Source organism: Gracilinanus agilis, chromosome 1, assembly GCF_016433145.1.
Source record: "Gracilinanus agilis isolate LMUSP501 chromosome 1, AgileGrace, whole genome shotgun sequence".
Taxonomy (NCBI): Eukaryota; Metazoa; Chordata; class Mammalia; order Didelphimorphia; family Didelphidae; genus Gracilinanus; species Gracilinanus agilis.
This window is the reverse complement of record NC_058130.1, coordinates 790403834-790475922: the sequence shown is the minus strand read 5'-3', so window position 1 is coordinate 790475922 and position 72089 is coordinate 790403834. Positions and strand designations below refer to the sequence as shown.

The window sequence follows — 72089 nt, the reverse complement described above, 5'->3', positions numbered from 1 at the left end:
GCAGAGAAGAGATTTGAAACAGAAGATCAGCCAGTGCCAAGATCAACAGGAGAAAGAAGAACTTAGAACACAGTACTGGGAAATTAACCATCAAGTCAAGAAGAGCACAAGATATGACAAGAGACGGTTCATTCACGATATGACCGAAGAAGCAGAAACCTAGAAGAATAAGAGGCCATATTTAAACTTAGGGAGATGGGTCTTCCTGACTCCAGAACAGACATTGTATCCATTATGGACCATTTAAGGCAATATAAAATTCTCAAACCAAACATTTATTAAGAACCTTTTATCATATAGAAGAGATGAATTCTGGGAAGATGATGACTTAGATGGAGCAAATCTTAAAACCTCCATGCCCTTACACACAGAAATAGAAAACAAAGCACTTTGAGAAGAAAGAAGAACAAATCTAAATGGGACAGAGCAGGGGAAACCCTACTGCTGCACAACTAAAGAGGTATGGCAAGAAAAAGGCTTCAATTATTGAACTGTCTAGTCTGAGAGTATAGAAGGGGAATCCCACGTGCTGTGCATAGTCTCCAGAGGCCCCCTGAAATATCAGGGTGAGGCAGTACACTGGCCTGTAGAGAGAGGGCCTTGCTGGTGCTGGACTCAGGGAGTTGAACACAGGCAATGGAGAGGTGACTGGAGGAGAAAACCAGAGAAACACGGCAAAAATGCCCAGAAGAAGGAGGCTGAGAAAGAGCCAAACCTCGGACTACTTGGCTTCCTCACAATGAGATAGATAACAAAGGCCTTCAAGAGGAAAGAAAACCAGATTAAACACAAGGACAGCAGAAAAATAAAGCTTCATTTCCTGGCAAAGTTGACTCACTAAGTTGAATAGGAAACAGAGATATTTTAAAATATCCACACAATGAATCTTCAACATCTTGAGCCATTTCATCAATTCTCCTTTGTACTGTATTATTGCTGAATGAAATTTTTCTTGATAATATCAAATGCTGGGTTGTGTAACACAGTATGTATTACTTCACATATAGCCAGTATAATTAGTTCTTCACCAACAGTATGAGGTTTTCCCAGTTTGGCAATCATTAACGAAATATTGTAAGAAGCAAGCAAGCCATTGCCATCTTATGTTGTTGCACTTGAAAAGAATTTTGCCAATGTTGGTTGTTTGATAATTTTTTTTTTAGTGTTCGAAAATAAGATAAATCCTTATCTTTTTATCACCATGAATTTTAGTCAAATGTTCTTGTAGTATGGAAAGCTTCATAGCTTCGTTTGCTAAAACTTTCTGGCAAATCAGGCACATTGTTAATGTATTGTTTATAGGCAATTCAATAAAGTCATATTTCAAACATTCAATATTATATTGTCTACATTTTATCTTTGGTTGAGCCATTATTATCTGTAGAAAGAAAAAATAAAATTTTTATGGAGATATTTTTAATAATATTTTTAGTAATTTTTGAAATATTTTTGTAAAAAACAAACTAAAATAAATACCAATGAAATAAACATGATATTATTAATTGTAAACCACATTTCTTACAAAATAAATAAATAATACTCACCAAATATAGTCACACTATTTGTTAGTTAATTTTAACTTGTCACAATATCACAGCAATCTAAGCTTTGTTTGAGTTATATTATGCATAATAATTACAGGAAATCTCCTGATTCATTGTGTCCTCCAAAATCTGCTGGTAGTACTGTCAGTAGCCAGTACTACAACCTCCATTCCAGGCTTTGGCCTTGTGATCAACCAGTCTCACCAGTGGCAGTCACCTGCAGCAAAGCTCATAATGCTCACATGTTTTGGAATGGCAATTCAGTGGCACTACATGAAGAGTAGCAGTGTGTGATTGCACATACCTCAATGCAAGTGAGGGAGTATGCGGAACCAAGCCAACGTCCAGTATGTTGTTCAAAGAAAAATTAAGTGTTATGAGCAGAATACATAAATCAATTTTTCTAAGTCTTCTCTTCTTTCTTTTATACTATCACTGCCCCCTTATAGTTATTCACTGCACCCAAATGCACCTGTGGCTATCACCACCCCCCCTGGATCACTGCAGCACCTACCAGGGGGCAGTGGTGCTCACTTTGAGAATCACTGGTTTAGATCAATATCTCACACCCTACACCAAGATAAATTCAGAATGGGTGAATGACTTGAATATAAAGAAGCAAACTAGAAGTAAATTAGGCAAACACAGAATAGTATACTTGTCAGATCTCTGGGAAAGGAAAGATTTTAAAACTAAGCAAGAATTAGAAAAAAAGTTACAAAATGTAAAATAAATAATTTCAATTACATTTAATTAAAAAGTTTTGTACAAACAAAAACAATGCAACTAAAATCAGAAGGGGAACAACAAAATGGGAAAATATGTTTATAATAAAAACTCTGACCAAGGTCTAATTACTCAAATATACAAGGAGCTAAACCAATTGTACAAAAAAAATCAAGCCATTCTCCAATGTATAAATGGGCAAGGGACTTCAATTGGCAATTTTCAGATAAAGAAATCAAAACTATCAATAAGCACATGAGAAAATGTTCTAAATCTCTAATAATTAGAGAAATGCAAATCAAAACAACTCTGAGGTATCACCTCACAACCAGCAGCCTGGCTAAAATGACAGCAGGGGAGAGTAATGAATGTTGGAGGGGATGTGACAAAATTGTGATATTAATGCACTGCTGGTGGAGTTGTGAATTTATTCAACCATTCTGGAAGGCGATTTGGAATTATGCCCAAAGAGCTCTAAATGACTGCCTGCCCTTTGATCCAGCCATACCATTGCTGGGTTTGCACCACAAAGAGAGCATAAGGAAAAAGCCATGTACAAAAATATTTATAGCTTTTCTTTATGTGGTAGCAAAAAACTGGAAAATGAGGGTATGCTCTTCAATTGGGAAATGGCTGAAAAACTTATGGTATCTGTTGGTGATGGAATGCTATTGTGCTTAAAGGAATAATAAATTGGAGGAATTTAATGTGAACTGGAATGACCTCCAGGAATTGATGCAGAGTGAAAGGAGAAGAACCAGGAGAACCTCATACACAGTGGTAAAATCAAATGTAATGGACTTCTGTACTAGCAGTAATGCAATGACCCAGGACATTTCTGAGAGATTTATGGAAAAGAACACTACCTACATTCAGAGGAAGAACTGAAGGAGTGGAAACACAGAAAAAAAACAACTGCTTGAACACATTGGTTGTTGTGGACATGATTTAGGATTAAGACCCTTTTTTTAAACCCTTAACTTCTGTGTATTGGCTCATAGGTGGAAGAGTGGTAAGGGCGGGCAATGGAAGTCAAGTGACTTTCCCAGGGTCACACAGCTGGGAAGTGTCTAAGGCTGGATTTGAACCTAGGACCTCCTGTCTCTAGGCCTGACTCTCAATCCACTGAGCTATCTAGCTGTCTCAGGGATTTAGACTCTTAATGACCACCCTAGAGTAATTATCAATAATATGGAAAAAGGACTTGATCAGTAACAAATGAAGAAACCAGTGGAAATGTGCATCGACTACAGTGGTGGGGATGGGGGGAGAGAGAGCAAGAACATGAATTGAATGAACCATGGAAAAATTAAAAAAAATAAATAAGAAAGAAACCAAATTCCTCATCTTATACCCAGCTTATCCTATTCTTACTGCATTCCTATCTAAGCTGTGCTACTTTAGGGATGTTAGTAAGAGAAAAGAATACAATAAACAGAACAAAGGAAACATAACATAATTAAAATCTCTTGCAATCATGCAAAATAAAAAATTACAAATATAGAAATGCAAAATGCAATCTTTTGCAAAAATAAAGCAATAACAAAATCCAAAATGCAAACTGCAAACTGCAAACTTTTCCAAACACAGTTACAAAGAACAAACTTGCCTTCTAATGCTAAACCATAAAATAGCCCTATCTAAAAGCAGTAACCTTATAACAATCTTGCAAACTTCAAAAAAAAATACGTTTAAAGAAAACCAATGTAGGTCATGCTTTTACTAAATGCGGAGTGTTTCTAACTATGCAAAAACTTCTGATGCAAACTGCATCTTAAAAATTTCTATTTGAACAATTCAAAACAAAACTTTTTTTTTTTACCTATTCTAAGCTTTACCCCATTCTCTAATAAGGAAACCAAAAAACTGTCTACATAAAACTGAAAATTGAATATACTATTCTAAAAAAATTAACTCTTGCAACATTCTAACTATTGACAAATATATACAGAACTATATAGATATTCACTTTGTGTACATTAATTTTGTACATATTCACAATCTGTTTCTGTATAAAATTTATACTTTTTACACACTTTTATACATATGTACAAACCTGTATAAAATTTTACACTATGTACAGATTTTTACACACTATTTATATGATGTATATGTATTGTATACAAATTCTATACAGCTATGCACATTATGCATTTAGCAGGAAGATAAACTTCCCCTCCTTTGGGGCTATATCAAAATCATGAAGATTTTGTTTTTAAAATGTACTCATACTACCTTAGTGGAATACACCAGGATTCCAACTCAGGTAAGGCCTCATTGAACTATTGTGCATATTTATGATATTTCCCTCCCAAGGTGATTCATATGTATCTATTTATTGCTATGGACACCATCGCCTGGTTAATATCTTGCAACAGTTTGTGATCAATGTGTCCTATATATGCATGTTGCATGTAAACACTTACCAGATCCTCAGAATTACCTCTTCTGCCTCTGTCTTCTGTCTTCGTGCTCCCACATAATGTCATATATAACTAAAGTGCTGTTTGTAGAAAAGTTGTTTGTAAATAAAGTGAAAGCATGCAGTGTTAGAATGACACAAATTTCCTACAGTTCATGTCCATTTTTGGTCTACCTTCCTCTTCTGAGCTGGAAACTTGTGCAAATGTCTCTGCTATGATATCAGCGTCTGGTCTGCTGTTTTCCTTTCCAATTCTGCTATGCTGTCTGCTTCTTTTTTTATCTATCTTTCCTCAGTCCTCTTCCTCTGGAATGTCTTCTTTCCTAGTCTTTTTGACTGCAGATTTCTTGTCTGATGAAAATTTCTCACTATCTGTTGAAAATCTCTCAGCTATCTCTTCTTCTTCAGGAACTTTTTACAAGTGCGAGCAATGGAACCATGATTCTTTCTCTAATACTTTAATGACTAAAGGTGTAACTAGGATGACTTTTAAAGGACCAACCAATTTCTGCTGTGTTGCAGAGATTTTACTAAAGTTTTTATGTAAACTGAGTCACCTGGCTGTATCTTATGGAGTGTATAATCTAATATGGACCATGGAATTTCTAATTCATTTACTACCACAGCCCCTATGAATCTTATACCATTGTGCATGTATTATGAACCGTCAGTGAACAGAAACATATCAGGGTTATTGGGGGGTTTGTCTGACAGATTTTGTCCAGGTCTCTCTGCTAACTGCAGTACAGTTGCACAGTCATGCAGTGGCTGACTATTCATTGGCAAGTCAGGCAATAAAGAAGGTGGATTTAAAACACTGTATCTTTTGAGTATTATATTCTCATTCCCCAAAAGCACTATTTCATGCTTAGATATACATTGGAATGAAAATGCCTCTGTTTTGTATTTAAGCAAAAGAGATTCTACTTCATGTGTAGAGTAAACAGTAAGCGGACATCCTAAGACCAAATCTGCATATTTTGAAACCAGTAGTGCAGTTGCTGCTACCTCCCGTAAGATGGAGCTATCCCTGTGGTGATGGGATCAAGTTGGGAATGGTAATAAGCTATTGAATGATAATTTGGTACTAAGGTTTGTGCCAGCACACCTGGAGCTACTCCCATCCTCTCATGTAAAAATAGTGTAAAAGGTTTAGAGTAGTTTGGAATACCAAGTGCTGGAGCCGATAATATGGCCTCCTTCAGTTTTGCAATGCCTTGGAGATGTTCTGGTCTTAATTTTAAAGGCTCAGATTCTACATTCCTGTTTAAAACTGTAAGAGATTTAGTGAGCTCTCAGTAATTCAGAATTCATTGCCTGCAAAACCCCATGGTTCCTAAAATAGCTCTACATTGCCTCTTGGTTTTTGGGGCACTGTGTTTCTGCATATCTGCTGCCCACATCCCAAGCACTCAACTCTTGGGAGACACTACTGAAGTTTTGCTTTTGATATTTTGTGTCCTCTCATATAATTCACACAAAAGATATTTACTGTCCCTGAAACACACTTTTGCCTTGTGATGATGAGATTAAATCTACCTTTACCATTCTCAAATCTAATCACAAAAAGTGTAAACAACTCCACTTCACTCACAAATTGGGAAGTCTGTGACCCAAGTGTGCTAGAGGAGGTGATGAATAAAAATTTACTGACTGCCTCCTGGGCAGTTCTAAGAAAAGTGTCTGTTGTGATTGGACATGTAAACTAAAAGGAAGGCAGAGGAAGTGATGCAAAAGAAGCCCTTTAGAAGAGACTTCAGGGGGTTCAGCTGTCTTCTGGTTCGTGTCTTGGATATGAAGGAGCTCTGCTTTTTCATGACTTGGACTTCAAGGATCTATGACTGGGGCCCTGAGACCTTGGTGAGTGAAAAAGGCTGACTGACTACCATAACTTCCCTGGAGGTACTAGCCTCTGGGAGGCTCCCTTGATTGGGAGAAGCCCTGGTGGCTAAACCCCTTGCTAACTAACTTTTAGGCTCTCTGGCTGGGCCTCTGGAGCTCTGCTGGAGTAAAGCCAAGACTTGAATACAAATCTAGTTATTAAATCTCTTACTCTACCTACCTTCTTCTCATCTATCTACTTCCACTCTTTCCTATATTTTATAAATACATTACTAAAATCATCTTAGGAATTGGTATTTATTCAGTTCCTTGGTGACCTCACCTTTTAATATTAATATATCCAATCAAAAATCCCCTTTTCCTGTTACAGCCAGTGGAGAAGCTAGCAAATGGTCACCCACAAAGTGTATCATTTTACTTTGCTTAAACTGGATACTTTCTTTTGTGAGTTCTTGTGTATGGGTATAAAGGAAAAAGCAGAACACAAATCAACCATGGTGAAATGTTTTGCACTATTTGGTATGGGGCAAATAATTGTTGCAGGACCTGGCACTACTGGGTGGGATTTTACTACATGGTCATTTATTACTCTTAGTCTTGCTCAAATCTGTAGCATACACACCCATTTTCATCTAACGGGCTTTTTATTGGCAAAATGGGAATGTTATATTCTGAGATGCATGGGACCAAAGTTACTTCTTGTAATAAGAATTTGATAAGAGGTGTTATCCCAGCCACAGCCTCTTTCTTTAGTGGATATTGAGCCTTTTTAATTTATTTAAAAATTTATTAATATATATTTTTTAGAAAAGTTAACATGGTTACATGATTCATGCTCTTTCTTTCCCCTTCACCCCCCGAGATCCCTCCATGGCTGATGCATATTTCCACTGTTTTTAACATGTGACCTTGATCAAAATCTATTTCCAAATTGTTGATAGTTGCATTGGTGTGGTAGTTTCGAGTCTACATCCCCAATCATGTCCACCTCAACCCATGTGTTCAAGCAGTTGCTTTTCTTCTGTTTCCATTCCTGTAGTTCTTCCTCTGCATGTGGGTAGTGTTCTTTTCCATAAATTCCTCAGAATTGTCCTGGGTCATTGCATTGCTGCTAGTACAGAAGTCCATTACATTTTATTTAGCACAGTGTATTTGTCTCTGTGTACAATGTTCTTCTGGTTCTGCTCCTTTCACTCTGCATCAACTCCTGGAGGTCTTTCCAGTTCACATGGAATTCCTCTAATTTATTATTCCTTTGAGCACAATAGTATTCCATCACCAGCAAATACCACAATTTGTTCAGTGATTCCCCAATTGAAGGACATATCCTCCTTTTCTAGTTTTTTTTTTGCCACCGCAAAAAGCAAGGCTATAAATTTTTCATACAAGTATGTTTATCTACGATCTCTTTGGGGTACAAAACCAACAGTGGTATGGCTGGATCAAAGGGCAGGCATTCTTTTATAGCCCTTTGAGCATATTTCCAAATTGCCAGCCAGAATAGTTGGATCAGTTCAAAAGTCCACCAGCAATGCATTCATGTCCCATTTTTGCCACATCCCCTCCAGCATTCATTACTCTCCCTTTCTTTCATTTTAGCAAATTTGCTAAGTGTGAGGTGATACATCAGAGTTGTTTTAATTTGCATTTCTCTAATTATTAGAGATTTAGAACACTTTCTCATGTGCTTATTGATACTTTTGATTTCTTTATCTGAAAATTACCTATTCATGTCTCTTGCCCATTTATCAATTGGGGAATGGCTTGATTTTTTTATATAATTGGTTTAACTCCTTGTATATTTGAGTAATTAGACCACTGTCAGAGTTTTTTGTTATAAAGATTTTTTCCCAATTTGTGGTTGTTTCCCTTATGATTTTGGCTACATTGTTTTGGTTTGTACAAAAGCTTTTTAGTTTGATATAATCAAAATCATTTATTTTACATTTTGTAATTTTCTCTAACTCTTGCTTGGTTTTAAAATCTTTCCTTTCCCAGAGATCTGACAAGTAAACTATTCTATGTTCACTTAACTTATTTATAGTTTCCCTTTTTATATTCAAGTCATTCACCCATTCTGAATTTATCTTGGTGTAGGGTGTGAGATGTTGATCTAGACCTAATCTCTCCCATATTGTTTTCCAAATTTCCCAACAGTTTCTGTCAAACAGTGGATTTTTGTCCCAAAAGTTGGGCTCTTTGGGTTTATCATACACTGTCTTGCTGATTTCACTTACCCCAAGTCTATTCCACTGATCCTCCCTTCTGTCTCTTAGCCAGTACCATACCATTTTGATGACTGCTGCTTTATAGTTCAGTTCAATATCTGGTACTGATAGGCCCCCTTCCTTCACAGTTTTTTCATTATTTCCCTTGTTATTCTTGATCCTTTGTTCTTTCAAATGACCCTCATTATATTTTTTCCCAATTTAGTAAAAAAAGTTTTTTGGTAGTTTGATAGGTATGGTGCTAAATAGGTAAATTAATTTGGGTAGAATGGTCATTTTTATTATGTTAGCTTGTCCTACACATGAGCAATCTATGTTTTTCCAATTGTTTAGATCTAGTTTTAATTGTTTGAAAAGTGTTTTGTAGTTGTTTTTGTATAATTCCTGTGTTTGTTTGGTAGATAGATTCCTAAGTATTTTATATTGTCTAGGGTGATTTTAAATGGTGTTTCTCTTTCTACCTCTTGCTGCTGTGATGTGTTGGAAATATTTAGGAATGCTGATGATTTATGTGCATTTATTTTGTATCCTGCCACTTTGCTAAAGTTGTTGATTATTTCTACAAGTGTCTTAGTTGATTCTCTAGGATTTTTTAAGTATACCATCCTATCATCTGCAAAGAGTGATAGCTTAGTCTCCTCATTGCCTATTTTGATACTTACAATTTCTTTTCCTTCTCTAATTGCTACTGCTAGTGTTTCTAGTACAACGTTAAATGACAGAGGTGATAATGGGTATCCTTGTTTCACTCCTGATCTTATCGGGAAGGCTTCTAATTTATCCCCATTTCATATGATGCTTGTTGATGGTTTTAGGTATATACTGTTTATATTTTTAGGAAAGGTCCTTCTATTCCTATACCTTCCAGGGTTTTCAATAGGAATAGGTGCTGTATTTTGTCAAAGTCTTTTTCAGCATCTATTGAAATAATCATGTTATTTTTGTTTGTTAGCTTGTTGATGTGGTCAATTGTGTAGATGGTTTTCCTAATGTTGAACCATCCTTGCATTCCTGGTATAAATCCCTTATAACGATTAAAATGATAAAGGCTGATATTATAAGAGAAATTAATATTTCAATTGCCATGGCCATGTTGTTAAAATATATATGACTATGCCTGACTCTCCTTAAAAATACTGCCTGTCTTTATCTCCACCCATCTTCCTCCTCTCACATGCCAGAGAGCCCGCTCTGGTAGCAATGAGAGCGTCTCAAGGCCGCCCTCCAAATTTAAGTCAAGCTCAACATTGGTTCCCCTTCTCTGTCCTAATCACGTCAGGAACTGGAAACCCATTGGATCACGGGAAATGTAGTCTCAAAGTTCTCCACATGTGCACAGGAAGTTTGTAAGATACTTTTAAATAGCACCTCCCTGAATTCCAAACACCCACCCACCTGATCATAATGGATGATCCTCTTGATCACTTGCTGGAGTCTCTTTGCAAGTATTCTATTTAAGATTTTTGCATTTATGTTTATTAGGAGATTGGTCTGTAGTTTTCTTTCTCTGTTTTTGATCTACCTGGCTTTGGAATCAGTACCATATTGGTGTCATAAAAGGAATTTGGTAGGACTCCTTCTTTGCTTATTATATCAAATAATTTGTATAGTATTGGAATTAGTTGCTCTTTGATTGTCTGATAGAATTCACTTGTGAATCCATCAGGCCCTGGCGATGTATTTTTTAGGGAGTTCTTTGATGGCTTGTTCAATTTCTTTTTCTGATATGGGATTATTTAGGTATTCTATTTCTTCTGCTGTTAATCTAGGCAATTTGTACTTTTGTAAATATTCATCCATATCTCCTAGATTGCTATATTTATTGCTATATAATTAGGCAAAATAGTTTTTAATGATTGCCTTAATTTCCCCTTCATTAGAGGTGAGGTCTCCCTTTTCATCTTTGATACAGTCAATTTGGTTTTTGTCTTTCCTTTTTTTATTAGATTGACCAGTACTTTGTCTATTTTATCTGTTTTTTTCAAAATACAAGCTTCTAGTCTTATATATTAATTCAATAGTTCTTTTACTTTTGATTTTACTAATTTCTCCCTTGATTTTTAGTATTTCTAATTTTGTTTTCATCTGGGGATTTTAAATCCGCTTGCTTTCTAGTTTTTCAAGTTTCATACCCAATTCATTCATCTCTGCTCTCCCCAATTTGTTAATATGTGCACTCAAGGATATAAATTTCCCCCTGAGTACTACCTTGGCTGGATTCCACAGAATTTGGTAGGATCTCTCTTCATTGTCATTCTCTTCAATGAAATTGTTGATTGTTTCTATGATTTCTTCTTTGACTAGCTGGTTTTGGAGAATCATATTATTGAATTTCCAATTAGTTTTTGATTTGCCTGTACAGGTATCCTTACTAATTACTATTTTTATTGCATTATGATCTGAGAAGGTTACATTTATTATTTCTGCTCTTTTGCATTTGTTTGTAATGTTTCTATGTCCTATTACATGGTCAATATTTGTGAATGTACCATGTGCAGCTGAAAAGAAGGTGTATTCCTTTTTGTCCCTATTTATTTTTCTCCACATATCAAATAAATCTAATTTTTCTAGGACTTCATTCATCGCCCTACCTCTTTCTTATTTAATTTTTGGTTTGATTTATCTACATCTGAAAGAAGAATATTTAGATCTCCCACTAGTATGGTTTTACTATCTATTTCCTTCTTGAGCTCTGCCAGTTTCTCCTTTATGAATTTGGATGCTATGCTATTTGGTGTATACATATTGAGCAATGTTATTTCCTCATTGTCTATACTGCCTTTAATTAGGATGTAATGAAATTCCCTGTCTTTTTTAATCATATCTATTTTTACTTTGACTTTGTCAGAAATCATAATTGCCACTCCCGCCTTCTTTTTCTCATTTGAGGCCCAAAGCGTTTTGCTCAAGCCCTTTACCTTAAACATATGTATGTCCACCCACCTCATATGTGTTTCTTATAGACAACATATGGTAGGATTTTGGTTTCTAATCCACTCTGCTATTTGCTTCCTTTTTACGTTCAAGTTCATCCCATTCACATTCAGAGTTATAATTATCAGTTGTGTATTCCCCAACATTTTGGTATCTTCTCCTAGTTCTACCCCTTTTTCTTACACTATTTCCTTTTAAACCAGTGGTTTGATTTATGCCAGTAACCCTTGTCCCCTCTCTCGATTTACTTCCATTTCTACCCCCTCCCTTATTATTCTTCTCTTTTTATTTTTAAGGCCTAATGAATTCCCTCCCCCTTCTTTGCCCCTCCCTTTTTTGATCTCCCTACTTCCCTTCTCCCCTTGGTTTATACCTTCTGACTTTCTCAGTAGGGTTAGATAGAATTTTATATCCCAATGGATAGTATAGCTACTCTTCCATCTCAGGGTTGATTACACTGAGAGTAAGGATTAACTATTATCTCTTAATGCTCTCTTCCTCTTCTTCTTATAATAGTATTTGTCCCTTCCCCTTCCCATGCCCTCTTTCTGTGTAATAGAATATCCTATTTTTCTTATTCCTTCAAGTTTCTCTTGGTGTCCTCTACTATTCACCCCCCTCTTTCCCATCCTCCATATCATCTTAGACCATTTAGTACTATAACCTCTCCCTATGAATAATTCTTCTAATTACTATATTAGTGAATACAATAATAGTGAATAGAGTTCCTTACAGAGAATTATACATAACATTTCTCCACATAGGAATACAAATAATTAGATAATATTGAAGCCCTTAAGGAGACAAATTAAAAAAAAATATGAGTTTTCTTTCTTTCCCCTCTGTTTCTTATTTACCTTTTCATGTTTCTCTTGATTTTTGTGATTGGAAATCAAACTTTCCATTTAGTCCTGGTCTTTTATGTGCAAATACTTGGAAATCTTCTATCTTTTTGAATGCCCAAACCTTCCACTGGAAGTATATAGTGAGTTTTGATGGGTAGGTGATCCTTGATTGTAGACTCGGTTCTCTTGCCTTTCTGAATATCATATTCTAAGCCTTGCAGTCTTTTAGTGTGGAGGCTGCCAGATACTGTGTGATCCTGATTGGTGCTCCTTTATATCTGAATTTTCTATTTCTGGCTTCTTGTAAAATTTTTTTCTTTTATTTTGAAGCTCTTGAATTTGGCTATTATATTCCTGGGGGTTGTCTTTTAAGGGTTTAGTGTAGAGGGTGATCTATGGATTCTTTCAATGGCTATATTGCCCTCTTGTTGTAGAACTTCAGGGCAATTTTGCTGAATAATTTCTTTTAGTATGGAGTCCAGATTTCTATTAATTTCTTCTTTTTCAGGAAGACCAATGATTCTCAGATTGTCTCTTGTAGACCTGTTTTCTTGGTCTGTCACTTTCTCATTGAGATATTTCATGTTTCCTTCTGTTTCATCAATATTTTGACTTTGTTTTATTTGTTCTTGCTGTGTTGTGAGATCATTACCTTCTAATTGCTCAATTCTTGCCCTTAGGGACTGGTTTTTGGCTATAATCTTTTGGTTTTCCTTTTCAATCTGGTCATTTCTGGTCTTCAATTTACTTGCCTCACTTTCCAAATGTCAAATTCTGTCTTTTAAACTGTTATTTTCATGCCAGATTTTGGTTTCTGATTTGCTTACCATTTTGTTTGATTTTGGGGCATCTTTCTCCAATTGGGAGTTTCTGTCTTCTGACCTGTTAGTTTCCTTTTGAGCTATTTCCCACTTCTCTTGCCAAATCTCTTCCATCTTTCTCATCATCTCACATTTGAACTCTTCAATAGCTTGTGGCCAGTTTTCATTATTTTGGGAAGGTTTGGCTATGATTACTTATTTGTTCTCCTCTGCTGTTTGCTCTGTTGTCTGGATTTTATCTGTTTAAAAGCTGTTGAGTATTACAGATTTCTTCTTCATGATCTTTTTCTTTTGGGGTTCTTGTCTCTGGCTTGCCATTGTTAGCCCTGTGCCCTCTCAGGTTTATCCTCACACTCAGTGTCTGTCTGTGCTCTTTAGGCTCCTGAGGTCTCAGGTCTAGTTGTTCTCAGGGTCAAGCCTCCTGGTGGTCCCCTTGCTTGTTCCTCTGCTTGAGGATCCTTTAAAAGTCTCAGGGTGCTGCTTCTACAGTTGTGCACCCCTCTGCACTGGGTCCCCACTCAAGGTCCGTGCCTACACTCAGGATCCCAGTCCTCGCCTGCACTCCGGATCCATGTCTGAGCTTACATCCACACCTGCACTCATGCCTGTGCTCAGGGTCTGTGTTGAAAGTCCGCATATTCTTTAGCCTCTTGAAGTCTTAAGTCTTACTGCTCTTAAGGGCAGGCCTTGGTGACCCCAGGTAGCTGCCAAGGACTTAATGCGTGTCCCAAATTTGCTCTAAATCTTGTGCACTGGCTTTGGCACTGTAGGTGGTGTGGGGTGGGGGAAGGGGTTGCTCAGCTTACGTTTTAGTGAGAGCTATTTCACCCCTTTATAGCATGGAAATGCCCCAATTCGATGTACCTCCAACCCTGAGACCTGTTGTGTGGTCCCTTTGTTCCTCTGGATTTGTTTTTATGTCTTCTTGAGGAGTCCTATATGTTTTGGTTAGGAGAGGTTAAGCAGGTGCTTTTCACTCTGCTGCCATCTTAACCAGGAAGTTGTGATATTGAACTTTGCTAGGTGGACGACCTTCTTTAATAATCACTATACCAGGGATTGTAGATTTTAATAACACAACAACTATAGAACTGCTAGCCCATAGATCTTTTGGAATATCATCTGGAATAGGATATATATTATTTCCTTCTGCCTTTGCCTCAACTGTGTCTAAAAATAAAACTGGAAACAAACTAAAGGATCTTCTGGAATCGGCAGAGCTATGTCTCTAGATGGTGTACACTGGATAGTAGCTCTCATTTTGCATAGCAGATTCCTCCCAAGTAAATTCATTGGTGAATTATGCATCAGGAGAAAGAAAAATTCTACATTAAGAGGTCCTAATGAAACCTAGTCGTTTGACTAAATGACAACAGGGGAGAGTAATGAATGTTGGAGGGGATGTTGCAAAATTGGGATATTAATGCATTGCTGGTGGAGTTGTGAACTGATCCAACCATTCTGGATGACAATTTGAAATTATGCCCAATGCGAGCTGAAAGACTGCCTGCCCTTTGATCCAGCTACACCATTGCTGGATTTGTACCTTAAAGAGATCATAGATAAAAAGACTTGTACAAAAATATTTATAGCCGTGCTGTTTGTGGTAGCAAACTGGAAAATGAGGGTATGTCCTTCATTTGGGGAATGGTCGAACAAATTGTGGTATATGCTGGTGATGGAATACTATTGTGCTCAAAGGGATAATAAACTGGAGGAATTCCATGTGAACTGGAAAGACCTCCAGGAATTAATGCAGAGTGAAAGGAGCAGAGCCAGAAGAACATTGTACACAGAGTTAGATATATTATTGTAAAATCGAATGTAATGCACTTCTGTACTAGCAGTAATTTAATGACCCAGGACAATTCTGAGGGACTTATGGAAAAGAACAGTACCCACATTCAGAGGAAGAACTACAGGAGAGGAAACACAGAAGAAAAACAATTGCTTGAATACATGGGTTGATGCAGACATGACTGGGTATGTAGACTGGAAACAACCACACCAATGCTACTATCAATAATATGGAAATAGGTCTTGATAGATGACACATGTTAAAACCAGTGGAAATGTGAAGTGGCTATGGGGAATGGGGGGTGAAGGGGAAAGTAATAACATATATTGTAGGAGGCCAATAAGAGAAACAGTCTCAAATAGATAAAAATCTGAGACTCCTCTTTTGATTTCTTTTCTGATCCAGACCTTTACTTAATGAAAAGCTTTAAGCTCCTAACATTACAGCTGTTAAGAGGTTAAAATTATCTCCTTTTGGCAGAAATACAACTGTTTTTGTTTCAAAAGTAGTTCAGACACTCAAGGTCATAAATTCCTCCAGGAGGGGCATTTCACCCTGGAGAAAATATTTCCTGTTACAGCCTTCTGATAAGGACCCAGCTGAAGTTCGACCTTAGCCTTGTTCTATTTGGAAGTTAATGAGAATCTTTGTGTTTCGATATGACATAATTTGTGTTTCTGCACAAATACAAAGTTTTTTGGGGGGGTTTCTTTTGTGTGAAGTGAGACAGTGACAGCAGCATCAGCATCATGAGCTGACAGAAAGATGTGTTCATGCCCACTTATTTCTTATCAACTAAACCATCATTATCATCATTATCAAATTATCTGGAGGTGATAAAAAGATCTCAAGAATATATCATGTAACCATGGAAAATTTTTCTAAAAAATAAAAAAATAAAAATAATAAAAAAGAACTGACTCACGGGAAGTTGTAACTCCCTTTTAAATGCACTTCTTTTGCTTCCCTTCCTGTTCCTTCCTCTAGTTCAAGTAACCAATCACAACAAATGCTTTGCTTAGGACTGCCCAGAGGGCCATCATTCAATTCTGATTCGTCACTCAGTTTCATTCATGTGGCTTACAGACTTCCCCCAGTCAAGTATAAATGTGGTGTTTACATTTTTGGTGATTATATCTAAAAATAGGTAAGGTAGATTTAATTTCACTATCACAATTTCCACTGTGATCATTTGGGAGACCTGTCTCCCCAATTGATCATTTGATGTAGTCATCTTGTACTCCTAAAAAAACCTTCTAACTACAACTGTTAGAGATAAGAGGGAAGGAGAAGAGATCTAAAGAAAAAAAATCAATGTTTTGCTAGGCCCATTGAAAAAAAGCCAATTAGGCAGGAGTCCCCTTTGGCATAAAAGTTTACATTCAAAATAATTGTTTTCAATCCCCTTAAGTTCAATCATTTGCACCCCAAAGTTCATTCTGTATCATCTTGATTCAGTATAGGTTTCTGCAGGCACCTTTCTCCAAATAGTTCATTTTTTGCATTCAAGGAGTTAGCAGGCTTCTTTTTCTGAATTTTTTCTCAAACAAAATTTTAAATCTTGGATTTTTATGAAAATCCAATCCCCCCTAAAGATGATATTGACCAACATCCAGATCAGCTCAGAATACATCATTCAGTTATGGGGTGAATGAGTCAATTAGCAAAAACATAAAAAGAAAAAGAGATAGAAGAAAAATTAAATTTTGGGAGAAACAAAACATTCAAAATCAGAATCATAATTTCAAAAATCTATGTATATAAAAATTTCTAAGTAAATAAGAATACATTCATAACAGACCCTTGTATTAGGGTCCAATTTAATAAATTTATAACAGGCCTTTGTATTAGGGTCCAATTAATTTCTGTCCCATAAAGCAATAGGACAAATTTCAGTAATATTGCAGTAACCCATTGGCAGCCAAGACTCCAGGAAGTTGCCATACCATAAGAGAGAAAAAAGGACTAGATTTTCGTGTAAAAGGAAAGTGTCAGTCCCTGGTGTGATTTACCTTCATTCTCAGGGATAGGGGAGCCAGAACAGCCAATTATCAGGTTCTTGATAGAAAGTATTTCACAAGAAGTATAGTACAAGGAGTCCTGCATCTTAACATTATTCAATCACCGCAACCTCCAGTTTCACACTAGGTTCAAGTCCTTTCATATTGGTGTAGAAGTTCAACAATCCTACCTGGATTGGTTTGGTCCTTTTCTGACCTTGTGTTTCTAGGCACTGTGCAGATTCTCATCAATCCCATTGGATTGGTTGGTCTCCTTGACCTTGTGCTTCTTTGAACTTTATATTGATTTTTTGTTCCCTTCTCCTGGAATCAGTCACAAATATTAATCACAGTCCCATAGCATTTGTCAATAAATGGCAGGTTTCCATAGTCTAAAGCAGTAATGGGCAAATTATGGCCCACAGGCCAAATGCAGTCCCCTGAAACATTCTATCTAGCTGAGCAACATTATTCCTAATCTGAGGAATACAATGAGTAGGATACAATACAATGAAACTTCTCAAGAGTTGCCTTAGAAACAGACTGACAGATAAACATTTTCTTGCCTTTGGCCCCCTCTTTAAAAAGTTTGCCCATCACTGGTCTAAAACTTTTGGGTATGCATTAATATTAGAACAAATATATTTGTATTTTTAACATACTACTGCAAAATAAAAAAAAAGATTAATATTGATTGTATGTACTTTAAGTTCAAGAAATAAGACAAATGAGAAAATCAAATATTCTATTAGAAAAATAAAAGGAAAAGCAATAATAAAAGTTCAGGAAAAAATACAATGTTTTTTCCAAAAACAGTGTCCACTAGTCTGTGGACTATTATCTCCAATTCATGTGACAGGATACAGTCAGTCAGTTTCAATAGAAGATAATTCCTTTTACATGTGGCTGACTCAATGTTTTTGACTAGTAGCCTCAATCTTCCTAAAATTTTCTTGACACTTCTTTCACTCTGTAAACCTCAAGTCAGTCCCTTCTACATTTCACAGCTGTGAAAAGGTAAGTTCAAATTTATATTTCCTTTTCCTTAAAATTAATAGCAGACAGCTGTTTTTAATTTTAGTGGCAGGGACCTAAGGCCTCATCTGGGGAGTTGTTTCCAATTGTCTTAGGTTAAAAAAAAATCCCAATTTTCCAGACATCAGGTTTTTCACCTAGGCAGGGATTTACTGGTTTGCCTTACTGGCAATAAACAGGCTGTTTTGTTTCTTAACTAGCTGAGAGGGCCAAACCTGTGGGAAATTTTTCAATCCCTCTCAGAAGGGAAGTAGCCCTGCTCTGTGCAAAAACAGAATTCCATCTCGCAGCCAAATAAAATCTCTGGCTCAGGTACCTTACCACCTGATTTGGTTTGTCCTCAAATTTAGGTGTTCTTTTCTTCTTTATTGCCTCTAAATCAGCCTAAGTAAACCTCTTCCAAATCATGTGATACCATAGTAATTTCCTTTAGAGGAAACATGGTTGCTGGGTGTGACTCTAGGGCCTCAGTTTCTAGTTCTAGTTTAGTAGGTACGTTAGGCTTTTCTGCACCCTGCACTGTTGTTCTTATATTTGCTAATTCTTTGTATTGTGTTTCCATGTTATCTAAGTTCTAGGTCAGGTATTTTAGTTGTTCCCTAATATCATTACCAATGGACTTATTCCATCATCTTGCAATGGCCACTAATGCTCTAATCATTCTCCACAAACATGCAAGGATCAATACCAGGATAGGAAAATATGATATTGCTTGGTATATTTTCAGGGACAAAATAGTGCAAAGCATTCAAAGTCAATACATGATTGGATTATTTGAGGGAAGATTATGAATAAGAATGTTGGGAAATAGATGATTTGTAAAATGTAGTTCCACCTCTTTTAATAAAGTAGTACAGCAAGTTTTAAAAAGCTGACTTGCTCACTGAATTGCTGTTGACTGGGAGAAGAGTTATGGAGCCCCCCCTGAAGTTTCTCACACAGGTACTAGAACCTGTCAGCTTCTGGATTTCTATGACTGTCTGTACCCACTGCTGTGAACAAGAATTCCAAACTCACATTTGGAGACCAAAAATGGAGTTATGTAGGCTCAAAATTCCTGTTTAACTCACCAAACTGAACTATTGAGATTACCTGTGCTGATGTGAAGGGGAGGCTGTGGTTAGATAATTTGTTGCTGTTCACAAACATATCTTTCAGAACTCCTTTCAGAAGGGAAGCCAAGATTGATTTTCCTTCACCAAGCCAATATGTACTTTACTTGGAGACTATAAATTCACAAAAACTTATTTATTTAAAATTAAAAAATATAAGTATGAGGATTAATAACAAGGAATGCCTCAACACTAACCTGGAATGTATCCAACCCACCTTTTACTTTGTAAGAGGGAAATTAGGGTATTTTATATATATATATTTAAAAACGTGGCCACCAGGAATCAACAGTTCAGATTGATTCCGTAATTAAATCAGACCCAAGTCAGCATCGGTTTGAGGCAAATTTATTTACAACTAGGAAGGTAAAAGTATTGGAATAAAGAGAAAGGGAGAGGCTAGACCAGGCCTGGTTAGGCCTGGACGAGAGAGAAGGTTAAAAGGCTAAATGAACCAGGCTACAAGCCACAAGGCCTAACAACCAGATAGGCTAATGCCTACTTAAAGCAGAGTTTAGAAGCGGCCTAGGTAGCCAAGGAAGTCAGCCTAACTTACCCACGTGACAATACAGAGTGCAAGTGTTCTGTGGTCTCAGGAGAGGTCCTTCAGCACCAAGTTCAGAGCGGGAACTGCCTCCACAGGAAGTAACTAACTTACTTAAAGAGATAGTGTCTTTTGTCACTTCCCGTGGGTCCACCTCTAATTCAAGTGGACAATGGCAGTCTCTACATTGATTTGGACTGCCCAAAGGGCAGTCCCTTGTTCTTGATTTGTTACTTATTGTCACGTGTGGGTAACTCGTCTCCCCTCCCCACTAAGGAAGGTGAGGGTAACATCATTTCTATGGCTAGGATGAGTAGATTTTTGACTATGAATGGCTAGAGTTAATTCCATTTACACAACTTTCACCTCACAGCAAATCCTTTGGTTCTTCCAGCTACACTAAAACTGCCTAGCATTTACTAAAAAAGAACCCCCAAATGCTATCTGATGATAATCTAAGTAAAATCCTTATTCAATTAACTTAATTTGATAAAGATATCTCCAATTACATATAGATTCATTCAGTCAAGATGGAAGCTGCTAACTGATAATAAGGTAACCCTGGTATGGCCCAGAGTCCATGAACACAGCCTTCAGTCTTTCTTCAAACTGTTCTCCAGCAAATCAGATTTACCAACTTCTTAGAGATGACTTCTCTTAGGCATAAAGGTAGAAAACCTCTTTAGATGATTTTTAAAGTTTTCTCTTCCCTCTCACCAGCACAGAGCAAAGTCTCAGATGTCTGCCTCCACAAGTAGCCAGAGAGAAAGTGCCTTAGTCAGTGAGTAGACCTCCCCAACTGTCACAACCTTTTCCTTTGTTCCTCCTTCCAAGTTCTGGTCTCACGCCCAACACTTTGCTTTGCCTGTACCCTCAGAGATCTCTTTATCAAATTTCTTATTTTAAACAATATCTTAATCAATATCCTAAATTCTTTACTACAACAGTAGGTGTTTAATAAATTTTGTTTGACTGATGCACTGGAGAAATCTTAGACTTAACATTTCCTAAATAGATTTAATTATTTATCCTCCCCTCCCCCAAATGCTTTCTATCTTCCTAACTTTCCTTATACTGCTGAGGGTACTACCGTACTTTCCAGGCACACCTACTTGGGTGTTATCTTCATCTCCTATAATCTATCACCCCGCCACCCCCATAAGCAGTCAGTTCCTTCTATCTTGCTTATTTTCTTGATAATTCTATCTTGTTAAGTCTAGCTTCATGAAATCACACAAATTCACCCCCTTTACTCTTCTGATACTTGAACTACTATGGAGAATACCCTCATCACCTTGCAACAAGACTATGGTGACCATTTCTTGAATTCTGCCTGCCTCAAGTTCCTCCCTATTTGAGCCCATCCTCCCCTCAGCTGACAAAGGGATTTTCTTCTATACAAGTCTCATCATATCAGTCCGCTACTCAATAAACTCCAGGGCTTCCCTGTTTCCTTTAGGTAAATGCAAAATCCTCAGTTTGGTATTTAATGTCTTTTATAGCCGGACTCTCTCCTACCTGTGCCATTTTCTTATACTTTATTGCCCTCTGTGGATTCCTTAATTCAGTAACAATGATTTTCTGGCTCTTCCTTACACTCAATACTGCATTTCCTGACTCAAGTTATTTTCTGTGGGACTGATTGTCCCCCATACCTGGAATCTCCTACATTGGTTTTTATGTCTTCACTGCTGCAGCATTCTTTTTGTCCCAGGTAAAACCCCACCTCCTGCAAAAAGTATTTCCCTTAGCCTATAATCACTAAACCTACTATTTAGTATTCCTTGATAAGATCAAATTTATCAGGTTATTCTTGCATTTATCTGGTTTGCATATATTTGTTCACATGTTATCTCCCCCATTAGACTGTGAGTTCCTTTTGAGCAATGCCTACCTTTAATCTTTGTATTCCCCTTACAAACAAAGTGGTTGTAACTAGTTGGTCTTTAATACACAGCCTAACTTACTTCCTCACTTAGTTGGTAGATGGGGTGAGTTAATGGAAAGATGCTGCTTTTGGAATCAAAGAGACAAAACTATAGCAAACGTATGATGACCAAGTCACTTATCTGCTCTGATCCTCATAGTAGTAACTGCCTCAAGGGCTAGTTGGGGCTCATATGAGGCCAAGTAAAAGTGTTATTGGTACCATATACAAATCAGACACAAGCTGATTCCAAAGCAATCTTCAGTGGTCTTCCTACTGTTGTGTCCCTTCCTTTGAAGAAGTTTGAAAAGGTGTAAAAATGTTGAGGAGTTGTGAATTATACATACACTAATTGAAAGAAATGAAAATGGTAACCCTGGAAAATAAAATATTGAAGTAAAAATTAAAGATATCTCCAAGTGTTTGAAGACTGGATATGGAAAGGTTGAAGAAGAAAAATGGAATAAGTTGGTAGAGATGTAGATTCAAGAGCTGATTCAAAATGCAATAAATTATCCCAGGACGTGGTGTCATGTCCACCAATGAGTTGTTATTTGGAGACAGAGAATATATAGGAGGCTGGGAAACTCGAATTCTCTTTGAAATATGCATTAGACTAAATACCTTCTAAAGTCCCTCATAATTCTCAAATTCTCATGGATTTATCACTTCTCTAGGACAGTTACTCGTGTCATGGTGAGGTGATTGAGTCCGTGAAATTTCATGGTTTTTAGAGGAACCATTGTGAAGGGAGATTTCTGCTCCTGACTATGGGCTGGATTTGATGACCTTGGAGGGACTTTTCACTTCTGGTATTCTGTTATAAGTCTCTTCTACTCAATTACCATGATGAGGAGCTTGGGAAAAGAAAGGAAGAAAACTTGTATATAGTTCATTGTCAAAGACAAGACCCAGAAGAGACTACTCTGCAACTGAAATTATGTCATGACTGTACTACATTGCCCAAGATTAGCATAAGAAGCTTACAGAGAGAATCATGGTTAATAGCATTAGACTTCAAATTGGGAAAACTTCAGTTCAAATATTACTCAGAAACTTATTGATTGTGCTACTACTTCCTCATCAATGAAATGGGGACAATAATGTCACTTCTTTCACAGGGTTGTTTTGAGAATCAAATAAGATAATATATACAGTCTTTTGCAAGCATAAATGATGATGATGATGGTGATGATGATGATTACACATGTGTATCCATTAAGACTATGGGTCTTGCAGACTTTAGGCTTGTTATGGCTGAGAGTTTCTGATCTTACCACTTCACAGTGACTTCTGCCTGAAGCCCAGAATCACTTCAGAAAAATTAAAACTGATGTAACAGCATGTGTTGGCCTCAGAGTCCATAGTGAGTCCCCTTGCTAATGCAGGGACACCCATATGTCACCAGATGAGGAGGAAGAAACTTTACAAACAGAAAAAGTAAGCTTCTTAATTAACTCATAGTTTCTCAGGTCCCATGAGTTTTACCAGGAACAGAGAGTGAGATTAAAAACATATTTTTCCATTTCTATTTTGGTTCTCCTGTTGGACTCAATGACAGAGCTGGAGATGACTCAGGTAGGGATAATCCCAAGAGCTTCTCTGTGGCTGAGGTTGAAGACTGATGTCAGAGAAAAGGCAGGCATCTGTCTATTCTTAAAAACAAGAGCATTAAGAAAGTTCCTAATCTAAGAAACAGTGATGCTTAAATATGCCTCTCCTTCCATCTTTCCCTCAAACAAATTTTCTTGGCTATTCATTTCTACTTTTTCAGATTTTAGCAATAACAGGTAATTTTTCAGGTGCTGGACACTTCTCCATCAGGACAAGCCCCAAGGAAATGACCAAGTGTGAGGCTAACCACTAATTGGTTATATTCCTCTATGCTTGGGACTTTAACTGATGTTCATAATGATGCCACTCAAAATTCAGAGAAAAATTTTCCATATGACTCCTGTCCTCCTGGTAATACTCCTACAGCTCTCACCTTCGGTGCATAAGACAGAGAAGCCCTTTTGTTTCCTGAAAACCAGTCCCAGCCTCTCCATGGATGGAGACCTCATTATTGGGAGCTTCTTCCCCATACATTCTGTAGAAGTGAGTAATGTCAGAGGAGCAGGTCTGTTTCGAAGTCATCCTGACAAGAGTTGTGGAGATTATAAGTAAGTGACTGTTTGAGTCTCTTGAAGTTCTCTTTTCCATTGTGAAGTTTACATAAAGTGCTGAGAGAACGGGCTTCATCCTGTTTTCTCTCACATCTCTCTGGGATCTCTGCCAGATCTAAGTATATTATTCAACCAGCTGCCAGTGCCTTTTGCTTGATTTAATGGGATTTTTGTATCAAAAGCATCTTGTAAACCTTGAAGAACCATATTAACTGCAGTGAGCCTCAGTTTCCTCCCTTATAAAGTGGAGATAATAAGAGTATCAACATATCAGGGCTTTTGCGAAGCTCAAATGAGATCATATATACATATACATGTATATATATAAGGTACTTTACTAATTATATAACTGTTATTATTATTATTATTATTATTATTAATATTGGCCTCAATTTCTTCCCCTGTAAAATAGCACCTACCTCTGGATATTTTGGAGAGGTACCTTATTAGTGTCTGCAGTCATGTTCAGGACACATGTAGTACTGGCAACTTTCTACATAATCAATTTTAAATTTTTCTTCTTCACTTACTGCCTCTGAGAAACTATGGAAAAATAACAATATTTCAAAGAGTTGAAATTAAAAATCAAAAGTGAAATGGACAAAAGCATTGACTCAGGAACCAGTGTTTTGGTGTTTGAAACCCAGATCCTTTTCCAGGGATGTTTGTATTCTAGAAGAGTCATGGTGAAATAGCTTGGGAATCCTAGAATGAATATATGCACATGGTTAAGAGAGGGGAGCTGAGTAAGAATGGGAAACATTGTAAAAAAATAGCCAATGGATGACTGGATATTCCCTTATGAGTTTGTTTCTGCATATTGTTTCTACTGTCCTGTCACTTTATCTGTTATCACTCTCTATTTCTTGTTTTCCCCAGTCATCTGCCTTCCTGTCTTCATTGTGTTGACCTTCATTCAGCAATCAAAATGTGGAAACAAAATCTCTATTACATTGCATTATACTGCTTAAATCCTTTTTTATGTTGTCCTTCCTTTTTTACCTCCTGCTCAGAGTTGGTCCTTGCTGATTGCTGTGAGTGGTGGGTTCTCCTGCTCCCTCCACACCTAATGATGTTTTAAAAAATTCCTGAAACACATCCATTTTGACTGAGTTGTAGATAAGGGCAAGAGAGAGGGTTCTGATGGGGCAAAACTGCCTTCCAATCCAAATTCTAATGGAAAGGAACAAGAATATGGGAATGGTTTCCATTGAAAATCAATTATTCAAGTATTTATTAAGCACTATTGTTTACCAGGCACTATTCTAGAAATAGCTGAGAAGAAATAAGCCCAAAGAAATAACCCATCCCAACTAACCAGGAATTTACATTTTAATGAAAAAGAGTATTTTATACTTTCATATAAAATATAACCTTGCTTTCATTGATTTTAATTGTATTACTGTCTTTGTGAACCCATTTCAGGTTTATCTGGCAAAGATAATGGAGTGGCCAGTTTGCCATTTCCTTCTACATCTCATTTTACATATGAAGAAACTGAGACAAACTGGGTTAATTTGATTGCCAAGCATCACAAAACAAACTACTAAATGTCTGAAGTTGGATTTGAACTCAGATCTTATTGACTGTAAGCCTGGCACTCTTTACACTGAAATCATTTGGAATGGAAGCAAGAAAAGTTGGGAAGATTGAGGTTCATTAAAAAAGATCTGCAAGTTTGTTCTTGAGCTATATCTTAAAGAAAGAGAGTGTCATTAGAAATTAAAGGGAGATATTTACACATAAGTTGTTTTTCCAATTATAAGATCCTTGATGGAGGGAATGTTCATTTTCTTTTTATCTCCAATATCCTGCACAGTGCCTAATATATATTAAGTGCTAAAAATTGCTTTTTTACTGAGTCTAATGAACTGTATTTGAATATTTTGTTCTTGATTTCCTACTTTCTGTTCCTCAGGTGGCTGCACAAAAATTACCAGCAAGTCCTAGCCTTGGTGTTTGCTGTGCAGGAAATCAACATGGACCCCAGTCTGTTACCCAATATTTCTTCCCTGGGATTCCATGTTTACAATGCCTACCACAGTGATGAGAGAACCCTGGAGAGCTCCCTGAGATGGCTGTCTGGGCAGGGCCAGATCATCCCTAACTACAGCTGCTGGGAACAGGACCAGCCTGTGGCTATCATTGGAGGAGCCACATCAGCTCTGTCTATCCAGATGGGGACCCTGCTTGAGCTCTACAAGTTTCCACAGGTCTGGGATACTGAGAGAGCTACCTTTTGTATTTTTCTCCAAGTATTCAGTCTTGGGAGTAGTAGAGTGTCCTTCAGTAATGGTCACACTATGGGCTGAAAATAGAATTTATTTTTTTTTTAATATTTGGTGTGCTTAAGTATCCTGGAGATAAGCTAAAGCAAACTTCCTATCTTTCTCCAGAAAACACTGAAGATTACCCTGGCCAACAGCACTCTCTAAGTCATGTAGCATCTTGGAAGCAGAAGTAAGATGAGCGCCCGAATGCCCTGCCTTGTAGTTCAGCAGGGTTTGTGGTATGAACATAGATGTATGTATGTAATATGCAATTACATATTACAATATGTAAAACAATATGTAAAACATAGATGACTAGGAAGATGTTAGTATCCTCAACAAAAATAGGGAAATGAGGAAAAGGGGAAGGTTTGGAGAGGGTTAGTTTGAGGACGGGGAATGAGTTAACTTGGGACCTATGGAGTTTATGATGTATGTAAGGTATTCAGTGTGCAATGTCTGACAGTCAACTGCTGATACAAGACCTGAGGCTTGGAGAGAGGTTGCTGATGGATGAATAAATATGAAATGTTATGAATGTAGAAGTGATGGCTCCAAATTGTATCTTAGAGAGATTAAAGGAGAAGAAGCAGTCAAAGATGACTTTTATGATACAAATGTGTCACATGTAGGAATAAATGACTTTTTTGAAGAGAAAAGGGGAGTGTTATAAGAAATAAAATGGATATAAAAGAATAGATTTAAAAATATTATGGTATTAAAAGATTTATTGGTAGCCATTAGAAAAATGAAGCCATGTGCCATGTTAAGAGTCAGTTTAAAAGACCTGAATCCTGTTACTTCCCTTCCCAATCCTGGCTCCACTCTCAGTCACCAAAGAGGAAGTGCCAATCCAGCCACTCAGTATTTATCCTTCTGTTTATGTTATTACACAATACAGGAAGCCCATAACCTCATGGGAAATGTAGTTTGAAAGAGCCCTAAATGTCCACAGGAAGTTTTGATCAGGGACCTAAAAATTAGTTCAAGGACTCCCTAATTTCTAATACCACAGTGTGAAAAAGGAGTTTGGAGTGAGACTCTTTTTTTTTTGTAAAAAAAATATATTTTTAAAATTTTCCAATTATATGTGAAAAAGTTAAACTTTACTTTTTAAAAATTTTGAGTTCCAAATTATTTTCTTCATACCCTTCCTTACCTCTATCTTTACAAAGTAAACAATTTGATATAAATTTTACATTAGCAATCATTATCAATATATTCAATAGTAATTTTATTACAAAAGAGAACATAAACCAAATGGGTAGCAAGAAAAATTAAGAAATTATTTTAAAAGTCTACTTTGGTATCCATTCCTATTTTATTTCCTCTTTATCTGAAGCTAGACAGAATTTTTTCCTCATGTGATCTTCTGAATTATCTTGGACTTGGTATTTCTATGAATAACTGACATTAATAATTGATTATTTTACAATATTGATATTACTTTATACAATGTTTTACAAATGGTTTTTCTCACTTCACTTTGAACCAATTCATGTCATTCCAAATTTGTTCTGAAAGCACCCTGTAAAGTGTGTAGCTGTGCTGAGAATAGAAGAAATTATTGTGTTTGGATATGAAACCAAAGGATGTCTTTTTATAACATGATTATTTACAGCTCTTAGGTCTTGGACAAATAGATATTGGGATTTTCCATATGGGCCTATTTTTGGCTTTTTGACAGGTAAAATAGGTGCATTATATGCTGATTCATATGGAATTATTATCCCTTATTCAATTAGTGAATTTATCACTGGAGTAATTCCCTCAAGTGCTTCCTTTGATAGAGGGTATTGAGGAATGGAGGGAGCTGGACCTTCTTTTGTCATAATTTGAAAGGGAACTGCTGATTTAAGTAGGCCTACATTGGAAGAAGATGTGGCCCAAAGAGACTCAGATATGTCAGTAGGTATTCCCAAGGTGGGATGCTTGTTCACGTCCTAGCTCTTTGAGAGAAGTACAGGGAGCAAATTTAAAGATTCCTCTGGTATTTCCAATGACATAGAGCCATCTGGAGACAGGTTATTGTGGCTCTAAGTTTACACAAAGGGTCTCTTCCCAGCAAATTTTATAGGGGATGCAGGCATTAAAAGAAATGAATGCTCTATAGTTAGGGGTCCCATGCTCACCATGGGAGGTGACAGCTATGGGACCTGTTAAGGTTTTCCAGATAAACCTACTACTTTTAGGGAGCCAATAGAGTCAGAATATGATTCAGGTGTACTCCTCAATACAGACCAAGAAGCTCCAGTGTCCAGGAGACAATCATAATAAGTGTCTTGAACTCTCAATATCACATGAGGCTCAATAGTATGGGGGGCAGTGGATAGGGACAAAAGGCATCAGGATATCAGGGTCTGGAAAATCAAAGGTTTACCAAAGGCTGCATCCTCTGATTCCCGTACCCCAAACCCCCCCAACCCGCACACCTTCATAATGTTTTTGTAGTTTTTAGGGCTCCCCTTTGGGGGGCATTAGTAATCTGAGTAGTGCGTAGATAAGCTCTAATTTGGAAATATTTTTGTGTGGTCATTTGTTATGGATTATCTGCTTGATTATCAGTCCTGAAATTTTGATTCCTATAGTTATTAGTTAGGAAATTGTTATTTCTATAGTTATTGTTTCTGAAATTAGTGTTGTTTCTGTAGTCATTATTATCATTCCTAATTATCCATAACAAATTCCTGCAATTCATCATTAAGTGGCCCTTCTTGTTACAGAAGTGGCAGGTCAGAGACTATTAATTGGACTCTCAGAGGGGGGCAAGTGGTGTTGGTGTATTATCATGTCCTCTTTTCTACTTTTCTATTTTATTTTGTAATGATTTCAGTTCTTTTTGTATGGTATCTAATAGTTCATTAGTTTGTACCATTTGTCCATTACCAGAGGGAAATTGACCAGAGCCTTCAAATGAATGATCAGAGAGCAACTTTAGGCATTTAATATTTGGTTTTTTTAGATTAGGAATGGGAAGGTCTAGGGAAAACTAGGAGGTAGGAAGAAAGGGGAAAAGGCCCCAAGAGAGTGATCAGGGTCTCAGTGTAGAGAGCACTTCTTCCAGGGTCAAGAGCAGACCCTTTTGGGTAGAGAGAGAGCAGAGCTCAGGGTCGAGAACAAGAAAAGGCGCAAAACTTTCCCTTTTATACTTTCCCTGACACCTCCCTCAAAGGAAGTGGGAGGTGTCAGGGGAAGTTGTAGCAGAGAGAATCCCGGGAGATGTGGTCTTCCAGGGTTTACAATAATTTCAAATGACACACAGGGGACTATGTTATTTTTGTGAACTTTGATTTGAGTTTGAGCAATTTTAGGATAAGAATCTTACTACATCCCTAAATCCAGAAGGTTCCATGAATAAACCTTTAGAGTCCACATGCTGCACCAGAAGACTCAGAGTGAACTTTGGGATGGTGAATTTGAATTATCAGGAGTTGAAAGCATTTGTTTGGAATTTATACTTTTATGTCAAAGGGGACTGCCCCTAAATTGGCTTTTTCTCCATGTAGCAATCATTGGGTTTATTCTTTATCACTTTATTTATTGTAATTTATTGAAATTTCCCTTTAGAACCTGCAATATTGTATATACCTTTAGTAAAAAATCTTTAAAGTTTTAAGTTGATTATATTTAAAATATCCCTTTGGGGAAACTGGTCTCCCAAAGGATCACAGGTGGGAATGTATAGTTAGAAATATTTTGAACTGCTAAAACTACATTACCTAAAATCCCTTTCTCTATTATTCAGAATGCTTTCCCCTTTGTCCAGATTTGCGTCTTCATATTTTGGTTATAAGTTCTGAGGCTCCACCTAACTCTTCTTCTTTTTCTCCACGTGTGGGCTGAGAAAGGTGGCTTTGTACTCTAGCTTGTATTCAGCTCACTATAAATAAATCTCATTAAATATAATATTTAGAAAATTGGGCATTAATTTTAAAATCCATATACCTCAAAGGTGTTTTAATCAATTGTAATTTAGAGAATTTTTATATGACTATAAATAGCTTTGATTTATTTGTCTGAAAACTACTTATTCATATCTTTTGACTTATTCATATCTTTTCAGCTATATCAATTATAGCTGAATTGGTCATTGCAAAACTACCTTCTCTCTTCTTACGCTTTCTTTTGTCACAAATATATATATCTACCCTTTAATGCAACAATACCACCCTTAGGCCAGTATGCCACAGAGATCAAAGATAAGGGAAAAGAACCTATGTGCACAAAAATGTTTATGCTATGTGGGTTTTATATGGAAAAACTGGAGATTAAAGGGATGTTGATATATTTGGGAATGACTAAACAAGTTGTGTTATATGAGTGTAATCAAATAGTATTTTGCCATAAGAAATGGCAATGAAGAACACAAAAATCCTGTAATTTTTGAAGCTTTTGCTATTAATATGTCCAATTAATCTGTTTGTTTTCCTAATATTAAGCCAGTCTTCCATTCCTGGTATAAATTCCATCTGTTATAGTGTCTGATCTCCTATCACTGATATATTGCAGTAATCTCCTTGCTAATATTTTATTTAAACTATTTACATCCAATAGATGCAGAAAAATTCAACACCCATTTCTATTGAAAACATTAGAAATCATAGGAATAAAGGGCTACTATTTAATATTGTACTAGAAATGCAAGCAGTAGCAATTAGAGAAGAAAAAGAAATTGAAGGGATCAAAGTCAATAATGAGGAAACTAAACTATCACTCTTTGCAGATGGCAAGATTGTATACCCAGAGGATCAGAAAAAATCCACTAAAAAGCTGGTAGAAATAAATATTTTTAGCAAATTTTCAGAGTACAAAATAAACCCACATAAATCATCATCATTCTTATATGTTTCCAACAAAACCCAGCAGCCAGAATTAGAAAGAGAAATTCCATTTAAAATCACTGTATATAAGAAAGTGTTTGGGAATGTACTTGCCAAGACAAATTAAGGAATTATATGAATATAACTACAAAACACTCTTCACAGAAATAAAAGGTGATCTAAACAATTAGAAAAACATCAATTGCTCATGGGTCAGATGAGTTAATATAATAAAAATGAAAATGCTACCTAAATTAATTTACTTATTCAGTACTATACCTATCAAACTATAATTTTTTTCTATTAAATTAGAAAAAAACATTAGAAAGTTTATCTGGAAGAACAACAGATCAAGAATATAAAGGGAATTAACAAAAAAGGTGAAGGATGGAGGCCTAGTATTACCAGATCTCGGACTATGTTATAAAGCAGTGATCATCAATCCTATATGGTACTGTCTTAGAGATAGAAGGGTGGATCAATTGAATAGACTTAGGGTAAATGGCAGTAGCAAGATAATGTTTGATAGACCCATAGATCTTAGTTTTGGGGACAAGAACACACTATTTGACAAAAACTGCTGGAGAATTAGAAAATAGTACAGTAAAAAATAGGCTTAGATCAGCAACTTACACCCTACACCAAGATTAATTCAGAAGAGGTAAATGACTTAAATACAAAGAGGGAAATTGTATAAATTAGGTGAATATAGAATACTATACCTGTCAGATTTTGGGGGAAAGGAAGGAATTTAAGACCAGAAAGGAGATAGAGAACACTACAAAATGTAAAATGAATAATTTTGATTGTATTAAATTTAAAATTCCTGTATAAACAAAACCAATGCAACCAAAATTAGAAGGGAAGCAACAAATTTGGGAAAACATGTATAACAAAAACCTCTGAAAAAGGTCTCATTTCTCAAATTTATGAGGAATTAAGTCAATTGTACAAAAATTTAAGCCATTCCCCAATTGACAAATGGTCAATGGTCAGGAATAGGCAGTTTTCAGATGAAGAAATCAAAAGTATCAGTAAGCACATGAAAAAGTATTCTAAATCTCTTATAATTAAAGAAATGCAAATAAAACACTGCTGAGGTACCACCTCATACCTAGCAGATTGTCCACTATGACAGTAAAGGAAAATAATAAATGTTGGAGGACTGGTGGCAAAATCAGGACACTAATGCATTGTTGGTGGAGCTGTGAATTAATCCAGCCATTCTGGAAGGCAATTTGAAATTATGCACAAAGAGCTTTAAAACAATGCATAACCTTTGATCCAGCAGTACTACTACTAGTTTTGTATCTCAAAGAGATAATAAGGAAAAAGGCTTGTACAAAAATATTCATAGCCACACTATTTGTTTGACAAAAAATTGGAAAATTTAGGGTTATCTCTTAATTGGTGAATGGCTGAAGAAATTGTGGTATATGATGGGGATGGAATACTATTGTGCTGTAAAGATTGATGATCTAGAGGATTTCTATATGAACCAGGAGAACCTCAAAGAACTGATGCAGAGTGAAATGAGCAGAACCAGGAAAACATTGTACATAGAAAGTAAAACATTGAGAAACAACCCAATATAACGGACTTTGCTACTAGTAACAATGCAACAAGGCAGGACATTCCTGAAGGACTTATGAGAAAATGCTATCCACATTGAGAGAAAGAACTATTGGAGGAGAAATGCAAAAGCAAAACATATCACATCTCTTATTACATGTATATATGAGTGTGTGATTTGGGGTTTAGGCTTCAAAAGATTTTTCCATAGCAAAGAAAGAATAATAAGGAAATACTATCAAATACTGATAGTATTTGTACAACCTAGTGGAGTTGCCTGTCAACTCAGGGAGGAGGGAAGTAGGAAGAGGGAAGAAAATGAATCATGTAAGTATATTTAAAAATAAAAATTAATTAAAAACTCTTTGTATCAATATTCATTAGGGAAATTGTTTTGTAATCTTTCTTTATATTTTCTCTTTCTGTTTTATGTATTAGTAAAAAATATTTGTATCATGAAAGCAATTTGTTTCAACTCCTTCTTTCCCTATTTTCTCTCTTTATAAAGTATTAGAATTAATTGTTCTTCACATATTTGGGACAATTTTCTTGCGAATCATCTGGCTCTGGGGATTTTTTCATAGGTAACTTATTGATGGCCTGTTTAATTTCTTTTTATTTTTTAATATCTTTTTCTAAGGGAGTATTATTCAAGTATTATATTTCTGCTGCTAATCAGAGCAATTTTTGTTATTGTACATATCCATCCATTTTACTTAGAATGTTACATTTATTGTGTGCTTCACTTCACATTAGTTCATATAAGTCTTCTCAGGTTTTTTTTCTGAAATGATCTTATTCAACATTTATTTCAAAATAATAATATTTCCTCATATTCATATAACATAACTCATTCAATTATTCCCAAACTGATGAGAACCCTCACAGTAATTCATTGCCTCCATAAAAAGAACAGGTATAAAAAGGTTTCTAACCATTGATCTTTTCTTTATTTTTTTAAAAGCTCTTTTAAGGTCATGCAAAATAGCATTGTCATAGTATCAAAAGATATGCCTGATTTAGTAACTTTTGAGGCATACTTCCAAATGGCTTTCCACAATAGCTAAAGGATCTTTAAGTACCACAATTAATGTCAAGTTCCCATAGTTCTTCCGAACTTTGTGATTTTCATTGATTGTCAACTTTTCCAATCCCATAAACATGAGGTAGAACCTCATAGTTGCTTTCATTTATATTTCTCTGTTACTAGTTCTAATGATCCTTACCCATACCTACCTTTGAACACTGCCTATTTATTCCTTTAATTATTTATCTGCTTGGTTATAAGTATTCTTCCTGGTGAATCTATTTCTCAGATATCTTGAAAATGCAGCTTTTATTTAAGAAAATTATTTAAACATATTCCCACTGATCACTTTTTTCGCTTCTAATTTTATCTGGCCTGTCATTGTTTTGGCAAAAACTTTATAGTTTCATGTTCTCAGAATCTTCCATTTATGTGCTATAACTCTTGATCTTCTTATTGATCATGAACTGTTTCATGATCCACTAAGGTAGTTTTTGATTTATTCTTCAAATGTCTTTTTTTATGTCATCCTTTATTTTTAAGGTATACTTTCTTGCAGGTTATCTTGGCATGATATAAGATTTTGATCTATAACTTGATACCACAGGATTGCTTTCCAGTTTTCCTAGCAGTTTTTATTGATAGTAAGTTCTTATCCCTAGTAGCTAAATTGCTTAGAGTTATCAAATTTTAGGGTACTGTGATTGTTTACTTCAATATGTTATATAGCTCATCTACCTCATTAACTAACTTGAATTACTTATATAATATCAAAATATTTCAATTATTACTACTTCTTAGTAAAATATGAGATGTTACTACTAGGTCCTTCCTAATAATTATCTGAATTCTCTAGAGACTGTTGGTACTTTTTCATCCAGGTCAATTTAATTATTCTTTTCCTACATATGTGAAGGAATTCATTGGCAGTTTAATGCAGAATAAATGGATTAATTTAGATATTCTTTGATTGAAGTAGGGAATTGTTAAGTCCACCATCTTTCTTCTAACACAACATAATTTACTGATAATGTATACTTTGTTGAAATTTGCTCAATAATATTAAAGGTGCAGAAAGGAAAATGTCCCATGTTTCTTTCCCATCCAGATCAGCTATGGACCTTTTGATTCCATTCTGAGTGACAAGACCCAGTTCCTGTCACTCTACCAAATGGCCCACAGGGACTCTTCCCTGCACCATGGTATGGTCAGGTTATTGGTAAAATTTGAATGGACATGGGTAGGTCTAGTGACCACAGATGATATGAGAGGTGAAGAATTCCTCTGGAATTTAAGAGGGGACATGATTAAGCATGACATCTGTCTGGCCTATACGGAGAAGCTCCCTGTCAGTGAGAGAAGACACACAGAATCTCAGGATATGTTCGTGCCCCGTATTATGCAATCCTCAGTCAGAGTCATCATCATTCATGGTGACACAGAATCACTCATGATCCTTAGATATTCACAGCCTCCTCACTTCCTCCTGTGGAAGGTCTGGGTCACCACATCTCATTGGGACATCACCATGAGACCCCAGTTAAATGATGGCTACAGTTTCCATGGAGCACTTTCGTTTTCACAGATGACAAAGGATATACCTGGTTTCAAGTCCTTTCTTAGGACAGTGAACCCTGCCAAATACCCAGAGGATCCTTTATTGAAGGAGTTCTGGTGCTCAACATTCAAAGAACTCAAGAAACTGGAAAATGAGGAGCCAAATGAATGCTCACCAAATGCCTCCTTGGAGATGCTTCCTCTTCAATTCTTTGACATGGCAATATCTGGTCTGAGTTACACCATCTACAATGCTGTGCATGCTGTGGCCAGGGCCCTCCATGAAATGCTCCTGGTGACATCAGAGAAAGAATCTATAAGAGATGGAGAAACCTGGGTGGCTCAGCCATGGCAGGTAACATTTAGTACCTCCTATGTATTAGCTATTTTCTAGGTAGAGCATATACATCAATGAATCAAAAACTACTTATTTTTTCAATGTGGAAACTTCCTTCCCAAATTCACTTTACAAATACCTATAGTATATAGACTTTTAGTTTTCTAAAAAATCCATAGGTGAATCAAAAAAGTATTTGTGAAGGACTAAATATGTGCCCAACAGTATGCTAGGTCCTGGAGTCACAAATTTAAAAAGTGAAACGACACAAACAAGGCAATTCAGGGAAGAGAAGGCACTAATAGTTTAGAGAGGGAAGAGATCACCAAAGGTAGTCTGGAGAAGGAGGTTCCTGTACTGTAACATGAAGCAAGGGATTCTGTGTAGATGTGATAAGAATTTGGAATTCAGGTTTGTGGAGAATAAGGGAAGTCATCCTCTCATATAAAATGTTTTAAGGTCAAACATTTTATTTATAACACCATTAAATTGCAAGTAAGAGCATAGAGAAATCTCACACCATTTTTACTCCTGCCTCTTCAGTATCCTCTTCTGCAGATATATGTTCGTGACATTTATTTTCAGTTCTTAAAAACTTAAATTCTACAACTTTCTAGGTTTTCAGAACTATTTATAGTGTACAACATTTTTATTATAATCTGAGTATTTAAATTATGGGTTTAATTAAAACATATTTTTTTGATACTATAAAATACAGAGTAATGAGAATTGGAGTCTTGCTTTCAGGAAGGTGGCATTTTTTTATGGAGAAATATTACTTATACCACAGATTACCAGTTCTTGGGAAAGAATTTATACTGACAGTCTTCCTGAAGCAATTACACAACTCATTAGAAACTGGACTGTAGAAAAATATCCATAATTTATATTTTGCAGCTTGCATTTCCAAAAGGCATTGAGAAGTAGTAACTGATGTATACCTCTCCCTGCCTGAAGTAAAGGGAGAGCTGTTGGCTATCTGAGTAAATCTGGGGGAACTAGTTTGTCTGAGGACCTGGAGGACTTGGGGTATGGAATAGCTTAACCCAAGGTGGAAAGAACCCTACTTTCATTGCTGTTAGTCTTGGCTCAACTCATCTTTACCAGATTGAAGCTTTTTGGCCTCCAGACATACTCCCAATACCAGACTTATGGACCTGTGAAGAACTTAAGTACCTGTTTGGGAGACTCCTAAATGAGCAATGAAAACATTCCTTAGGTATTTCTTCTCCAGGTTCAAAACCTTTAAACTTCAGATGATGACAGAGGAAAACTGTCTTCTTATCCAGCCTCCTCACCCACTGGATGTTGCTTAGTCTTTCTTCCACTCATAGACACCATTCAAGACTCACTCCAGGGTGGGTAGACTTCCTGGTTAAGATGGCAGCAGAGTAAAAAGCAGCTGATTAACCTCTCCTAATCAAAACATATAGGACTCCTCAAGGGGACATAAAAACAAATCCAGATGAATGAAGGGACCCCACAACAAGGCACAACATTGAAGGTATGTGAGTTCAGAGTATTTCCTTGCTATAAAGGGATGAAACTGCTCTCACTAAATCAAGAGCTGAGCAACCCCCAGACACCACTTACAGTGCCAAAGCCAGTGCAAAAGAGTTAGAGCAAGTTTGGGGCACCCATTAAGTCTCTGGCAGCTCCAGGGTCTGCTCCTGAGAGCAGAAAGACTTAAGACCCCAAGAGGCTAAAGAACACGCATGAACTTTGAACACAGACCTTGAGTGCAGGAGTGAAGGCACAGACACAGGTGAGGATGAAGGCTTGGAAACCTTGAGTGGGGAACCAGTGCATATGGGTGCTCAACTGTGGAAGCAGCACCCTGAGACTGTTAAAGGATCCTCAGGCAGAGGATCAAGCAAGGGGGACCACCAGGATGCTTGACTCAGAGAATAACTAGACCTGAGACCTCAGGAGGCTAAAGAGCGCAGACACACCTTGAGTGTGACAATAAAGCTGAGAAGGCACAGGGCTAACAATCAGGGACCGTAGAAGAGAAAGATCAACAAGAAGAAATCTTTAACACTCAACAACTTTTACACAGAGAAAATCCAGAAAACTGAGCAAACAGAAGAGGAGAACAAACAACCAATCACATCGAAACCTTCCCAAAATAATGAAAACTGGTCACAAGCTCTTGAAGAGTTTAAATCTGAGATTATGAGAAAGATGAAAGGAATCTGGCAAGAAAATAACAGTTTAAAAGGCAAAATTTCATGATTAGAAAGTGAGGCTCAGAAATCAAATGAATTGATGAGCAAATTGAAGACCAGAAATTACCAGCTGGAAGCCTTAAAGAACCAAACAGACCAGATCCAAAAGGAAAACCAAAAGATTATACCTGAAAACCAGTCTCTAAAGACTAGAATTGAGCAATTAGAAGCTAATGATTTCTCAAGACAAAATGAACAAATAAAACAAATTCAAAAGACTGATAAAATAGAAGGAAACATGAATCATTTATCTCAATGAGAAAGTGACAGACCAAGAAAACAAGTCTAGAAGAGACAATCTGAGAATCATTGGTCTTCTTGAAAAAGCAGAAATTAATAGAAATTTGGATTCCATACTAAAAGAAATTATTCAGCAAAATTGTCGTGATGTCCTACAACAAGAGGGCAATATAGACATTGAAAGGATCCATAGATCACCCTCTACACTAGACCCTGAAAAGACAACCTCCAGGAATAGAATAGCCAAATTCAAGAGCTTCCAAGTTAAAAAAAATTACAATAAGCCAGAAAGAGACAATTCAGATATCAAAGAGCACCAATTAGGATCACACAGGATCTGGCAGCCTCCACTCTAAAAGATTGCAAGGCTTGGAATATGATATTCAGAAAGGCAAGAGAACTGGGTCTATAACCCCAGATCAACTACCCATCAAAACTGACTATATACTTCCAGGAGAAAGTATGGGAATTCAACAAGATAGAAGATTTCCAAGTATTTGCACAGAAAAGACCAGGACTAAATGGAAAGTTTGATTTCCAACCACAAAAATCAAGAGAAACATGGAAAAGGTAAATAAGAAAGAGACGGGAAAGAAAGAAAACTCTTATTTTTAAAATTTGCCTCTTTAAGGGCTTCAATAAGATCTAATTATTTGTATTCCTATGTGAAGTGTTATGTATAATTCTCTGTAGTGAACTCTAATCACTATTATAGTTTTTACTATTATTGTAATTAGAAGAATTACTCATAGGTAGAGGTAAGAGTACTATATGATGGAAGATGATATGAGCGGTGGTAAAGAGGGGGGTAAATAGTAGAGGATACCAAGAGAAACTTTAATGAATAAGAAAAATAGGATATTCTATGGCATACAAAGAGGGAATGAGAAGGGGAGGGGATGAATACTATTATAAGAAGGAGAGGAAGAGAGCATTAAGAGGTAATATTTAAACCTTACACTTAGTGGAATTAACCCTGAGAGGGAGGACTAGCTATATCCATTGGGATATAGAACTCTATCTAACCCTACTGAGAAAATCAGAAGGGATAAACCAAGGGTAGCAGGGTAGTGGGGAGGTCAAATAACAGAGGAAAGAAGAAGGGGAAGGGAATTCATTAGGCCTTAAAAAAAGAGGGGAATAACAAGGGAGGGGGTAGAAAGGGAAGTAAATCAAGGGAGGGGACAAGGGTTACTGGCTTAAAGCAAACCACTGGTTTAAAAGGAAATAGTGTAAGAAGAAGGGGTAGAACTAGAAGAGGATAGCAAAATGTTGGGGAATACACAACTGATAATTATAACTCTGAATGTGAATGGGATTAACTCACCCGTAAAATGGAAGCAAATATCAGAGTGGATTAGAAACCAAAATCCTACCATATGTTTGTCTACAAGAAACACATGCGAGGCAGGTGGACATACACAGGTTTAAGGTAAAGGCTTGAGCAAGATCTTTTGGTCTTCAAATGAGAAAAAGAAAGCAGGAGTGACAATCATGATTCCTGACAAAGCCAAAGTAAAAATAAATATGATTAAAAAAGATAGGGAAAATAATTACATCCTGATAAAAGGCAGTATAGACAATGAGGAAATAACATTGCCCAATATGTATGCACTAAATGGCATAGCATCCAAATCCTTAAAGGAAAAACTGGCAGAGCTCAAGGAGGAAATAGATAGTAAAACCATACTAGTGGGAGATCTAAATATTCCTTTTTCAGATCTAGATAAATCAAACTAAAATATATATATAAGAAAGAGGTAAGAGAGGTGAATCACATCCTAGAAAAATTAGATTTAATAGATATGTGGAGAAAAATGAATAGAGACAAAAAGGAATACACCTTTTCAGCTGCACATGGTACATTCACAATGATTAACCATGTAACAGGACATAGAAACATTAAAAACAAATGCAAAAGACCAGAAATAATAAATGTAACCTTCTCAGATCATAATGCTATAAAAATAATAATTAGCAAGGGCACCTGGACAGGTAAATCAAAAACTCATTGGAAAGTAAATAATATGATTCTCCAAAACCAGTTAGTCAAAGAAGAAATCAACAATTTCATTGAAGTGAATGACAATGATGAGACATCCTACCATACTCTGTAGGATGCAGCTAAGGCAGTAGTCAGGGGGAAATTTATATCCTTGAGTGCATATATTAACAAATTAGGGAGGGCAGAAATTAATGAATTGGGCATGAAATTTAAAAAATTAGAAAGCAAGCAAATTAAAAATTCCCAAATGAAAACTAAATTAGAAATACTAAAAATCAAGGGAGAAATTAATAAAATCAAAAGTAAAAGAACTATTGAATTAATAAATAAGACTAGGAGCTAGTATTTTGAAAAAAAAACAGATAAAATAGACAAAGTACTGGTCAATCTAATAAAAAAAGGAAAGAAGAAAACCAAATTGGCAGTATCAAAAATAAAAAGGGAGACCTTACTTCCAATGAAGAGGAAATTAAGGCAATCATTAAAAACTATTTTGCCCAATTATATGGCAATAAAAATAGCAATCTATATGTGATTGGTGACATGGATGAATATTTACAAATATATAAATTGCCAGATTAACAAGAGAAGAAATAGAATACCTAAATAATCCCATATCAGAAAAAGAAGTTGAACAAGCCATCAAAGAACTCCCTAAGAAAAAATTGCCAGAGCCAGATGGATTCAGAAGTGAATTCTATCAAACATTCAAAGAGCAACTAATCCCAATACTATACAAATTATTTCATATGATAAGCAAAGAAGGAGTCCTACCAAATTCCTTTTATGACACAAATATGGTACTGATTCCAAAGCCAGGTAGACCAAAAACAGAGAAAGAAAACTACAGACCAATTTCCCTAATGAACATAGATACAAAAATCTTAAATAGAATGCTAGCAAAGAGACTCCAGCAAGTGATCAAGAGGATTATCCACCATGATCATGTGGGATTTATACCAGGAATGCAAGGATGGTTCAACATTAGGAAAACACTCCACATAATTGACCATATCAACAGTCTAACAAACAAAAATCACATGATTATCTCAACAGATGCTGAAAAAGCCTTTAACAAAATAAAACACCCATTCCTATTGAAAACACTAGAAAGTATAGGAATAGAAGGGCCTTTCCTAAAAATAATGAACAGTATATACCTTAAACCATCAACAAGCATCATATGCAATGGGGATAAATTAGAAGCCTTCCCAATAAGATCAGGAGTAAAGGAAGTATGCCCATTATCAGCTCTATTATTTAACATTGTACTAGAAACACTAGCAGTAGCAATTAGAGATGAAAAATAAAATGAAGGTATCAAAATAGGCAATGAGGAGACTAAGCTATCACTCTTTGCAAATGATATGATGGTCTACTTAAAAAATCCTAGAGAATCAAAAAAGAAGCTTATAGAAATAATCAACAACTTTAGCAAAGTTGCAGGATACAAAATAAATGCCCACAAGTCATTAGCATTTTTATATATTTCCAACACATCACAGCAGCATGAAGTATAGAGAGAAACACAATTTAAAATCACATGAGACAATATAAAATACTTAGGAATCTATCTACCAAAACAAACACAGGAATTATACAAAAACAACTACAAAACACTTTCCAAACAATTAAAACTAGATCTAAACAATTGGAAAAACATTGATTGCTCATGGGTAGGACAGGCTAACATAATAAAAATGACCATTCTACCCAAATTAATTTACCTATTTAGCACCATACCTATCAAATTACCAAAAAACTTTTTCACTGAATTAGAAAAAACTATAACAAAGTTCATTTGGAATAACAAAAGATCAAGAATATCAAGGGTGATAATGAAAAAAAATGTTAAGGAAGGTGGCCTAGAAGTACCAGATATTAAACTGTACTATAAAAAAGTGGTCATCAAAATGCTATGATACTGGCTAAGAGACAGAAGGGAGTATCAGTAGAATAGACTTGGGGTAAGTGACGTCAGCAAGACAGTGTATTATAAAAATAATGAGCCCAACTTTTGGGACAAAAATCCACTATTTGACCAAAACTGCTTGGAAATTTGGAACACAATATGGGAAAGATTAGGTTTAGATCAACATCTCACACCCTACACCAAGATAATTTCAGAATGAGTGAATGACTTGAATATAGAGGGAAACTATAAAAAAATTAAATGAACACAGAATAGTATACCTGTGAGATCTCTGGGAAAGGAAAGCTTTTAAAATCAAGCAAGAGTTAGAGAAAAATACAAAATGCAAAATAAATAACTTTGATTATATGAAATTAAAAAGCTTTTGTACAAGCAAAAGACTGCAACCAAAATCAGAAGGGAAACAACAAATTGGGGAAAAAAATCTTTATAACAAAAAACTCTGAAAGGGGTTTAATTACTAAAATATACAAGAAGTTAAATCAATTGTATAAAAAATCATGCCATTTCCCAATTGATAAATGGGAAAGGGACATGAATAGGCAATTTTCAGATAAAGAAATCAAAACTATCAATAAGCATATGAGAAAGTGCTCTAAATCTCTAATAATTAGAGAAATGCAAATCAAAACAACTCTGAGTTATCACCTCACACCTAGCAGATTGGCTAAAATGAGAGAAGGAGAAAGCAATGAATGTTGGAGGGGATGTGGCAAAATTGGGACATTAATGCATTGCTGGCGGAGTTGTGAAGTGATCCAACCATCTCTGGCTGGCAATTTGGAACTATGCTCAAAGGGCTATAAAAGACTGCCTGCCCTTTGATCCAGCCATACCATTATTGGGGTTGTACCCCAAAGAGATCATAGGTAAACAAATGTGTACAAAAATATTCATAGCCTCACTTTTTGTGGTGGCAAAAAAACTGGAAAATGAGGATCTGCCCTTCAATTGGGGAATTGCTTAACAAATTGTGATCTATGCTGGTGATGGAATACTATTGCGCTCAAAGGAATAATAAACTGGAGGAACTCCATGTGAACTGGAAAGACCTCCAGGAATTGATGCAGAGTGAAAGGAGCAGAGCCAGAAGTACATTGTACACAGAGACCAATACACTGTGATAAAATCGAATGTAATGGATTGCTGTACTAGCAGCAATGCAAGGACCTAAGACAATTCTGAGGAACTTATTGTAAAGAATGCTACCCATATTCAGAGGAAGAACTGCAGGAGTGGAAACACAGAAGAAAAGCAACTGCTTGAACACATGGGTTGAAATGGACATGATTGGGGATGTAGACTCGAAAATACCACTGCAGTGCAATGATCAACAATTTGGAAATAGGTCTTGATCAATGACACACGTTAAAACCAGTGGAAATGGGCATTGGCTACGGGGGGAGGGAAAGTCTGGGGTTGAAGGGGAAAGTAACATTGTGAATCATGTAACTATGTTAACTTTTCTAAAAAATAAAAATTATTAAAAAAGAAAAGGCTCACTCCATCTCAGTTAGAGACTGCTCTAGGTCCTTTGTCAGCCTGAGGTAATTATGGAAGATAAGACCTTCATCCCTCACAACCCCAAAATGAATTTGGGGTCCAAATTGTTTGAAGGGAGAATGATGAGGGAGCGTACATTCCCTTGATATGGGCAGTGCTTGTGGGCTGTGGTGAATATTATTTGCCCTGATTAGGGAGAATGCTGACAGACCAATTAAACAGACAGCTCTGTGTAACATGCTTTCTCACTTAAGGAGAGAACACACTCCTACCGCTGGAAAGAGAAAGATAAATATATGCTCTTTGGAGGAGAAGAGCTTACCCTTTTGTTTTGCCCCTAAACCCACAATAAAGTTCTGTTTCATTCCCTGTGGAGAAGGTCTGACTTTGAATTCTTTCAAGAATGACAGAGAACAACACTTTGTCCACATCAGTGATTCTTAGTATTTGGAAGACTGACCTTATATCAAGACTGAGATCAGAGTCTTCCAACTCAGAAGGGCCCAGGAAAGACATGTTATGGAGAACAAAAATTGGAGTAGGGAAAGGAAGTAAGGCTTCTTGCCTTGAAATTGCAGAGAGACAAGCTGGCTAAGAGAACACTGTGCATGTTACTGTACTACTGGCTTGGGAAGAGACAGCTAGGAGAATGTCTGCACAGATGGCCTGGCTTAGGACTGTCTAGTGGGACTCAGCCTTACTTGGGGCACTCTATGGGAGATCCAGTATGCCCCAAATCTGGTTTTGAGCTGGCATGACTGGTTTGGGGAAGAGGCTGCTAAGAAAATGGCTGACCATACATGGTTAGTGTCTTTTCTTCATCAGGCCTGCTTTTTATAGTTTCCTAAATAATTACAAATTAAGATACAGAATCCAGAGAATTTAAGTCATAACAGGTATCTTCTGGGTTCTACTTTTTTCACTACTCATTATCTAATAATGTTTCCATATTTAAAAAAAACCGAATCTGCTCATCATTTCTTATGGCACAGTAGTATTCCATCACAATCCTATGCCTCAATCTCGTTGGTCATTCTTCAACTGATGGACAACCTCTTATTTTATAGTTTTATGCCACCACCAAGAGAGATGCTACAAAATTTAGGAAGATCTAGATTACTTTTCTTTTCTCTAATCTCCTTGGGAAGCAGACCCAGGAATAGTAATATACAGAGGATATACACAGTTTTATAACTCAAAGAGAGTGATTCCAAATTACTACTAGGGAAAAGTCTGAAAAGAATTTATAGATCAAAGAATTTTATTTCTTAATATTTTCCCTGAAATTAAAAGTAAATTTTAAATATGATTCTATTTTAGAGATTCTAAAATGAACCATCTTGAATTCATGAAAAGTTATACAATGGAGATGAAATATACAAATTAAAGTGTCTCTGTCCTCAAGGTGCCAAAGATCTATTGGGAAAAAGTATGTACGCGTGTAGATTTATTAAAAATAAATAAATAAGAAAACGAGGCAGTGTGTAATCTAAATATTCTGATAGAAAAGGCTGAATGAGTGAGTGCATTATATTGGGAAGTAATCAAGGTAAAGATTGGGAGGAAAGAGATATCATATATAGTTCAAGCCATAGCCAGAAAGAGAGGCTATCTATAATATAGTGTGTAAAGGAAATAAGATTAAATACAATGGGTATTCTTTATTTGAATGGCATTTGTAAATACTTTTGTAAGAAGCCATATTGGGCCAGGATGGTTGCTAGTTACTGAGAGTGGAATGCAAAATACAGGGGTGGCATGAGATCAAATAGTATGTTAAGAGCACCCTATAAATTGAGGCTAATCCCTATTCTCATGGTCTCAGTCTTGAGAAAGGTGGGAGGGTAGACATTTAAAAATTGTCTCTTTGCTAAGGTTAACTTAAACCTCATAAGATTAGCTACCTTGGCTCTTTGCTCATCCAGTGCTATCAGCATCCAGTCCTATACATCATAAATAATATACACCTTTCTAAACACCAATAAGAAGATAAATATTGAAGATCAAGTCTGTTAAACCAAGCCATCTTGAATTGAGCTAGAACATCAAACAACTGAGTCAGGCCCTTAGGCCTGACTAAGGCAATTAGCCTGGCAGGATCAGTGAATTAGCTTCAACTGCAAACTCCTGAAGATTTATTACAGTCTTAGTTATTTAAACAGGGTTCTAGGATTCATTCTCAATCCCTCTTTCCTCTTTATTTCAACCTATCCTTTCACTAACCTTGTTTGCCTTCATTAAATAAGTTAAAAAGAGAGAAACCTGAACTGACATGATCTGCGCTGAAGATTCTTAGGGGAAAGGTGTCAGTTAAAACTTCTCCTTTCTCTCATAAAGCTCATTCAAGTGATTATTGATCTTCTATCATCAGGATCAACAGCACAACCAACAAATTGCAGTCAGTTATAACATCTTTATTAATTTGAGTTTACTAATTCTCTAAATAACTGAGTTCACTTAGCACTGACAGTTGGGGAAGAATCTTTACTTTCTCAATGGTCAGTTGTAAAGGAGGAATTAATGGAGTGGTGGGGCCTGTCAGCTGGCTTAACACAGACCACAACCAGCAGCAGAGTCGCTTAATCTTACTTAAAGCAACATCATTCAGTTGTGTTAAAACATTTAGATAAAAGGTCTCTTAATCACCTTTACACATTTCAATATGATGTCTCTTGAATACATTCCAAATTATTAATATGAGACTAGGCCAGACTTGGGTTTGAGAATTATGTGACTTCTTTGCAATTCAGAGTGATATTGTGAGCACTACATGCAGGGATGAATGGAGTCTCTTACCCAGAATTCAATTCACAATTCAAAGTCTACTGTGTGGATTGATTCTTACAGAAACCAAGATTTTTATTACTCACACCAAACAAGAGCACTAACTTTAGGTCATGAAGACTTAGATCTCCTAGATAGGCCATATATCTTACTTTCGTAAGAGCCCTGACCTTGGGCACTGGGCAGTGACTGATATTTCTCTTCCCTTTCAGCTTCACAATTTTCTGAAGAAAATCCACTTTGACAATAGTGCTGGTGACCAAGTGTTTTTGGATGATACAGAAAATTCTGAGGCTCATTATAACATTTTGGAGTACTTGTTCTTTGTCAATGGCACTGAAGCTCTGGTGAAAGTGGGGCAGTTTATTCCAAATGCTCCACATGATCAAGATATTACCATTTATAATGAGACCATAGTGTGGGGCTGGAATGAACCAAAGGTCAGAAACAATTTTAATATTAATTCAGGGGTTTCAAACATGGAAATACATCATATTTCTTAGATCATCTACTCAAAGAGCTTTTTAAAGGTTAAAATCATTCAAAATAAGCAAAGAAGGAGTTTTACTAAATTTCTTTTTTGAAACGAACATGGCATAGACTCCAAAGCCAGTTAGACCAAAAACAGAGAAGGAAAGCCACAGACCAATATGCTTAATGAACATAGATGCAAAAATCTTAAATTGAGTACTAGCAAAAAGACTCCAGTACGTGATCAGAAGGATTATTCACTATGATCAGGAGGGATTTATGCCAGGATTTCAAGGGTGGTTTAAAATTAGGAAAACCATCCACATAATTGATCATATCAACAACCAAACCAACAGAAATCATATGATTATCTCAACAGATGTAGAAAAAACCTTCAAGAAAATACAACACCCATTCCTATTGAAAATATAGGACTAGATGGACCTTTCCTAAAAATAAAAAAGAACAGTAGATATTTAAAACTATCAGCAAGCATTATCTGCAATGGGGACAAATTAGAAGCATTCCCTATAAGATCAGGAGTGAAACGAGGATGCCCGTCATCACCTCTAATATTTAACATTGTACTAGAAACAGTAGCAGTAGCAATAAGAGAAGAAAAAGAAATTGAAGGGATTAAAGGAGGCAATAAGGAGGCTAAACTATTACTCTTTGCAGATGATATGATGGTCTACTTAAAGAATTCTAGAGAATCAACTAAAACACTAGTAGAAATAATCAACAACTTTAGCAAAGTTGTAGGATACAAAATAAACCAACACAAAATATCAGCATTTATATATATATTTCCAACACAACTCAGCAGCAAGAGTTAGAAAGAGAAATTCCATTTAAAATCACCTTAGACAATATAAAATACTTAGGAATCTATCTGCCATGACAGAGGAATTATATGAACACAAATATAAAACACTTTCCACATAATTAAAACTAGATTGAAATAATTGAAAAAAAAAACATTAATTTCTCATGGGTAGGATGAGCTAATATAATAAAAATGACAATCCTACTGAAATTTATCCTACTTGTTCAGTACCATATCTATTAAACTACCAAGAAACTTATTTTATTGAATTAGAAAAGATTATGACAAAATTCACCTGGAAGACAAATAATCAAGAATATCAAGAGAATTAATGAATAAAAATGTGAAGGATGGGGACCTAGCAGTAACAGATCTTAAACTGTACTATAAAGCAGTGGTCATTAAAGCAATATAGTACTGGCTAAGAGACAGAAGGGAGGATCAATGGAATAGATTTGGGATAAGTGTTCTCAGCAAGATAATATATGATAAACCCATAGATCCCAGCGTTTGGGACAAAAACCCATTGTTTGACAAAAATTGCTTGGAAAATTGGGAAACATTATGGGAGAGATTAGGTTTAGATTAACATCTCACATCCTACACCAGGGTAAATTCAGAATGGGTAAATGACTTAAAAATAAAGAAGGAAACTATAAATAAATTAGATGAACATAGGATGGTGTTTCAGATATCTTTTGGGTAGGTGGAAATGAATTTGTCCATCTGGTTGACATTGGATGGTGGCAACTAATTTACACAGGAGATCTTGTCCCACGAGGTTCAAAGGACACGATGACATCAATAAAAAGGTGTGTTCGAGAGTTAGAGGGCCGAATTTTATCATTTTAACTTTTAGCTTCGGGACTTGTTGGGCTATCCCAGAAGCTCCTCTTACTCTCAAACTGCCCTGATATTGGCATCCTTGGGGTGCCTCGCATAAAACAGAACAAGTTGTACCAGTGCCCAGTAGTCCTTCATAGTGTACTCCTTGATTTCTAAGGTAACTAGTGGTTCCCCACTGTCATTGGACTTCACTGGTACGAGGGGTAATAAAGAATCAATACAGGCAACCTACAATTAACACCCAAAGACCAAAATCATGTTCCCCTCATTGTTACTTTTATGGGAAAATAGGTCATATTATCCAATTTTGTAGATTTAAGCAACAAATTAACTTTACCAAAAATGATAATTGTAATCAAAGAGACAGAAGAACAAGAAGGACCTAGTACAACACAAAATGGTCAAAAACAATAATGATACAAAGAGAAGTGAGGAAAGCAAGCATGATGGTTCGTGCTGTAGCCATGCATGCAAGAAATTTAGCCAATTCCCATCCCTAGAATAAATGGAGAGATACTTACAGATGAGAACGAAGCCAAAGTCCTTATGAATCGAGATTCCTAATTTAAAAAGGTCTAATCATTATAATTTGGGTGTGAGGATGTGTAGTCTGAGTGAGGAAAATAAAATTGAAAAACTGGGCAAAACAGAACAGATTTCTCAAGCAAGCCAGGGCTAAACCAGAGTAGGTAAACTGCTGGGAAAATTTCAGTTTCTTCTTCTGTAGATCTTAAGCCTTAACAGTTGATATATATCCACCCTTTCCACCCTCTTCTTTGTCTCCTGCCCACTTCCCGGATCCCTCCCGGGCCCTGGGAAGCCTAGATAGCTAGATGATGAAACTCCTAATATCTAGGGGCAGTAGACACAGAGGTGATGGTCAAGTACAGGTTGATAACTGTATATGAAGGACAGGAAGAGCTTGCAGAGTGGTCTTTGCAACTCTCTCACTCCAAAACTAGGATCCACACCGATCTCTAGCCTCAGCACAGGTAAAAGACCCCAGAATCTCTCAGAGTTCTCAACTGCCCCCTCCTGCCTTTCGCATGCCTCTCTGGGAACATTCTATTCAACTGACTTATCTTTAAATCATTGAATGAACTTCAAGCTCCCAGAGGTTCAATATAACAATGGTCATTTGTATCTAAACTAGAACTTCCTGTAGCACCATCAGGCAAGTCAAATTTAGAAAGAGAAGAGCAACAGAAAGCAGGCTTAGAGAGTATTCTCTCTCTCTCATTGAGAGCTGGAGAGTCATTATCAGTTGTGCAAACTTCATGTCGGCTTTTGCTAAGGGCTGCAGAAATGGAGGTTTGGTCTGATTCACCGTCCAAGGTTATCTAAAGAGCTGTCAAGCTCCAAATCAGAAGTTTTCCAATCTGTTGTATCCAGGAATGTATGGTAGTTAGTTTTTGTTCCCTTCAACACCTCTGATATGTCTACTGAGTCAGAAGCTGACGTTCACTATTCTACCCTGAAGTTTGTGTGGCTGAAGTCAGATGGTTTGTGTCTCTAATCACTGAACAAACTTCGTTGTTGTTATTAGACACACTGGTTACTGGGGATGACAACTGCTCCCTCTCCCTTCCCCAAGCTGCTGGTTGGAATTCTTCAGCTAAGGGGTTGAGAAAGGTGGATGTGGAATTTCCTAAACAGCTGCCAGTACCCTGAAACTCAGTGTGTTGCCCTTTTAAAGTTATGTCTTTGCCAACATACTGATTTTATTGCTCTCTAACCTCTTTCTGTGACATTGTGTCTGAAGCAAGTGAATGGGATCAAACTTTGGCATTTAACTCCCCCAAGGTCTCTAAATGTATTCTTTTCTGGATACACTGTAAATCCTTGCCATAATGTTCTTTATCCAAGCTGCCCCGTTGTTTTAGACTTAGAATAAAGAGAGGAGTTTGAGATTTTGATGACTTTGAACAAGATAGCAAAGCTTCATGATGCAATCTGTTGCAAGTGCTTGTATGGTCCTTATGCTTCTCATCCAATGTTTCTGTGATGGAATGAGAAGGCTGATCCCTTATGTAGTTATCCTCACTACTGCCATATATTTCTCTGTGCATTTGCATTATTTCCTCCCATTGTTGATTATCTACCACAGACATATCTTTATATTCTGTGCAGCTTGCTTGAGACATCTGTTCTGTTTTGCTCAGTTTTTCAATTTTATTTTCCCCACACAGATTACACATCCTCACCTCCAAATTATAATGATTAGACCTTTTTAAATTGGGAATCTCAATTCATAAGGACTTTGGCTTTGTTCCCATCTGTATGGATCTCTCCATTTCTTCTAGGGATGGGGATTGGCTAACTTTCTTGCATGCATGGCTACAGCACGAACCATCAAGCTTGATTTCCTCACTTCTCTTTATATAATTATTGTTTTTGAACCATTTTGTGTTGTAATAGGTCCTTCTTGTTCCTCTGTGTCTTTGATTATAATTATCAATTTTGGTAAAGTCAATTTGTTGCTTAAATCTACAAAATTAGATAATATGACCTATTTTCCCACAAAGGTAGCAACAAGGAGAAGATGATATTGGTCTTTGGGTGTTAATTGCAGATTGCCTGTATTGATTATGGCTCCTACTAGTTTGAAGGGCCATTTTTTTACCTCTTCTATTTCTTTTTCTCATTTTATTTGTTTAAACTTTTTTTTTCAAATCTGCTATCAGTTCGTCCTTGTCTGAGTCAGTCTGTCTTTTTATCCTTGCTTCCTTCTGCTTTGAGTCATGGATATAGGAAGCATGCTGTCTTACATCCTCCAGTGGCAGTGATTTCCACTGTGAACAGTTTTGCCTAAAATAATTTTGTATTGGGATTGATGTTCCCTTTACAAATTGTCTACGAAGATGATCTATGGTTTCCTGAGCATGTGTGTCACTTAATCCTAGGATTGTTTCTGCTACCTCTATTACGCTATCAAGGAAACTGCTAGGATATTCCTCTTCTCCCTATTTTAATTTTTCAATTTTTTACCATGAATTTGGCCTTTTTGCATAGATTCTCATTGCTTCTTATAGATCAGTTCTACATTGGATCAGGCACCTAAGGTTGGCATATTGGGTAAAATCTAAATCTTCGTGGACTAATGGCCAGGCTGCTAAATTTGGGTTTGTCCTTGTTTCATTTAGTAATTTTTCCTCTTCTGAGGAAGAGTAAAATTCCCCTAAAAGAAATTCCACGTCATTGAAACTGGGGTTGAATAGTGTGAACACCCTTTTTAATTCTTTAATGCTTTTGAATGGTTTTTCAAAAAATTTTGGAAAAGTCTCTTCAGGACCTCCATGTCACTTTGGGTGAATGCTTTATATGTTTTCACATGCACTACCCCTTCAACAGGCTGCACTATTGTCCTATCTATGATTGGTAAAAGAGAAACTATGGAATTTGTGGATGGTTGGTTGCTATTGGCCTTTGATTCAATATTGGTGGTATTATTTCCAGGTATTTGGACTCCACAATCTCTAACTGGAGAATTGTGTGCTTGTTCAATTCCTTTCCTTCCCTTATTTATTTCAATACTTGGAATAGTAGTTTGATGTTATTTACTAGATCCCCAGAATCAGCATCTTTTTTGTTGTAATTGAGTTGAAATATTGCCACAGGTGAGAGAAAACATTTTTCAAGGCCACTATGAATTGCCAGATTGTTAGGATTATGGCTATGGCAGTTGGGATGAAACAAATACATTCAGCCAGGGTCAGAGCACACTATTTGTAATAGTCATAGATGTCCAGCACTTGTTGCATGAAATTGGGGACCTTTCTAAACCAAAAATCCATAACACCTTGCATAAGAGACCATGAAATCATAGAGATGGTAGATAGGATGAATGTTATCCTAGCTAACTTCATTTTGTTTGTAACAGAAGATTTTACGTATTTCACAAACTTTGCTCGCCAATTAAATATTTGAGAGAAATAAAGTAAATCCTTCATCTTTAGGTTAAAAGGGAGAGATAAAGGTGAGGAGGTGATAGGAGGAGGAATGAAAGGGGAAGGGTGAATGTAGGGAAGGAATGATTGAGGTGGTATATTGGATGGTGAAGGGATAGGTGGGGTATTCAGGAAAGGCAGCTTAAAATAGGCTTGACACTGAGGCTAGAGACAGAGGATATTGGGGGAGATATAGGCAGGATCCTTCAAGGTAAGGAAAGGTATCTCTATAGATACAAAGGAGTTGGGCCAGTCAGAAATGTTTAAATCTGCCTTGAGGGCTTCTCTTGTCAGTTTCTAAAGTCCCTTGAGGGAGGAGTCAAAAGGGCTCCTCCCTGCCAGTGAAACTGATAGCAGGAGGAAATCTTGGGTAAGGACTTCCTGCCAAGATGGATGCCCACAGTACCCTCAAGAAATAAAAGAAAATAACTCCTTCCCCCTTCAGCCCTTGCCTCAATTTTTGACACAATGACGCACCAGAGGGTTTGAGTAGGTAACAAAGGGGATTTATTAATACAAGTGTCAATTAGAAGGAGAGAGGGGTTTAGGGTTTTGTAACAGCCACTAGGGAGAAAGCTGCAGATGTGGGAAGCATCACAGGAGGGTTAGACTGAGAGAGAACCTGCTCTCCCAGTAAGGAAGATTTGGCTGCCTTAACATAAAGTATTTAATAGATCAATAACATAAAGTATAACTTGATTTATAGATGTCCTACTTGCCTACAGAAAACTAAATCCCAGTATGTCTAAAACCAAACCCCAAACCACTCTTCCACTCAGAGCCAAAGGGAAATTCAGGAAAGATAATAGGGGTCAAGGAGAGGTCCAGAGAAATCAGCTAGGTTCAAATTGTCCAGAGACAAAAGCACAGGCCAAGGCAAAGCCAAAAGCCAAAGCAGAGCCTCAGTTAGAACTTCAGCTCTCCTCAAGCTTCAGGTTCCAACTGACTTACTGTGAAGATTCTAAGACTTAACTGCCAGGGCTGTTTATAGTTGACTCTTGCCAGAGTAAAAACCTCTGTTGCATCCTTGCATTACAAATAGTATACCTATCAGGTCTATGGGATAGGAAATATTTTAAAAGCAAGCAAGAGATAGAAAATATTACAAAATGTAAAATAAATAATTTCGATTATATTAAATTAAAAAGTTTTTGTACAAACAAAACCAATGCAATCAAAATTAGAAGGGAAGCAAGAAATTGGGAAAAAATCTTTATAACAAAAACCTCTGACAAAGGTATCCTTTCCACAATTTATAAGGAGCTAAATCAATTGTGAAAAAAAAATAAAGCCATTCCACAATTGATAAATGGGCAAAGGACATGTATAGGCAGTTTTCACATAAAGAAATCAAAGCTATCAATAAGCACATGAAAAAATGTTCTAAATCTCTCATAACTAGAGAAATCAAAACAACTCTGAGGTACCACTTCACACCTATCAGATTGGCTAATATGATAACAAAGTTAAGTAATAAATGTTGGAAGGGATGTAGCAAAATTGGGACACTAATGCATTGCTAGCGGAGTTGTGAATTGATCCAACCATTCTGGAAGGCAATTTGGAGCTATGCTCAAAGGGCTTTAAAAGAATGCCTGCCCTTTGATCCAGCCATGCCACTGCTGGGTTTTTGACCCAAAGAGGAAATATAGAAAAATATGTTTACAAAAATCTTTATAGCCTTTCTCTTTGTTGTGACAAAGAATTGGAAAATGAGGAGATGCCCTTCAATTGGGGAATGGCTGGAAAAATTGTGGTTTCTGATGTTGATGGAATACTATTGAACTTAAAGGAATAATGAACTGAAGGAATTCCATGTTAACTGGAATGACCTCCAGGAATTGATGCAGAGTGAAAGGAGTAGAACCAGGAGAACCTTATACACAGAGATGCATACACTGTGTTACAATTGAATGTAATGGACTTCTCTACTGGCAACAATGCAATAATCCAGGGCAGTTCTTAGGGTTTTATGAGAGAGAACACCATCCATATCCAAAGAAAGATCTGTGGGAGCAGAAATTCAAAAGAAAGACATTTGCTCTTCAAATGATTCAATGAGAGTATGACTGGTGATGTAGACTCTAAATGATCACTTTATTGCAAATATTAATCATATAGAAATAGGATTTGAACAAAAATACAATGGTCAGTGTAACAATGTAAAACCCAGTGGAATTGCTTGATGGCTATGGGAGGGGTTTGGGAGGAAGGGAGGGAAAGAACATGAATCAGGTAACCATAGAAAAATATCCTAAATTAAATTATTAAATAAATAAAATTTAAAAAATAAAGGCTAAAATCCTGCATAAATATTAGGTATTCTTATAAATTCATACATAGCCAAATCTTCATCTGGTCCCTCTTCCAATTTTCTTCCAAGTATGACAAAGAATAAACAATCAAATCACTCAACTTATTTTATAAAATTAGCTGTATTTATGAATATTCCAAAAATAATTTGGTTTCTCAAATTTACCAAATTATTGGTGGGATTTATTATTTATTTTCCTTTGAAAAATGAACTCCATCACAACCTTTGACTCTGTCTGACTTACATCATATGTGAACAAAAAATTAAAGTATATACTCTAGCGCATTATTCCTCCCTTCTTTTAACCATCAAAGTTGTTACAATAGGTCAAGATTACACATAGAATTATAGAATATTATAACTGAAAGGGACTTGCAGTTGATCAATATCCTTTTTCAGATGACAAATCTGAAACCCAAGGCAGTAGAAAAGCTCAGCCAAATTCACTTGGCTACTGAAGTACTGAAGGGGATTGAAATTATATATCTTTGATATATGTCTAAATGGCATTCTCTTACATATATTAATTGATTAACGGGCCTGGGAGAAGTCCCTAGCTCTTTAATAAAATCAGATATCTTTCCTTGGCTCAAAATGACATGAATTATCATAAATAATTTACTTTACCATCTGTTGTTAGGGCCCAGAACCTTGAAGCATTTTCCTTTCTTCTCACTGTTTAGCCTCCTCAGGCTGTGTGCAGTGATAGCTGTGGCCCTGGATTCAGGAAAACTCCAAGGGAGGGAGAGCCCATCTGCTGCTTTGACTGTTCTTTATGCCCAGAGGGGGAGATTTCCAATCAAATGAGTAAGTATTTGCAATGATCTTTACTACCAAAGTCACTAAAAACTTATGGTATTTGGATCTTGAGGCCATGTGGAATTCATGGGAACATTAATGAAGGAGTAACAAGATATGCAGCCACAATGGGGGCAGATTGTTTTCTCTTTGTCCATCTCACTTGCTTGGTCTCTTTCAGGTATTACCCATCATGTAATGGGGATGATCATCATCTGGATTAATATGTAGGATCATATAGCTAGAAGTGGAAGGAATCTCAGTAGCCATCTAGTTCAACTCCCTCTTTTGATTAATCAAGGAACAACCAAAGAATGGGGTGTGACTGCTGAGATGTGTTGGGGTTAAGTGACTTACCCAAGGTGATAATTCTAAAAAACAGAGGTATTGTCTCCACCTAGTTCCTCTGGGGCAGTGCTTTTCACACAGTATTGGTGTTGTTGTTTGTCCTTTTTAAAAGAGGACTAATGACATCAGCAGATGATGTCTGGCCTTGTACATGGCTTGGCTTTAAGTGAGACTGTGTTGAAAAAAGTCATTCCTCTGACTTGGTCTTCCAGAGTCACTGAGGTCAAGTGATAAGGCAAAATTCAGGATGACTGGTAATGATCCTGGAGGTAGTAGATGATATCAACACCTTCAAGTCTGTCCATATTCTGAGCACTCCATAACTCCTACTTATGCCACCTACATAATCATGGGAACAAATTATTTACATCCACCCATTCCAGCAGAGCATTTGTCCTGTGAGAGAGATCATCTGTGAGGACATCTTCAAGCCAATTTCCCATCCCTGCATCTGTTGAGTGTTTTGCCCAATTTTTTTTTCTGGGATATCATTGCGAATCTCAAAGATACTTCCCTCATGATGTTCTTCCTTATCACCTTCCACTTGCCCCAGGAATAACAATGGATGGTGCTTGAGGGATTGCTTGGGCAGATGCAGGAATATTTGGCCTGTTTTGTCACACTGAATGGTTGCCCCAAGTTTACTGAGAACATTTCACCCTAAAAGTTTCGATGGGCATCTGGGTATCAACAGGAATGAGTATTCTAAACTCATTGGAGCAATCTTCACCATTTATTGACCTTAACTTTGGCACCGTTTCTATTTGCCCAGTGCCTCCTTTTATTTTCACAGACCTCATTAATAAACACTCTTCTGGTGCTGATTTTAACACAAATCTGGTGGCACCCGTGTCAGTCAGAGCTGGATAAATTTATTCTCCTATCTTCACCATAAATAAGGGCTTTTTGTTGTTAGCAGTTTGACTGACAGGTATCAGTGGTGCCTTAGTGTCAATGCAGCCTAAGTCCTAACCATATTGATCTTGGGCTTCTGTTTGCACTGGCTCAGGACTCTTCGGTTGCAATGGAAATGTGTCCCCTTTAAAATTAGATGTTATATGGATTTTCTGTGCTCCTTTGTGTCTTTGTTTCCGTATTGTAGCTTGGTGCAGAAAATTTGCTAATGGGCTTATACCTCTTATTTTGTATGTCCCTTGTCTCAAACCATGAGTAAAGTAAAGTACTCTGTTCTTTCCTGAACACACTTTGCTTGATGCCTACAAAGTTAGATTTCAGAGAAGCTTGCTTTAGGGGAAATCCTTCTTTTGAGTTGGGAATGTGTTGCTGATCATTGACCATATCCCAATTCTGTGAATCCATGCCTATTTCTTGTGCATGACTCATAGACCCAATGTCAGTAGCAGGAAACCTAACACCACTTGCACTTTCATAGGAAACAAAGCTACTACTTCAGATTTCTTCTTTGTTCTTATCTGTGCTACCATGTTTCCCTCTATGGTACTGACAGTTCCTAAATTGAATTCCTCTAAATGCCTGAACTCAGAGTTTATTCCAGAGGCAGCATTCTCTGGAGTGACACAGGCTTGAAGGTATAACAGTTTATAATTTTAATCTCCCTGCAAAGCTGATTGTGGTAAAAATTCTTCAGCTCTTGAATCCAACTTCAGAGTCTCTTTGCATTTGCAGCAGCTAGACTTTTCCCTTTTCCTTACTGCTTTTCTAGCTACCAAAGGAGAGAAGATTGTGCCTGTGTCTGAGACCTTTGTACTTTTCTTCCCATTGGTCTGCAGAAGTTTACCTTTCTTACTGACAATGTCTTTCTTTATGATATCAGTATTAAAACACCCAGTTAAACTCAGTTCTTTTGTTGTTTTGTATTGCTTTACTACTGATTGATTCAAATGATTCACTGTCCTAATAGTCATTGATGTTTCATGGTGCAGCATGCTTGGAACAGATGTATTCAATGATGGTAAAGGCTGAATACTAGTATTTGATATTTTCAAGGGTGTATCCTTTGTAATGTTATCAGGTTTGATCAGTGCTAATTCCATTAAGTTTAAGTCAAGGTTTTGTGTAGGTTCAAGTACTTTTCTATCATCAATTTTTAAGTCACTGTTTTCAGTTCCATAGATTCTTTTCTTCATTTCAATGACATCATTTTCCATTTGTAATTCTTCTTCAATATTCTCACTATAATCATGTTTTGCTTCAGCAAGCCCATAACTTATTACTGCATTTCTCAGCTCCTATTTTTTACTTTTCCCCTGCATTATCACTGCCATAGCTGTTGTCTTTTGCTTCAATTATCCATGCTACTTCCTCAGTTCATATGCTAGTGTGTGGCCTCACTCCTTTGGCCACATACTCTTCTATCTTAGATAAACTTGGTGAATCATTGGAATTGGAGCAGTTGTGGTCACCACACCTTGATTTCACACTATATCTATTATATATCTATTTCTACTATTGTTATTGTTGTTCTTAAAAATGGAGCCTGGATCTGGGTAAAGTATGTATACAATCATATGTAGTTTTGATCAGAGGATTCGCACACCAACTGACTTAATATACACTTACATTTAATAACTTGGAGGGTTTAGGGTTGATGGTATATATACAGGAGAGTGTGTCTGGTCAAATCTGCCTAGTTATCTTTAGTGTTGACAGGACAGCTTCTCCCCTAAAGGGGAAAAGGTCCCAAACAGAAATCTTTGCTTCCCTAACTTCCTCTCAAACTAATATACTTCTCTATATACTAAGTATAAATGCAAGATGCTTAAGAGAGAGTCTTTATTGAAGATCTGAAGATATTAAAGTTTTGCTGTGATACTGCTGGCTTGATATCTTTGAAGTAGTATTTAAATTAGGGTCAGGATCAGACAGTCTTATTGATTGCTTTAGTGGGTAAATGGCTGAATTCCACCAAGCTCTTTGGGTCAGAATTATGCTGGGACTCAGAAAGTAGCAGTAATAATAATAATTATCCCACCAACCTCTTTCTCCTAGCACCCTATCCCAGGAAAGAGTGAATCACTCATGTTGGGGTGCTCCTTATATACCCATATTTGTACTGCTCTTAACAGTCCCTCTCTTAGGGTTCCATGGTAATTCACCCCATTTAAGATTCTTCAAGCTACAGTTAGTAGATGGTATCAGCATCTTCCAGTCTGTCCATGTTCTGAGCACTCCATAACTCCTACTTCTGCCACCTTCATAATCATGGGAACAAATTATTTATATCTACCCATTCCAGCTGAGCAATTATTTACATGTTTGTCAATTAACCTTATAGGTTGTTTGGCCCCATAACTAACTGATACATTCATGACCAATTTGTGACCCTCAGCCTGCTTTAGTCTATATGTTACTGGGCATGCCACAGCTTCTTGGACACATAAGTAAGAACTGACTGCCAGGTGGACACCAAAGATGGATAACAAATTCTCAAAAGGCTCTACAAAACCTGGATAGCAGAGGTGCTGGCCCTCCTTGGACATCTGTACATCTCAAAGTACCTTTGCTTTGTTGTGGTATGGTGGATAGAGCACTGGACATGGAGTCAAGAAAACCTTGAAATTAAATTATATTTTGTGGAGGACCATGGAGTTAAATGCCCCCAAACTCTCTCTCCTCTCCTCCTGAGGAGGTCAAGCATAGGGCACAGTTGGAAAGAACAGCATAACCTTGAATATAATGATGTGAAGGCAGAGAGAAATCTCTCCTCCAGCTCCAGAGGACAGGATCTAGTCAAAATTATGTTTGTTGACTGATTCCAATAATGAACTAAGCTTGATTCCCACGGTAAAAAGAGATAAAATAGCGACTGTTTCTGGCTCTGAGAGGAAGCAGGAGTACAAGCTTGGGGCAGTAGCCTGAAGCCTATTAGAGTAGAGCTTGATGGAATAAAACTAGGAATGTTAGAAAGCCTGCTAGTGATAAATGTCATTCCTTTTAAGTCTTCATTGATCCTCAACCCCATCTAGGTCCAAGACCCCATGCAAAGCTCTGACCTATAAAATTTTGTAATACATTGTAATAATATTTCCTATACCTTGTAGCTGAGTGACCTTGCGTATAATGGAACTTCCATGGTTTCCATTTCCTTATAATTATAATTTGGTGAGTTTAGATTAGATGTCATAAGATGTCCTTGCTATGTTTCCTATGATCTTTGAAAGGAAAAGTGGTTCAGTGAAAAGTAAAGTTAATACGGGGTCAGAGGACTAGGGTTTAAATATTGTCTCTGCTACTTATTATCTATGTGATCTTAGGCAAGTCATTTAACTCTGTGGTCCATAATTTCTTTAGTTCTACAATAAAATGATTGTTACAGATGATATCCACTGTCCATTATCTGATGAAATCTATGATCATGTCTTGATTACACATGTATTAAGAAGGAAATGGAGATATTCAGTATCTAAGGTTTGTAATTGAATAAAAGCTTCAGAAAAAGGGTGTAGATGAAGGTGGGTCCAAAGGAGGTACTCTCAGCTGAAAGAGGTTCAGCCACAGAAAGACTGTGAGGGAGGAAGCAAGTTCAAAGTGGGAGCTTAATGCTGTGGGTGAGTATGAGATGGAGAAATTTAGCCTGAATTTTGGGGACTGGTTAGATGATCAGCTCAGGGGAAGAGCTGTATCTGGATGAATGAGATGAAAAATAATAACGATCATAGAAAACATAGAAACATATGAGGCACTGGGCTAAGTGCTTTACACTTATGATTTAATTTGATCCTTAAGAGAACTCTTTGAGGTATTTTCCTTATTTTAAATATGAGAAAATTTAGACAGATAATAGGTGACATGCCCAAGGTCACACATCAAGTAAGTGTCTGAGGCTAGGTTTGAAAGTCAGGATTTCCTGACTCTAGACCCAGCACTCTGTCCACTACATCACCTAGCCAGTCAGCATGTTCTGAGCAATAATAGAAAATGAGATGATGCTTGAAGGAAAATGTACAGTTGGTTGCCTTTACATGTGTGGTAAATTATGATATAAAATTATGTATGGGAGGGGATTATGATTTAATATGAGATGGGGTCTATATTGAATATCTCTGTACATAATTTTTGTCTCCACTGAACACCTGATTATACTCAAACCATAACACAGGAAATTCACAATGAAAATTCTCTTCCTGTGCCATTAATAATTTTTTAAAATAATTTTTTAAAAAAAATTTCCCATGGTTACATAAGTCATGTTTTTACCTTCCTCTTCACCCCCTCAAACTCCCCCCACTCTGCTGTAGCCAATTCGCATTTCCACTGGTTTTATTATGTTTGGTCAGTCAAGACTTATTTACACATTATTGATAGTTACATGGGTGTGGTCTTTTCAGGTCTACATCCCCAATCATGTCCTCATCAACCCAAGTGTCCAAGCAGTTGTTTTTCTTCTGTGTTTCTGCTTCTGTAGTTCTTCCTCTGAATGTGGGTAGTGTTCCTTTCCATAAATCCCTCAGAATTGTCTTGGGTCATTGCATTGCTGCTAGTACAGACATCCATTATATTCCATTTTACCACAGTATATCAGTCTCTGTGTACAATGTTTTTCTGGCTCTGTTCCTTTCACTCTGCATCAATTCCTGGAGGTCTTTCCAGTTCACATGGAATTCCTCCAGTTTATTATTCTTTTGAGCACAATAGTATTTCATCACCAACTTATACTACAATTTGTTCAGCCATTCCCCAATTGAAAGGGATACCCTTGCTTTCCAGTTTTTTGCCACCACAAAGAGCGCAGCTATAAATATTTTTGTGCAAGTCTGTTTATCTATGATCTCTTTGGGGTACAATCCCAGCAATGTTATGGCTGGATCAAAGGGCAGACATTCTTTTATCTCTCTTTAGACATAGTTCCAAATTGCCATCCAGAATGGTTGGATCAGTTCACAACTCCACCAGCAGTGCATTAATGTCCCAATTTTGCTACATCCCCACCAACATTCTTTACTCTCCCCTGCTATCATTTTAGCCAATCTGCTAGGTGTGAGGTGGTACCTCAGAGTTGTTTTGATTTGCATTTCTTTAATTATTAGAGATTTAGAACACTTTCTCATGTGCTTATTGATACTTTTTATTTCTTTATCTGAAAATTGCCTATTCATGTCCCTTGCCCATTTATTAATTGGGGAATGGCTTGATTTTTTATACAATTGATTTAGCTCCTTGTATATTAGAGTAATTAGACCTCTGTCAGAATTTTTTGTTATAAAGATCTTTTCCCAGATTGTTGTTTCCCTTCTGATTTTGGTTGCATTGTTTTTCTTTGTACAAAAACTTTTTAATTTAATATAATCAAAATTATTTATCTTACATTTTGTAATTTTCTCTAACTCTTGTTTGGTTTTATAGTCTTTCCTTTCCCAGAGATCTGACAAGTATGCTATTCTTTGTTCACCTAATTTACTTACAGTTTCCTTCTTTATATTTAAGTCTTTCACCCATTCTGAATTTATCTTGGTGTATGGTGTGAGATGTTGATCTAAACTTTATCTCTCCCATTTTTTTCCAGTTTTCCCAGCAGTTTTTGTCAAATAGTGGATTTTTGTCCCAAAAGTTGGGCTCTTTGGGTTTATCATACACTGTCTTGCTGACATCACTTGCCCCAAGTCTATTCCACTGATCCTCCCTTCTACCTCTTAGCCAGTACCATATTCTGACCACTGCTTTATAGTATAATTTAATATCTGGTACTGCTAAGCCACCTTCCTTCACATTTTTTTTTCATTATTTCCCTTGGTATTCTTGATCTTTTGTTCTTCCAAATAAACTTTGTTATTTTTTTTTCTAATGTAGTAAAACCGTTTTTTGGTAGTTTGATAGGTCATCTGAAAAGAAAATAAGAGAAGTCTGCCAGTGCTCAAATATAGCCAGTAAATCACTGTAGCTTTTGGGTGATAGATAAACCTACTAGAGTAATGGAGTATAAGTAGGTGGTCCATGACTAAAAATCAGCTGCAAGCCAAGTCAGAGGGAAAAAAATATTTTTAATTAAGTATGGGGAAAGCACTATGACTTTGTATCAGAACCAGGTTACCAGAGTAGACACTTAATATAAGTTCAATTAATCCTTGATACATTTTAAAAATTTAAATATTTTATTTTTTTAGAAAAATTTTCCATGGTTACATGATTCTTGTTTTTACTATCCCCTTCACCACCACCCCCTTATCCAACGCACATTTCCATTGGTTTTAACATGTGTGATCAATCAAGACTTATTTACATATTATTGATAGTTGCATTGGTGTGGTTGTTTCGGGTCTACATCCCCAACCATGTCTGCATCAACTCATGTGTTCAAGGAGTTGTTTTTCTTCTTTGTTTCCACTCCTGCAGTTCTTCCTCTGAATGTGGGTAGCGTTCTTTACCATAAGTCCCTCAGAATTGTCCTGGGTCATTGCGTTGCTGCCAGTACAGAAGTCCATTACATTCAATTTTACCACAGTGCTTGATACATTTTTTTAAAAAAGATATTCTGAGCCTGGGAGCATTGAGTTGGTTTGACCATCTCCTAGCATGACTGTAGAGATTTGGAGCTTATGACCGTGAGTAAAGAGCCAGCATAAAATTGAGTTCCAAATAGCCCCAAATGACTAACTAACTGATCCACAAAAATTTAACCAGCCCTCTATGAAGTACCAAGAGATATAACCATATCCTTTACTCAGACTTTATGTCAAAAACATTGGGGACACTAATATACTACTGGTGGAACTCTAAGCTGATCCAAATATTTTGGACAATTATGTGGAATTATAGACAAAAGAGTTATAAAACTGCATATATCTTGTGATCCAGTAATTCTGCTATTAGGTTTAATTCTTAAGGTGATCATGGAAAAAGGAAAGGCTCCTTTATTTTCTAAAATATTTATATCACTTGTCTTTGTGGTGGTGAAATTGAAGAGATGCTCATCAATAGGGTAAAAGCTTAACAACTTGTGGCATATAATTGTGATATAATACTACTGCACCAAGAGAAATGATGAACAAATGATTTAAAGGAAATAGAAAGAGCTATAAGGAGTTATGATGAGAGAAATGAGTGAAACCAAGAGAACATTCTATACAGCATGTGAAATATTGTTTGAAGAAAGACTTGTGTATATCCATCTCCAAAGGAAGAGTTGATATACAGAAGTAAAGGAGACATAGTTCTACATTTAAATATATCTTTTTTTTCAAATGATGCCTCATCTAATGGAGGCTAGAGAGGGAGGGAGGAAGGAACCTGGGCATTTTAGATTAGAAATTTTTACTAGATTAGTAATTTTTAAAAAAAAATCACCTAAAGCTCAACTCCTGTCAGCTCAGGAGGGTATTCTCCTCCATAATAAACCTGGGGGAAACCTTAATAGCTCAATGAATGCCTGAAGCATTTGGCTCATAGATAGAAGGCCCTATGTTGAAATCTTGACCAAGACACTTAGGAGCTGTGTGACCTGACAGAAATCACTTAACCACAATTGCCTGGTATTTTCTACTTTTCTACCATGGGACTGACACTTAACAGCAATTCTAAAACAGCACATGAAGGTTTAAAAATAGTAAACTTACATAACCTTACAGAGGAGGGAAGTGAGAACTAAGGTCATATGAGTGGTCAAGCTAAGGTTAGAAGTCACAGATAGATAGTATGAGGGGAACTGTATTTGAATCTTACTTTTTCAAATACCTATTTGTGTGACTTCCTGCAAGACATTCTGGTTAGGTCTTAGCTTCCTCCACTGTAAAAGGAGGGCCATAGACTATGTTATCTTTAATATATATGTGTGCTTCAAATGTGTGTCCATTTTATCAAATGTTATGATTAAAAATAATAAAGACTAATATAATTATAGAAATTAGTATTTTAATTAAAGCCATGCTGATAGGGATAAAATCATTAGAACACACGCTTGTAAGAATTCAAAACTCCTGCCTTAGCCATTTTACCTTTCATACCTTTGGCTAAAAGAGGGCTTACTTTCGGATTTCCTCTCATTTAAAGTGTCCTCTGCATGGTGACACAGGCATCCCCATGCCCAAAGAACTGGAAATGGAAACCCGTTGGACCACGGGAAATGTAGTTTGATAGTTCCCACGTGTCCATAGAAAAAATATATATACTTTAAAATGACATTTCCCAAATTTCAATTAACACAAACTAGGACAGAAGTGTTGCTTTTCCAGTACCACAATTATTTGTCCACATACCAAGGCAGAAGTGAGGGTGACACATCACTATATGGATTCTCATTATGGAAAGCATAGAACATAGCTCATCCTCAAAAATTGTTGCCAATTCATCCAAGACTTAATCTTATTGAGGGAGAATTTATTATTAGAAAGTGAAGTGGAATTAGTAAATATAGTAAAGTATAGACTTTGTTCAGGATAATGATGTATTTGTGCTGGAGTCCTGTGAGTATGATTGCTGAAATTCTTTGCTTTAAACTTTGATAAAGCATTTAGAGGAGGGACTGAACAGTGAATCCTACAAATACAAAATATTTTTTACAAATAATTAAAGTTGTTAAAGCATTACAAATATAATTTCATTTTATCATCATGGCAGCCTTAAAGGGAAGGTATTATTAGCAATTCCATTTTACAGAAGAGGAAATTCCCTCAGTACCTTATCTATAAAATGGGAATGCTAATAGCATTGACTTCCTGGGGTTCTTGTGAGGATCAAATGAGATAATCATTTTAAAGCACTTGGAACAATGCCTGGCACATATTAGGTGCTATATAAATGCTAATTATTATAACTTATTATGATTAGTATTGTGGAAGTATCAGTGAGCACAGATGCAATATGACTATTGATAAATGGAGGAAATATTGGAAAAGATAAATGTTGAGAAATAGCATGATCTAGGTCTTCCAAATTGTAAACGTAATGAACAAAGTGGAAATGGGCCTAATCACTTTGGTGGCTATACCACTGTGACTATGATTATATCCTGAGGGTCATGTTCTAACCTCTATGTCCAAATGGCCTGAGTGGAGTTATGTTGTCTGATTTCCAGGTTTGAGAAAAGGGAGTGTTTTAAAATACAAAACAAGGAGATGCAATGAGATGTGTCTTGTCCCCTACAGATATGAAGCATTGCATTAAATGCCCTGAAGATGAATATCCAAATAAGGAGAGAGATCACTGCCTCCCCAAAGCCATCACCTTCCTGGATATCAAAGAACCTCTGGGAATGACTCTAACTTGTGTGGCCCTTCTCTTCTCTGTGTTGACAGCTCTGATTTTTGGGGTATTTGTGAGGTTTCGTGATACATGCATAGTGAAAGCTAATAACCGGGTCCTCAGCTATACTCTCCTCATCTCCCTCACCTTATGTTTCCTCTGCTCCTTGCTCTTCATTGGACGTCCCACTGCAGCCACCTGCCTCTTTAGACAAACAACTTTTGGGCTTGTCTTCACTGTAGCTGTTTCTTCCATTTTAGCAAAAACCATTCTGGTAGTTCTGGCCTTCAAGATTATAAATCCCAGGAGCAAGAGTAAGGTATGGCTGCAACCTAGAGTGTCCAATTGTATTGTAGTCCTTTGCTCTGTGATTCAGGTGACTCTGTGTGGCATCTGGCTGGGAATCTCTCCCCCCTTCCCAGACACAGACATACATTCTGAACCCAATGAGATCATCATTGAATGTAATGAAGGCTCTGTCTTTGGTTTCTACTCTGTCTTGGGTTACATTGGCCTCTTAGCCCTGGGCAGCTTCATGGTGGCTTTTACTGCCAGAAGCCTACCTGACACCTTCAATGAAGCCAAGTTCATAACTTTCAGTATGTTGATGTTCTGCAGTGTGTGGGTTTCCTTCCTGCCCACATACCAGAGCACCAAGGGCAAGGCTATGGTGGTTGTGGAGATCTTCTCCATCTTGGCATCCAGTGCTGGCTTACTAAGCTGCATCTTTATCCCCAAATGTTATGCCATCTTGTTAAGGCCAGATGAGAACATTAAGGAATGTATAAGAAATAAATCAAACTGCAAAATTGAGAAGCATTTTACTTGAGAAATTGAAAGGATTAGCAAATGATTTAATATGGAAATCCATGGATCCAGATTGACCCAGTCTGGTGACTCAGTTCTGGAACTGGCTTACTTGCCTTGCTATCCAATTAAGTATGTAGTACAAATATTTTCCTATGAGGAAATTTTTCAATTTTGGAAAATGAGAAAAAAAACTATATTACATTGTTTAAACCTAGCCCTCTGTCCCTGGGAAAGTAAGCCATCTCTCTCTCTCTCTCTCTCTCTCTCTCTCTCTCTCTCTCTCTCACACACACACACACACACACACACACACATATATATATATATATATATATATGAAGAGAGAAACCCATTAATTATCCCTTGAGTACTGCTTTGACTGCATCCCATAGAATTTGATAAGTATTTTCCTCTTTGTCATTTTCTTCAATGAAATCATTATTGTTTCTTTGATTTGTTCTTTAATTGACCAGTTTTGAAGAATTAGTTTATTTAGTTTCCTGTTAATTTCAAATTTTCCTCTTTAGGAACCCTTATTATTATTTTTATCACATTATGATCTGAAAATTTTTCATTAATTATTTCTGCTTTTCTGCATTTGTTTGCAATATCTTTATGGCCTAGTAAAGGGACAGTCTTTGTATATGTGCCATGTACTGCTAAAAAGAAGGTATATTCCTTTTTATCCCTATTCAATTTTCTCCAGACATGTATTAGCTCTATTTTTTAACATTTAATTCACTTCCATTACTTCTCTCTTATATATTTTTTGGTTTGATTTGTCTTGTTCTAATGGCAGAAGGTTGAGGTCCCTGACAAGTATGGTTTTACTACCTATTTCTCCTTAAGCTCTTTTAGTTCAGTAAGTTAAAAATCTGAAATCTTTTTTTGTGCATATATGTTGTTTACTAACATTTCTTCATTCTTTATCTTTTATCAAGAAGTAATTTTTCCTTTTCTCTTTTAATCATATATATATATATTACTTTAGCTTTGTTTGAGATCATGATTGCTACTCCTGTCTTTGTCTTAGTTGTAGCCCAATAGATTCTGCTCCAGTCTCTTACTTGTGTGTGTCTACATGCATCACGTGTGTTTCTTGTAGGCAACATATACTAGGATTCTGGTATATAATCTACTCTACTATTCACTTGCATTCTTTATGGTGGCAAAAAAAAATTTGAAAATGATGGTGTGTTCTTCAATTGGAGAATGACTGAATGAATTGTGGTATCTACTGGTGATGGAATACTATTGTGCTGAAATGAATGATGAACTGGAGGAATTCCATGTGAACTGGAATGACTTCCACGAATTGATGCAGAGTGAGAGGAGAAGAAGCAGGAGAAACTTGTACCCAGGAACTGAGACACTGTGGCACAATCCAATGCAATGGACTTCTCTACTAGCAGCAATGCAGTGATCCAGGACAATTCTGAGGGACTTATGAGGAAGAAAGTTTTCCACATCCAGAAAAAATTTCTGGGAGTAGAAACACAGAAGAAAAACATATGATTGATCACATGGTTTGATGGGGATATGATTGGGATGTTGATTTTAAATGATCTTCTCTGAGCCCCTCAGAGAAATAAAATCTTATCAGAGCTCCATCAAAGTCAGTGCAGATGGCAAAGGCCTGCATTGACCTCTGTGATCTGAAAATCAGCCACAGAATGGATGGATAACCCAATCTGATCCCTCTGTGTGACTCTTCTAACCAATACTTTTTATTATTAAAATTAATATAATCTATATTTTTAGGATAGCCTCAGGTTTTGAAGTATAGATATAAAATCCCTTTATAGAAATTCACTTATAGAATTCCATTTAACAATCTATAACAAACCAATATTTAACGAGTTAATAGCCCCTGCCCTTAGTAAGAAACAATAAAGGAGAAGCTGCTTTTTTCTCTGTCTCAAAGTTTGAAAGACAGCATTACAGAAGGAAAAGACCTTTTTGTCTCAATCCTTTCTCATGCTGAATTTAACCTCATGAACCCAACATTCTCACACTTCACTACTTTCCCACGTTAAGCTTGTCCCCCAGAATTTGGGGTTCTCACACCCTAATACACTTTTGAAATATGTTGAAGTTTCTTTTTATAAAAATAAAACTTAGATAAAGTAGAGCATTGGTAGCCTTGAAAATTGTTTACACTTAATATGATCCATATGGAGAAATACATTTTGTGTGCCAACATTTTATGCAACCAGTATAATCTTGAGTTCTCTGTTTTGATGTGTTTTAACCCTTAACTCCTTGTGTATTGGCTCATAGATGGAAGAGTGGTAAGGGTGGGCAATGGGGGTCAAGTAACTTGCCCAGGGTCACACAGCTGGGAAGTGTTTTGATTTTTAAATGTAAATTTTCCCAGAATTTGAGTAACTGTGAGAAAAAGGTATAAAAATGAAAATTTATAGGAAGTGGTAGAAGAACAGCTTCCACAAATCCACTGTGTCTCTGACTCTCATACTTTCTCACCTAAACCATGCACCTTCCCAGACCCCCTGTAGCTGCTGGCTGGCTTCCAGCAATGATCAATCTATTACAAATATTAAAAACATGGAAATAGGTTTTGAACAATGATACATGTAAAGCCCAGTGGAATTGTGTGTTAGCTCTGGGAGATGGGAGTGAGAACAGAAGGGAAAGAACATGAATCATGTTAAGTGTGAAAAAATATTTAAAATTAATCAATGAAATAAAAATGGGAAAAAATAAAAAGCAAAAAATTTAATTAATTATTGAGACAAAAGATAAGGGTGACAGTTAAATCATCATGTTCTTTGATTTTTGTCCCAGGCGGAGACATTGATGTTCATAGACTCAGAGCAAGAAGGGATCTTCAAGATTATCTAATAGAGAAGCAGACTGAGTACTCCAAAGTTACCACCCACAATGATCATTTTTACACTTACCAGATTAATCAGCACTTGTGTCATTAGTAAGAAGATGCCCATGTGAATGACTTTGCATTCATTCTTTTTTCATTGTGACTGTATTTTCTGTCACTGAATCATCTGATTTCTTGACATAAAAAAGGCTATTTCCCAAAGCTCAGGGTCTCTGCTCTTGATTTGACCAGGGTTCGGCTTTATTGGAATCTGGTTTCCTCCCAAAAAATCTATTTAGCTTGGAGTTCTGAACTGATGTGATGAATTTTTACCACATATGTAGCACAGACCTTCATACAAAATAGGCTTAAGAGTTGTTATGTAAGTGATAGGTTTAGAAATTGTAGATATGAGTGTGTAATTGTATAAATTATGTTACACTGACCTGTGAATGCAATCAATCCAGTGTCAAGCTATTAGATGCATCGTGATTTTCTATGTAAGATAATTATTTTGATAATACATTCAACTGAATAGAAGTCATTGGAATGTCAATAATTTTGTTTCATGGTTGAAATTCATAATATCATTTATTATCTTTTAAATTTTGCTTCATAGGAATTTTGAGGAAAATCTTATATAGGAAATGATGCTAATTACAAATGCTTTCTATAGAGCAAAGACATTTTCCTTCCTAAATGAAGTCCTCTATAGATCCAGATGCCATTAAATGATGAATTAAGGCATTTGAGAATATGCTTAGAATTTTTAAAAACTGAAGTATTTAATTGGACATGTTGTAAAGAAATAACTTCTTGTTTCAATTTTCATCTTGGTTGCATTAGTTTTGTTTGTACAGTTTTGAATTTAATATAATGAAAAATAGCTATCTTATACCTCATAATTTCATCTATTTATTATTTGGTCACAAATTCTTCCCTTATCAATAAATTGATTTGAAAGGTAAACTATTTTACACTCCTTTAATTTTCTTATGAGACGACTCTTTAGTTCTAAATCATATGCCCATTTGAACCTAATCTTAGGAGAGCTTATGACATAGCAAAGTGAATTGTCTGATTTTGAGCAAGGTGAGAGTTCAGTGTGAATGTCTGTGGTTTCTGTGATGTATAGTATGAGAGATGGAAAATTAAGAGACTGGCCCTAAATTAATTTCATTTCATCTAAGGTAGAAGGGGGAAAATATGGAAAAATAGGAGAGATATAATTTCCTCACTGCTTCACTTAGCTGGCTATTCTGAGGCCACAATTAGAGTGATACCCAGCAACAAAACTGAAATAGAAGAGCTTGGATATCTGCTCTTGCCTCAGTTTATAAAACCTTTTCTCTGTCCACTAACTTTCACAAATCTCATCTCAGGAGCCAACTGTGGCTTTCTATTTTGCCTAGGGCACCCAGGGGAGCAGGCCAGTGAGCAGTGCAGGGGACATCATCCTGCCCTCAACTAGAAATCTCTTGACTCTATTGCTGCCTTTTTCCTCTTGCCATTCTATCCTCACTCAATGAATCATGCAGTCCTCGCCTCTGAGTCAAATTCAGGCTCATGCCAGGTATGCTGCCCCAGAAAAAGGGAGGTCAAATTTCCTTCACACAAGAACAAAAATTTAGCTTCATGTGAACATATTTCTACAAGGTTTGTATTCTCAAGGTTCCTACCCAATGTCGATTATCTGATCTACAGCAAGATGGGAGTTGCAATGGAATGTCTTTCCGCATTGCTTGCATTCATAAAGTTTCTCCCCAGTGTGGACTCTGATGTTCAGCAAGACTATTACTCTGATTGAATGTCTTTCCACACTGCTTGAATTCATAAGGTCTATCACCAATGTGGATTCTCTGATGTACAGCAAGTCTGGACCTTTCTTTGAATGTCTTTCCACATTGCTTACATTTATAAGGTTTCTATCCAGTGTGAACTCTCTGGTGTTAAGCAAGACTGGTCCTGAGTCTAATAAAAGTCTTTCTACACTGATTACTTTCACTAGATTTTTCCTCAATGTGCTTTCTTTGATGTCCAATCAGAGATGAATTTTGAGGTGCAATACAGAATTCTCTGAAAGCAAAGTTATCAGGACCATCACTCATGAATCTTTGTAGGTCAATTTCTTCTACAGGAAAGCTCTTTGTTGGATTCGCCTTCATTTCAGGTCAGATCTCTACTTCTAAAAGAAACAAACAGTAAAACATGCATATATATTGACATATACACATATATAACTTTATCTCCTTTCCTCAACTGTCAGAACATAAAAGCTTCCCATGTGATCTGATTGGCTCTTCATAACAAATTTGTGATTTTGGACAGGCTAACTTTATTACATTCCTAAGTCAGACCACGACTTCAGAAAGGCTGGATGAGTGACTTGAACTGAAATCCTGGAAGCTGAGATCAAATCTTGTGACTGGGCATGCTCTGTCCATAGTACTAAATCAATCTCAGCTTTCATTTTCATTGTCTATACATTCAGTCCTCTCTTCAAAGGCATGACACCACTG

The 72089-nt window shown here is 36.5% G+C and overlaps 1 protein-coding gene across 1 annotated transcript; it reads left to right on the top strand.

The window, feature by feature from the left end:
• Window positions 1-23824: 23824 nt before the first annotated feature.
• Window positions 23825-66753, top strand: LOC123246029 (vomeronasal type-2 receptor 26-like). The gene is made up of 6 exons (XM_044674987.1): window positions 23825-23897; window positions 25825-26156; window positions 34741-35544; window positions 46432-46659; window positions 55307-55430; window positions 65828-66753. The coding sequence occupies exons 1-6, from the start codon at window positions 23825-23827 to the stop codon at window positions 66751-66753; spliced, it is 2487 nt and encodes an 828-aa protein (XP_044530922.1).
• Window positions 66754-72089: the final 5336 nt, after the last annotated feature.

What these genes read in the sequence shown, in the direction of transcription:
- LOC123246029 (XM_044674987.1), top strand. Translation starts at nt 23,825, where the DNA reads ATGGATGGAGACCTCATTATTGGGAGCTTCTTCCCCATACATTCTGTA. An exon ending in AGCTCTACAAGTTTCCACAG is followed by an intron (nt 26,157 to 34,740) that starts GTCTGGGATACT and finishes TTTCCCATCCAG; the next exon opens with ATCAGCTATGGACCTTTTGA. An exon ending in GGGGCTGGAATGAACCAAAG is followed by an intron (nt 46,660 to 55,306) that starts GTCAGAAACAAT and finishes CTCACTGTTTAG; the next exon opens with CCTCCTCAGGCTGTGTGCAG.